Source organism: Rhipicephalus microplus, unplaced genomic scaffold (genome assembly GCF_043290135.1).
Source record: "Rhipicephalus microplus isolate Deutch F79 unplaced genomic scaffold, USDA_Rmic scaffold_23, whole genome shotgun sequence".
Classification (NCBI taxonomy): Eukaryota; Metazoa; Arthropoda; class Arachnida; order Ixodida; family Ixodidae; genus Rhipicephalus; species Rhipicephalus microplus.
Window position 1 is genome coordinate 9,580,149 of NW_027464596.1, and position 72,089 is coordinate 9,652,237.

The 72,089-nt window shown below is 46.3% G+C and overlaps 1 pseudogene; it reads right to left on the reverse strand.

Moving 5' to 3' along the window:
* Positions 1–6,590: 6,590 nt before the first annotated feature.
* On the reverse strand, positions 6,591–56,126 carry LOC119177929 (uncharacterized; annotated as a pseudogene).
* Between the last annotated feature and the right edge of the window lie 15,963 nt (positions 56,127–72,089).

The window sequence follows — 72,089 nt, forward strand, 5'->3', positions numbered from 1 at the left end:
AGCCGACTGAAATTATCCGAAGTTGGCATGACACACAACTCTTTTGTAGTTCTTAGTACCTGGAATGTGTCACCCTCTGTGCTATCCTCTGTACTACCAGGAAGCGGCTGGGGAGCAACGGCATTTTCTTTTTGCTCGGTCAACGAGGCGTAATTGACCCCTTCCAATTCGGGAGGAGGTTCATCGTCGCCTTTAGGAATGGCTGCCTCCGCAACTACGGCTTCTGCAGCCTTTTCTCGCACAAGTCGATTTGTTACCGTGGTGTCCAACTCGCAACCAGGCCCGTTGTCGATTTGAGGCTTGTTTGCCTCAGTGAATGTTGCTCTCGCAGCCAGCGCACGTGCCTTCGATCTAGTCAGTGCCTGCACTATGCCTTCTCCCAACGTTAGACCTTTCTCCTTCAGCATTTGATCTGACTTATTTGAAAATAAGTAAGGATACTGAGGGGGTAGATATGGCGATACCGCGGCTTCCGTTTCCAACGTTCCAAATGCGCCTTTAAGGACAACTTTAGCTACGGGAAGGCACTGACTGTTTGCTTCTACGGCTTGTCTAATCCAGGCACAGTCTCCTGAATACTGTCCGGACTGAACAAAGGACGGATGAACTACGTCCATAGTGGCTGCGGAGTCTCTAAGAACCCGACACTGCTTGCCGTTCACGTTAAGGTCGTACATATAGGGCTCTAACAACTTCATGTTCTCGTCGACTTCATTTATAGATAAAAAGGCCACCTTTTCTTTCGGGCAATGTTTCGCGAAGTGCCCTGTTTCGTGGCAATTGAAACAAGCCGCCGTTTTTTTTGCCTCAAATTTCCTTTTGCTTGCCTCTGCCGACGCCTCATGGTTAGATGCCTTGATTTCCTCACCCTTTTGTGCGAGACTTGTCGGTTGTTTTCTAAACGGCGCCTTATTCGGTCGTCGGAATTTTTCCCTTTTTGGCTCGCTGCTTGCCCCGAGGGCGCGGCGCGTAACGAATTCTTCAGCGAGCTCTGCGGCTTTTGTTACGGTGTTCACGTCTGGTCTATCCTGCACCCACAACCTCACCTTTTCTGGTAACCTTTGATAGAATTGTTCCAGACCGATACACTCGAGCACCTTGTCATGATTCCCATACGCCTTTGCCTCTTTCAGCCACTCCCCCATGTTGGCCATTAACTTGTAAGCAAACTCCGGGTATGAATCATTGCTCTCTTTTACGGCGTTGCGAAATTTTTGTCTGAAACCTTCCGCTGACAACCTGTATTTCTTGAGAAGGCTCGACTTTACCTCACTGTACTCGTCAGCCTCCTCTTTCGTGAGGCGCGCGATTACTTCTGAGGCCTCCCCCGGAAGTAGGGACAACAAGCGTTGAGACCATGTATCCTGACTGAAACCTTGCCTTTCACAAGTTCTCTCAAAGTTGACGAGGGACAGCCCAATGTCCTCCCCTAGCTTGTACGATCTCATTAGGTCCGTCATTTTGAACCTGACCCACTCTGCTGTACCGGATGCCTCGCTGCCCCCTGCTCTACTATTATGGCTAATCTCTAGCTCGAGGCGCTTCATTTCAAGCTCGTGCTTTCGCATCTTATCTGCCTCGGCTTCTGCGGCCTCGGCCGCGGCCGCCTTTCTTTCGGCCTCTGCCGCTTGCCTCTCCTGAATCTCCTCGACACATTCTGACAGCTCGTCATCCTCCGTCCCCAATGCGAGAATCGCCTCTATCAGCTCTGGCTTTCTTTGAGAGTCCGACACCTCCAGATTCAACTCCCTTGCAAGTAGCAACAACATGGACTTTCGCAGGGATTTCAGATTCATGGCTGCCTCCAGTACCGCTGTCTCTGTTCCACAAAGATTCCTGTCCTGCAACTAATTAACTTTGACGGCAACGACAGCTCTAGGTTCCTGCCTTGCCTCAAGTTTTCCGTTAACTTAGTCTACAAATAAAGCTTCAAAAAGCTCTTATACGGAATCCTGCCCTGTCACTGTTAACCTTGACGCCACTGACAGAAAGAGCTTAACCAAGCTATCACACAATTTCTGCCTGACGCAAGTTACCTGTTAACCGAATGACCAAGACAGCCCCTCTCTACCAGCTTTTACTTAACACATAGAGTAAATGCCTGGTAAAATTTAACAGAGAAAGCCGGCACTCACCCAGTTCGCAGTCATGTCGCCGGCGCCGTGCCTCTCAGAAGTGCCGTTCGATTCCCTTTGGAAGTCGATGAGCTCGTGTCATCCTTCTCCTGTCGTCCCGTTGTTGAACTTCGGGCTCACTCCGTCCAGTGGTCGCTTTCGGGGTTATCGGCATCCCACCGCTGCCATCCAGTTGTTGGGACTCCGGGTCCTGCCGGTCTCGTTTTCGGTAGCTGGCCCCGTCGCAGGATCCATCGTCCAACAATTCAGCAAGAAGGAGCGCCCGAACGAACGACAGAGGTTTATTTACATGTAGAGAAGTGATCAACTGATCCAAGGAGAGAAGTGTGAGAGATACAAAACGTCTTCGGCATTTTATAGCGCCGCGTTGTTGACACTGGGCGCCTTGTCCGCATCGTCAGCCAATACGGTGTCCCCGGCACCTCGGCCACGAGGGAGGGGGAAACACCTCTCACAACACATGGAGTGGCACAACCTAACACGATGTCCATATATGGTCACGGCGCCCTAAAATGTTGCCAAACATGGTCACGAACGCACAGCAGATTCCGGAGTTCTCCCGGCGAGAGGAGGAACCGGAATGGGGAGGTGGGGGTGGACGACACCGTCGGTCAAGAACCGGTTCTCCCCCAAACTCTTCTTGCTTGGTTCCCTAGGGCCGGTCATAACAGCGTCTTTGCCAGTGGTTCTTCCACGCTACTTGCACTGTTCTTGTCTCTCGTCTTCACAGGTTCTTCCAATGGTCTTTTAATGGCTGGAACGGCACCGCTGGGCCATGAGACGCGGCTGGCGTTGCACGTGTTTCCATCTATCTTCATGTCGAAACCAACGCTACAGGAGGCACTATCGACAACTTGGCCTTGTTCCGACGCATGGGCAGACGCTCCGGCTACTTCACAGCCTGCGTCTGTCACTGCATTGTCAGCTGTCTCGGTCGATACAGCTGCAGAACCTGGTCGAGTGTCCACAGGTGCCGGTGTAGATTCGTCTACTGATGTTGCAGATGTGCAGTTCAAATTTTCTGCGACTTGATCTCCACAACCTTCAGCCGCGTCCTCTGCTTCTGTCACGTCCATAATGTGTTCTGACGCATCTTCGGCCTCCACTGCCGCGTTCCCATGCCCGAAACGCTGGCAGTGAGACCACCGAGGCACCTCACACTCGCGACGCACATGTCCTGTTCCGCTGCAACGCAGGCATTGCATAGGCCGACCTGGGGCTACGACTAAGGCTAATTCACCGGCGACTCGTATCTGATAAGGCAGGTCCTCGACTTTCATACCGCTTTTCAGCTTAATGAAAACAGTGCGGGTCGTCGAATTCTTCTCATTTACTCCTTCCACACGCCAGCGTTCCCGGGTGACTTCTGTAACTTTGCCGAACGCTGCCAACGCCGTGCGGACATCTTCGTCCGAAACGCTGTGTAACAGCCAGTGAAGCCGCAGCCTCACCTTCTGCTCCTGAGGGTCGATAACGAGGCAGCGGCATCCCTTGACCTGGAGTTCTTTCAGATCAGTCATCCTCTTCGTCGCCTCCTGGCTGTTAAAGGTGACGGCCCACACATGGTTGATCTGGTAGGCGCCCAATGCAATTACGTCGGGAAGCAGTCGTTCCTTGTCCAGGGCATCCCGGAATTCTTCGACCTTGAAAGGCCTCACTCGAATATCACCGTGCAAAAACATTGTGTTCACAACAATACGTCCTGTTGGCAGATTCAGCAAGATGATCTCATAATCCTTGTCACTTTCATCTGTAATCCTGTTTCCGTGGCCACCAAGGACCGCCTTTGCCGCTCCGCGGGAGCCCATGATTCCTGCGTCCGACGCGTGCGAGTGCCGGCGAAAGAATGAGCACAGTCACCAACGCGCTATAAAGACCCGAAGCGTTCCGGTTTATATAGGCAGGAATTACGACTGCCATAAAGATGCCGGTGGGGCGCATGTTTTGTGTCATTTATTCTTGTTTAATGATCATGTTAAGGGTAAGTTGATATCACTTCTGCCGTTATTCTGCAAGAGGCACATACTTTTCAATTGAAAAGTGATTTTTACTAAATGGTGTAATTACGAAGCTGTTACATCATGTTCACGCAACCAATGGGTGAGCGCTTTATTTGAGGATAAACTATCTAGTGGATCGAGTTAATTGCGTATTTTAAAATATGCACAGAACTAACGACATGAGCACACATTAAAGCGTTACACTAAAAGCATCTATATGCGTACGTTCAGTGGTTTTATTTGGCCGCAATGCGTCAGGTCGTTATCGTGAGTGGAAATGACTCGCTCCCACGTACCTCGCACGAATCCAAGCTGCAAATAGTCGCCCGCAACTCGCTACATCGAGTGTTGCAGATCGATTCAGAGCGCTGGCTAGGCATAAAAAGCGATGTAATATCATCCGCCAGCAGTGCCGATCATTTGTCAAACGACTTGCAGCGCGCAGAAGGTGCCTGAAAAGCGGTACTGTGCTACTTTGACTGTGCTTCATCATTGTTAATTGAGAGAGTTGCGAAAGTAATCGCAAAATTGTGTTACCTAGAAATGAAGGGCACAGCTGTGAGAACAAATAGACGCACAGCAATAGGCGTGCGTAAGGTTTTCATTCATGGAGAACGGGGGCGAAGGTTCGTCGCAGCGTCTCTCCCCCTATTATGTCAATGTATGAGGCTGACTTTGTACCCCGCACTGAGTCGCAGCGCCCCCGTCCCTACTACCCTACTACATAAACATATGGTGTTGACTTTTGCATCCCCCCTTTTGCGTGACAAGGGAGTGGGCACCCCCCCCCCTTCTGAACCGTCCCCTCCCACTGGGCGCATGCCCACACGTACAGCTAAAACTATATCTGATCGGGCAATAATACCTTACCAGAGTGTTGCACAGATTTTGCTAAGCTAATGAGATTTCAGTGAGAGAAACCAATGGGCTGTAAGATTACCATACAAGACTGGGAGCACATTGATGATTTTGCACAATTAAGGCAAAGGAAGGCAGCTAGTAATGCGATTCTCCTTGGTCTTAAGGTCTGAAAAAACAATCCTGTACCGAAACCATTTTTTTTATATATTGGGAGAAGTGGTGGGGCAGGTGATTGCACGCTGAAGAGTTACCACTTTGAAAAATTAATACTGGCTTATTTCATGTTTGTATGAATAACAATGCTATACATGAAATAATTAAAAAAATAATATTATTCGATTGATAATGTTAACTTACACCTAGAACTAGACGTGGAAGTGCTGACCGTGCTTGAATTATTGAATTAACTAGGAAAGCAAAAATTTAAGGGCTCATATTTTTTATTAGACACAATTAGACACAATATTAGTTCTCAATATTATTTGTTAAGTCAGGAATTTTGTAAAATCGAGAGAGAAATTTTTTGGTCCTTGTATATTTATAACTGTAACGCAGTGATGCATTGCACTTGCCATCAACTCATACCTGGTGTGAAAAGTCAGTGAGGGTGGGTGGCACAGGCCTTCACATGCAGGGCCTAAAGTCAAGGGCAGCCTTGGTAGGGGGAGGTGTATTCCCCTTCCCACTGTTAAAGGAGAGGCTCAGTCCCCCCTAGATCTCGTCAACTGCAGCAGAACAGCACCCATTCAATAAGCACTGTAGTTTACTTTTTTGGCAGTGATACCTTGTGTAAGGTGGCAAAATTGTAGCTCTCCAATGTTATTAAAAATGATTTAGTCGTGATTGTTGAGCTCAGGTGACGCAACCAAAATAGGAAAATCTGTATCATCATATTTCTGCATTCGTTTCCTTAAGACACTGCACATGATGGGCCACGGCCTTCCTCAACTGAGATTCTTGGCTCACCATACTACTGTTTTGTCTGGCATATGCATGTGAAGCTACATGTTCATAAATTAGTTTGAAGGTTCACCTTAGTCTATTAACATTACCAGTCAATTTTCGTTTGGTTAATTCTGCATTAAGAGTTTGGTGTTATACCCTAGCCACACACATTTGACTAATTTTTAGGTAAGGAGGCATAGAAATAAAACATAACATTGTCGTGCCTGAAGTTCTCGACGCAGCGTGTGAATTAACATTACAGCTTCATTATTTTTTTCAAACTTGAATGTGTCTAATCCCTACCATTCCAAGTTATTTTAGGAAAAGCCATTCCAAAGTGGAAATTTTAAATTGTTTGATTGAATCCACACAATATACAAGTGCCCAAAGAACATTGGGAGAAGTGCAGTAAAACACGTTCATTCAAACTCGAAGAAAACTGCAAGACTGCTCAAGTTCAGTGAGCTCCGAATAAATGGGTGTGACTGTTCAAACGGCAGAAATTGAAGAAGCCTGGATGATTTAATGAGCTGCAGCAGCACAAAAAGATGCAACCAGGAGACACTGTGGCATTCAATCACTGCATAAACTTTAATAATGCACAGCAACACTAAATGCAAGCAAAACACAGATTACAATACACGTTTCATTCAGAAATAAACCCTATTATCATGACCCATTAAATACACTTTTTATACTCAAATGTAAGTTTGCAAAAAAAAAAAGAAAATACTCTACCATCACCAGTTAACAAAAATTTGATTATGAATATTTGTTCTGACAAGTCATTCTAAAGCAGAAAGCACATGAATCGCTGTCGCTGACAGCTTCACACTGTGCTGCCCAAGCACGTTCTCTAGAATAGAGTAAAACTCCTTAAAGGCAGAGTCGTAGCAAATATCTAGTACCCAGTGAAGGCAGAAGCACATAAGGATTGCTTGAATGGGGTTATCTGCCTTCAAAAGCTGGTTTTCTGTAAGCACCATGCATGGCCCCAAGTATTCATCATTATCCAAAATGACACAGGGATGCGCGCTGAACCACGGTGCCTGAAAAAGTTTAATATTGATATGTAGCACAGTACAAACATATCTGAATACAAAAATATCTTTCCAATAAACTAGTTAGTGAAAGGAAAGATGATGAAATGTTGATCATTTGTTCATCAATTCGCATAACAGATCATAAATACTCACACTTTTGTTTTTCATAATCTTATCGCACGGTACATGACTAGTCTTTTTTCAGCCATAAATTCTTTATTACACACACAAACAGCAGCATGAGCTTCTTTATATACCCTAACATTTACACCTTAATTGCCGTTTCATCATTGTCTAGCCTAAAATTGTGTATTAGATCGAGGAAATACTACCTATACAGTAGACCAAGGGGTTCTCAAGCATATTCTCAGGAAGTCCGTCCAACTCAATTAAATCCCCCTTAGAACCTACCCTCTCCTTCACCTTCAAGCAATCATTCTTCTTTCACTTTCATAAGCCCGAAATTCAAAAAAAGCAAGAGCCCACAAAAAATTATTCACTGACATGCAACTGCACTTACTTTCCTTTCCGAATTCCACAAGAAATTGATCTCCCAGATGGAGACTAAATTTCTCGCACATTCATGTTATGTACTGAGGTGTGCTTATTGAGAGTAGGGCGTGATTAATGAAGGTTGCGTAGATGAATCACCACTCAGGTTTGCGAAGTGACTTGGCGAACCTGTAGTGGATGACTTGATGAGTGTAGAACCAGGAAAAATTGATTAGCTGCTCACGAAACACAAAGGAAGTGCTTGTGCAGGAACCGTACCAGGAGTTAGGAGTTTTTTTATAATGTGGGGGGAGGGGGAGACGGCATTCATGACAAGTGGGTTCATTCAGAGGGGCAGGTAGGCATGAAACTTAAGCGGTGTGCTTTGAATATGCTTGCTCTCAGGGTGCAAAGGAGGGAGGGGGCAGGCACCAATTTTTCTCCGGACCTTCAGCTAACTTCCTTCAAGCCTGCAGAATCCCATGGTTCTGTAATGCCCACTTTGAGAAATCATCCAGATCCTTGCTATGATAAGTCTGGTCAGTAAAATTTTATGACAGCAGAAGTGATGCACGAATGATTTGCAACATACCAATTTCCCTTTTACGTTTGCAATTAGTATACTTCTTCCTTCTGAATTAAAACATTTTCTGCAAGCCTCAAGTGCTTAGTTGTGCAGCCTTTTAATGACTGATTCCAGATTATGCAAAACACGTGTACACATGAAATTGAGATAGTAAGGCCTATCCAAGACCTGTACTAGACCAAGCGAAGAATCAGTATGGTGCAATTATTTCAGGAAAAGTGGCTATGACAATATATGTAATGTTACATCGTTTGGCTCAGTATGCATTGTGTCTTTTATGGGTGTTACGATTCATCAATCTATATAAATCACTTATTTGCTGTGTGCCGTATAACATCATAAGTTGACACTAGAACTGTGCCGTAAGTAGGTAAATTCTGCTACTTCATACCTTGCACGCAGACCTATCATGTCAGGCTTCAAAATGTCTCATGTTTTCTTGTTCTAAGGTACCTTAAGTGTTAGTCCAGTAGCAGTACTCCAACAAAACTGGACGGATAGGAAGAGAGAGAAAGATAAAAAGAAGAGGAAAGAAGAGAGGTTAAACAGAAGAATTATCACCCAGACTTCACGCTTCAAAGGTAACCTGCTAGCCTGACCATGCAACAGCGCCATTTAGTGACTAAGGATACAGGAACAGGATAAGACAACTGTCTTTTCACTTGTCCCTTTTCATGTAGGCCATTTCGTTTTTGCCAGCTGGACAACATGGTAGTACACCATCGTGAACTTACTTACAGCGCAACACGAGAAAAAATACAGAACAGAGAAGGAGCAAAAGAGAAAGAAAAGACGGCGCCGTCTTTTCTTTTTCTTTTGCTCCTTCCCTGTCCTGTATTTTTTCTGGTGTTGGGCTGTAAGTAAGTTCACGATGGATCCTAACCAACTGGCCCAACTTACCGTCTTACTTTAGTAGTACACAGTGGGCTATGCATTGAGTGCAATGACCTTGCTTGAACATTATGAGTATGATGAGTATCAACGCACAAACTTTTACAATTCAAGCTCAGTAGCTGCACTTCTCTGATTAGCAGCAAAAATACCTTGACTAGTACCGGTCTATGCAAATGTCAATAAGTGAATTGCACCTCAAGAGAGCAGAAAGAAGGAATGTAGCTATACACAAGGAGCTCAAGCTGGATGCCCACTTTCATGAAATGCACATGGCTGTGAGAACTTGCTGTCATGCTTTTTGAATTATTTTCCATATATGGTAAAGCTTCCTGCTCTAAAGGTGGGCAGCAGGTTTAAATTACAAGCACAATTCAAAAAAAAGTAAGTAATATTTATAGAACTATGCAATGATTAAGGTACATAAAGCAGTATTGTGCAATTATACAGCACTTCAGCTTTATTATGATTGCAGAAAGTGCGAAGGTGCCCTTTCACCGTTAAAAGATTCATGAAAGGGTATAAAAGCTTTGGAACCTGTACAATCCATACTCCCTATGTGGAAACTGGAGCGCTTCTGGGAGACAAAGTCCACCTCAAACAATATTAATGGGACCCCATCATGGCAGGGTATTACAAACTAGAGAACTATGGAAAGTAATATAGAGCTTTGACAATGACTTACCGTTTGTTTGAGGAATGATGACGACTTTTCCTTCACAGTGCGGGGAAGAGCCATGAGGAATGCAAGAGTTGTCAGCACTGCAATATAAATATGTGTTACATACACCTTAAATACCTTTTTAGTGCAGGAAAGGCCCTGTGTTCGTACATTTTTTGTCATCCTCACTGGTTCCTTCGGCCATTCCCAGCAGCTGTGAGGTTATCGGCTCCATCTTTTCCCTCATCATGTTTACTACTGTGTCAACATGCTTCTGTGCTGCATGCACAATAGTTTCTATTGGTGGCTTCCCACCAAGCAATTTGAACTCGTGAAAGATCTGAAAAAAGAGATGCACAAGAGTATTGATACTGCGAGATCCACAAAGCATCTGAAAGTTGCCAGCTCAGGTCTTCCAAGTGCCGGATACTGTTGCAGCAATTCATACATTGATGGTCTTGATTCTTTCACCCAATGCCGCCGAGCATGAAATGTGCGGGTCATTGAGTCTGTGAGTTTTTCCAGAGATATTGTTGCACCCTTCATTTCTTGCTGCATTGATTTTATGTGCATTTCAACACTCTGCTCATCTTCAGTGGACTGAATACTTTTCAGATGTTCCTGTAACAAAGCGAAGCATTCTATAACTGTTGAGTTGCAAACGTGTCTTCAAAACACACTTTTACTAGTATCTTCGCAGCTGCCTCCTGACGTGATCATATAGTGCAGCACTACATGAACGTTTAAAATTTCAAGATCCGTCCAGTGAAAGCAGGCTGCAAGCAAGTAAATGAACTACTTTACTCTTATGTAACAAGTGCATTTGCTCCTCAGCTTGTATATACCATTTTTCCTGCATTAATATTATCATGAAGGCACTCGAAAAACAAGAGGAAGTTTTCTCTTTGGCATGAGCACATGCTCAGATGGCTATGCTAAATTCGTTTTGCCCAATGTTACGCCGAGCGACGACGACAGCGTACGATCACAGCCTATGACAGTATGGCACTCTACTAGTGCTACGTGCTTAAAATCTAGAATGTACTGACTTCACTGCAGAGGCGTTTTGCCGATGTAGATGATGATGTCGATGATGGATGACCATGCTTTCCGTATTTCTGGCGCATTTCTGCCACCTCTCCATCATTCAAAAACTTCTTCCTTTCAAATTTGCACTTCAATTTCAAGCCATGGTATCATGAATCCTGTATATTGAAAAACAGTATATCAAGAGATGGGCAAATTTGTTAATTTCCAAATTCCAGAAAGTAAACCTCAGTGTAACAATCATTTTCTAAAGCTAGGTTTATTTTGCTGACTTTTTGTGAAAAATCCCAAAGTATTCCAATATGTTTTTAGTATAGGTAGTTTACAGGCCTAGGCTACAATTAGAAACAGAAGCTGTGCAATAAATGCAGGCAACAGTTACTTTGATAGACCCACTAACTTACAGAACACAATGCTTCATACATAATATGACTTGCTCATCATGAATTAAAAACGTAAGAGAGAGAGAGAAGTAAACGTTTATTTTGAAACAGTGTTCCGAGCAATGCCCGATGTCACCTTGAGGTGCGAGGGCTCCTTAGTCCAGGAACCCTCTGGCTTCTACTGACCTCTTGGCTCTGGCGACGAGTTGTTGTTGCTCTTCGAGGTCCTTGAGGGTGAGCTTCGCCTCCCACGTTTCGGTTAGGTCTTCGGTCGTCCGTCCTGCTTCGTTATCAGTCGTGTGTTGTTGCAGATTACGTCTGGCAATACACTGGCATGCAAGAAGCAAGTGCGCCAGGGTGTCCGGTACGTTGCAAAGCGGACAAATAGAGCTATATCTTGTTGGGTAGAGATGGTGCATTAGGGCCCCATGTGTGTATGTGCTGCTTTGCAGGCGTCTCAGTATTACGCTTTCCTCTTTTGTAAGTTTTGGGTGTGGTGGAGGGTATACTCGTCGCTCCAGCCTGTAATGCTGGAGTAACGACGAGTAGGTGTTTTGAACAACTTCCGTCTCTTCAATGACGGGTCGAATGTCCTGTGGGCAGGGGGCAGCCTGGCTGACGTGCTCGCGGGCAGCGGCGTGCGCCGCTTCATTTCCCTGCAGACCCTCGTGTCCTGGCACCCATAATACACAAGTGTATGGGAGTGGAGTGCTTCGCCGTTTCAGAATATTGATGGCATTGGCTGAGATACGGCCCTTAGCAAAATTCCTGCAGGCGGCTTGTGAGTCGGGGAAAATCACCGCGGCGTCTGTACATGTTGTTGTTGCTAGAGCGATTGCCGATTCTTCTGCGGCGTCTAAATTGAGTGCGTTGACTGTGGCTGACGCTGATTCTCGGCCTTGAGAATCGACGACGCTGACAGCGTACGCGTTTCTATGCGGATACTTGGCTGCGTAATACATTTTCAAAAAAGGTGTAAGAGTGGCCCCTTCCTTATTTATTTAAGGAATTGTGATTGGATGTGCCTTAAGAAGTGCAGAATAAATATCACAAACATTTGCAGATGAGAGTTCCAAGTCTTTTGTCACTACTTTTACATTGTCACAATGGTAAGTTTTTTGTAGATATCTCATAGGTGAAAATAAATATTGGGGATCTGAAACCTACATATCCAGATCCCAGTGAGTCTTTCAAGACAGCATGGCGAAAAACAAGCTGCCGAGCAGCTTCCTCGTAAAGCTTTCCTGGATACCTGTACAGAGAACCAAAAGGAACAAGTGATGGAAATTACGTATTAGGCATGTTTGACACAGTCCCATAGATATAGGTATTCATGCCACACCTAAGTTTCCATATTGAGATCTTGGTAAGATGCAGTTTAACTCATGGCGATTTTGGTCCAACTTTCCTGTTTCTACATTTCACCACACCCTTGATTGCTTTATATAAAGAGGAAACACTGTTATGTCTACATAATCTTCACTATTTTTGCTGTCACTACTTCTAAGGTGACATTCAGATGCAAGTTCACAAAAAATGTCATCCATGACTTAGACGTGCCTGCTTTTCCCACATTACACATGACTGCTCATTTTACATTCTCAGAGATGCATGCAGACAAACTTCAGTTGTGCTATCTTCAGATGTTACGCTGATACGTTAGGTTTATCTCTTAAACTCCTCTTAATACTTCTTTCTGTCACATTGTAGATGTACGTCTCATATAATAATGGTCTCGTCATAAAGAATGCATTTTTAATGGATGTAAAAGCTCCCATTCCACTGTTCTGTGAAAAACTTGAAGCAGGGCCGTTCAGTTTAAATTTTTACATTCTATCTACTGACTCATTGTACTGTTTTGTTTCCTGACTACATATCTTATTTCACTGAAAAGTCATTTTTACTACAACTCCACAGGGATAATCACAATTCTACAACATTTTCTGTTGTCTTATGACATAAATAAATACTCGCTATATATTGACACATTGTTGAACTCGCATGAAATTGTTAGGAGGGGAGAGAAGGTTAACAAAAAGGCAGAAAGGTTAACTAAGGTTGAGCCCTGTAGGCTCAGCCCAAGTTAACGGGCTGGGAACTTACACACGGAATCGGAAACTAAAGAGGAGGAGACAATGTCACTGTTGCAGCCGATGTAACAGTTACGCATAACCTAAAAGCACTACTACGCAACATCAATAAGTTTGGCAGGGCATACTGTAACAGAGCATGATGATAAGCAACAACGTACTTACATAGTGTAACGAAAAAGGTCAAAGCTGAGCCACTCAATAATGCGACGACGGAGGGTTGATGTGACTTCTGACCTTTTGGTCACCTTTGAAAGGTTATAGAGAATATCCTTGGGAACTGTGGGAAAAACATAGTTCTTGGGATCCAGTGTAGATTCTTTTTGCACTGTTGGAACTGCAGGCCTAGAAGTATCAAAATAACCTATGAAAGAACCTGTCTACTCAAGAGTAAGTGACGAAAAAATCATCTCAACATCAATGTAACTCTGTTACAAATAACTCTTTCTAATGATAATGTTATACCTATGCTAAAGTTGTAACTTCTTGTGCTATGCCAACAGATCTGACACCAGATGATTTTCTTTATATGGGGCAGCAATATCACTGAATCATGCACGGACAAAACAAATGAGGTTGCACAGAAATGCAATTTTATTTTGTGTTCATATTTAAGCTTACTGTTATAAACATAATTAGAATTACTGTCTATTAAAATATTTACCACGGACATGTCATCAGAAGTTGAGTATTATGGTACAGGTGGTATCTACAATAGTAAAGAGCACAAATAGACTGCATAGATCCAGAAGAAGAATGCCTGGGGTAAACCTATGCAGCTTTATTTTCATGATGTCGTTAAACAGCATACTGAGTGGCACTCTGGATGCGTAGCTTCGCAGTTTTATTAACAGACTATCAAAAAGGTTCAGTGATAATGCTGCACCTTCTTGCCCAAGAATCTGCTACATTGAAGTGTGTAGCAAGTGTAAGTGACAAACTAACTATGTGATATAACACACTCAATGTTGACACTACATATAAACAGACATTCCTCTGGACTCAAATTTCACAAAACGTACCTTTAAAAACTGCTATTCTTTTTTTTTCTGTGTTATCAAGAACTGTTTTATTCCTTCAAAGTGTTCAACACAATTCATCATTCTCAGAAGTTACAGCACACCGTTGCACAGCTGGAATGACCACTAGAAACTCGCACTTACGTTTGTAAACTACCCATCACAGGTGGTTTGTGAATACATACTTAACTTTCGTCATTACCTCACTATGGCCTGCTCACCTGTGCCCATACATTCTCCATTTGGCCATTAGCGGAAACAAACAGGAACTTGGACGCTTTCTACATCCCATAGAATTACTCTGCGCAATGCAAAAGCATGTTATTGCAGCTGTACTTCACGATTTGGAGGGCGAAATTGAACTTGTAGTGTGTTTGTATAAATGAGTGTGTGTTGTATGTTGTGCGCTGTGCTATTTTATGTTATATTATGAAGCTATTGAAAAATGCGCTGGTGTGGTACTCTCCTAAGTGATGAAAAGAACAATGGTGCTTAAACTGCTCACTCTAGAGTCTATTCAGGCATCTTGGTTGGCTGCCGCTACATTCTTGTAAATATTCATTAAATCAGCCTCTCTCCTTCATCACAACATTCATATATTATACGTTCACACATTTTGGGTGCATATGATTCGTCATGGAATGTATTTCTTACACTACTTCAGCCGTCACAAGTGGATGTTGTGTTGGCAGTTCTGGGGGATCCAGCTGCACTGCTCTTATCTTTGAGGTTGGCGTTAAAATTGTGCCTTCTTCCCAGTCCCGAAATTCGCCAAGTTCAGTGTCATACACTTGCACATAAATGCCCAAGAAAGCATGCGTACACTGCCAAACAATCATTGCATGAAATATATGAAGATCAGAGCCCCGGTATCAAAGTGACATGGTGAAATTTGGAAGGCAGAAATATTTACTTAAATGAAATTCAGAGGATTTATGTGTCGAAATCTAGATAAATATATTGTGGTGTTGAGGTCGATCGATTTCCAGATTGATTAATTTATACCATCTAGGATCCTCTAACATGCAGGTAAATGTAAACGAGGTAACAATAACAGGGAAAACAGCTCTTGCTGACTTTTGGGGGGGGGGGGGGGGGGGGCTAAATATTGACACCTTGACTCGCATTGTAAATAGCATTAACTAGCTATAAGCACAAAGACTTAAGCAACATTATCGCATGCTGGTCGAAGTAATCAAAAAGGGGGAAAGTTGGTTCTTGTACAGCACTTATGAAAACATGTTAAATTGAAATACACCGCGGGTAACGGCTTTTTTACGAGTGCACAAAAAGCAAAAAAAGGTCTTACGCACTACTGTGTGTTCTGTCTTGAACAGAGTGCAATAAAATGAACTTTCAAATATATATATTGTTAAAAGCTCACCAGCTCTAGCTGCTCTGCGAGAGAAAAATTAAGATTCCATAATATCATTTCAGCTATATGCCAGTACAACACATGTTTAAAAAGAAAGTAAAGAAGAGTTTGCCAGCAACCTGTTTTTGACATGCAATGAAAAATACCTCACCTGGAAAAGAAGATTCTTCGTTGTTTTTGCTTCTGGGAACCTCATAAGAAACGCACTCTTTAGTGTTTCCAGGTTGTGATCTTCTGGAATATGTAGTGGACGGCAGAATTTGCCAAAAAAATGCAACGCATCTGAGCATTTTACAGCATCGAAAAATCAAAAAATAGGACAAACCAGCCAGCGAGGTGAGCGACGCAAATTTTAACGTTAGTTATAGCGTGAGAAAGAAACGACGACACAGCTGAGACAAGAAGGACACGAGTGCTAACTTCCAACTGAGTTTATTGCGCAGAGCGCGAAAATATATAGAGGAGACAGTAACCATGTGACAAAAAAATTATATGGCACGAAGAGCAATACATGAGCAAGAGAAAAACAAAAACAAAAAACAAGAAAACAAAAGCGCAGAAAAAGGCAGAGAAAAGTCCATAAGAAATTGAACCAGAAAAGTAAAGATAATATAACTACTTGCCCGCACCAAAACCTTCGAGGAACCTTAGTTCCTTCTCGGACAGAGACACGGAGGGCTTGCTAATGCAAGACACCTGTTCCCATGCCATCTGCGCGGCCTCGACATCAGGTGCGCTCATCTTTGTGCTTAATTAATTGTACAGCGTCGCTGTGTCCTTGAAAAGGGGCACACTGCAGTTGCACTCTGTGCCGTGCTGAGCAAGAAAACCATCTTTCCCGTTTTTAACATTGTTAGTGCGTGTTCTGTCAGTCGATCATTCAGACACCTTCCAGTCGTTCCGACATAACAAGCACCGCATGAAAGGGGGGTCTGATAGACAACTTCCCGGGAGCATGCCGCATATATCTGTTTCTATGTTGAACTCTGCATTCGATTGATGACTGCGTTGTCAGGGGGTCTGTAGATTTGGTGAGGCCGATTAATTTGAACGGTGCCGAGAACAGGACACGAACTCCAACTCGTTTTCCGATTTTCTTGAGCCTGAGTGATATTTGGTGTTTGTATGGAATCACGGCTATCCTTTCACGCTCTGTATCCGTGTTGCTCGGATTATGTCGCGGCCTCTGCTCTGCCTTATTAGTCCGCAGGATAGTCTCAGCAGCAAAAGCAATAAACGCCTCGGGGAAACCCGAAGCCTTAAGCCGGAAAACTTGAGCTTTGAAGCTCGCAGTGATATTGTGGGCACACGACCTATTTAAGGCATTCTCAAGACAGGTTCGTGCTATGCCTCGCTTAACTAACTTGCTATGAGCTAAAAAACAGTCTTATATCCAAAAAGCGTAATTTTTTCATTCTCGGGCATTTCATGTGTCAACACAAGAGGCTTTAAACAATCTTCAAACACACCTATCGTTTGAGTCGCAATCGAGTAGAGCATAGAAGGGTTATTATTTAGAAGAACCAAGAAATCATTCACGTATCTGAATACTTTGACGACATGCGAGCCTTCTAACTTTTTTTGCAGTTTTTCGCCTATTTTTGCCAATAGAAGATCACTGAGTAGAGGTGCTATACACGAGCCGATTGAAACACCCCCTTTTTATAGCTCACAGCACATCTGTTGGTGTTTGCTTGCTTGCTTGATCCTTTCCTTTCTGACTTTCACCCACTAAGGGGAATTGGCCAAGAGGCCGGTGGTTAATGCAAGTCGATACCTTTAGGTTTTCTAGACTAGGGGAACAGGATTACTTTGTTTTGACTGCGACAAAATTAATTTGGCGCAATGTAAAAAAAGGGGGGGGGGGCGAAGAGAGAAATAATAGAATTTGTTGAATAGTATCTGAGGTGTAATCGTTATATGAAATTCTTCTGAAGGGTAAATCATTGCAGTGTAACAGCTAAATATTAAATGGTAGATTGGCTAGTAAAATTCGAGAGCTGATCAATGGCTCAGCAAACATGAACCACGTGTTCAGAAACCTTTACTTCCTTTTCTTCCACCCAGAGCAAGTTAGTCCTTTCACGGCTATTCTTTCACGCTCTGTATTCGTGTTGCTCGGATTATGTCGCTGCCTCTGCTCTGCCTTATTAGTCCGCAGGATAGTCTCAGCAACGGAAGCGATAAACGCCTCGGGGAAACCCGAAGCCTTAAGCAAGGAAACTTGAGCTTTGAAGCTCCGGGCTTTTCCACAGCTTAAGGCTTAACTACTGTGAGCAGACATCAACAGTATTCAGGCTAAGAAGGTGTTTTTCAGCTATAGTAAAAACAAGAAAGTCATGCCCACGCCCCACTCTCAGGTGTTACTATAGCCGTACCACCCCACCCCCCACCCCGATAGGGGAGAGGTCTGTGAGGGGTTGTGAGGGGTAGGCACCTCGAAAACAGGATCTCGCATCCTACACGCGAATTAGCCAAGTCACACAAGCAGACTGAACTGAAAACTAAACTTTTTTTAAATCTACTACTGTTTGAGCCATTTAGTTTCTTGTTGCGACCGTGCACACTGCATTTCAAGTGCTTATTCATCACAGGCTGAGAGGGTAATAGCTTGTTATCATAAATTGCAAATAATTTGACACTTTATTTCGATACTGCATCTTTTGGGTGAGCTTTCCAAGCACCTGAGGGAGGGGAGCAAGCAAGAATTTTGGGGAAGGCTCCAGTTCAACAGTGCCCTCCCCCCTTGCCACCCCTGCATGACGCACGCTGGCTACGTGCATTCAAGTGCGCCGGAGTGGAGAAATCAGCCTGGAGTTCCTTTGCTGCCATCTTGCGAAGAAAAATGGCAAGTTGAGCAACTATGAGACTCGCGTTGCTTTGGCAAAACAGATCACCGTGGCCACGCATATATATGCATATCAAAGGCAATCGTGGAAATGTTCTTCCTTTGTTTTTCTTTTTTTCGCTGCAGTGCTATATATACGAGCTCATTGCGGCAATGGCAGCAATAGCAGGAATGCGAAACTGCAACAGAAACAGCCATACGCGATCAGCTGAAAAACGTCGATCAGCTGACTGCCATGAGGGATTCGTTTTTTTCGACAACTTAACGGTTACTGCCGCCTTAATAGCTTCCGTCACTGTGCAAATCTCCGGTCAACGATTCAGTCAGTTCAACGGTCATCGATCACGACAAAGTCAAACTGACATCACGATAACAGCAGACAAACATACCAACTTGCTGCGCGTCGAGAGTTTCACGATTACTATTGTGTGCCTGTGTTTCGTTCACAGTTTCGAGCTGGTACATCTGTGGCTGTGTGTGCTGTCCCTGTTTTCAGTGTGAGACGTCGATCGCTTTGCTGCTCGTGCGCTGCAAGTGGAACATATGACACACATACTTCATTGATTGTGGCAATCCGAAACTGCAGCCGGAGCAGTAGTATGCGGTCAGCTGACTGTCATGAGTGACGCGCTTGTTCCAGCAAATCGGCTGTCACAGCCACCTTAGTTGTTGCCGTTTCTGCACCCATCTCCGCTCAACGATTGCGTCAGCTCGCAGGCACGAATACACTCGACGGTCATCGATCACGACGAAATAAAAGTGTATGCACGTCATCACGACAACAGCCGAAAAACATATCGACTTGCTGTACGTCGAGGGCGAGTGCAATTTTGTGGTTACTGTTGCGAGTTTCTGCGCGCCGGTAACAGATTCGTGCTGTTATTTCGGCTGGTTTGTGTGACGTTCGCGTCATCAGCCCACGTGAACTGCTCTGCTACTCAAATTGTATGTATATAGCAAGCTGTACCTGAAGAGCTGTATTGATGCTGAGTGCACTGTAACTATATGCGATTCGCAGCGTGATCTAAGTTGAGCAGAAAAAAAGAAATCACAATGCCAGTCACGCCGTGCCCAAGGTGCACATTTTGGGGAACTTCCATCAAACGGGTCGTTAACCACATGAGAGTCCACAGCATCGAGCCAGATTTTCACGTGTTGTGTGGAATAGACGGCTGTGCAGCATCATTTCGGCGTTACTTCGCCTATAAGAAACACGTGTATCGAGTTCACAGAAATGCTGCTGGCATTATAGTCAACGAACTTGCACCTGACTGCGACTCAAGCAAACAAACTGAAGATATTTCTATTCCCATTGTTACAAACTTGTCAGAGGCACACAGTCATGATGCTGCCTCAAACATTTGTTTCATCACCAAAATCAAGAAACAGCTGGCAATGTTATATGTCAAAATAACTGAAAAGCTAAAACAGGCATCCAGCACCACTGATGAAATTTTTTGCACCGTGAAATCTCTGATACAAGATGTCATTGATGGTTTGATGCAAAGGACAGTGAAGCTCCTTATGGAAGGAAGTGTGGCACCAGGCACAGCGGAAAATGTCGTGCGTCAGCTGAATGCTACTGATATAGTGAGCAACATGTTTTCTGATTTGGAAAGCACCCACATGAGAAAAAAGTATATATCAGAACACTTTAATTACACCGAGGTTAATCAAGTTCCACTGCAGACTGCCAATTACAGAGACATCGAACGCTACGTTCCTACTTCAAAGCTGCTTGTGAACTTCCTGAAATCTGAAGACTTGTTGGAATGCATTTCACAGCCTACTGCGAAGCCTCAAGAACTGTTGTGCGACTTCACCGATGGTGATGCATTCAGCAGGTACGACCACCTTACTCGCGACAGCAGTAACAACACGATATTTCTGCTGTTGTATACTGATGAACTGGAGCTTGTAAATCCACTTGGTGCTGCAGCTGGACGGCACAAAATTTTAGCTGTCTACTTCTCTGTTTTGAATCTGCATCCCCGACACTGCTCAAAACTCTGCTCAATTCACCTGCTTCTGGTTGTGGAATACCGCGTCGTGTTACGACATGGCATGGAAAAGGTGCTGCAGCCACTCTTGCAAGACTTAAATTTGATACAACAAAATGGAGTGCATTCTGGGAATCTGCACTTTAATGTTGCAGTCGTGGCTTTCATTTTAGACAACATTTCAATGCGCTGCTTAGCAGGCCTTCAGTGCAGCTTTAGCAGAGGCAGAGTCTGCCGTTACTGCTTAGCATCGCACAAACAACTGCGAATGCTGCGCAGATCGGATGACTGTGTCGAAAGAACAAGTGAAACATACAAGAGCCATCTAGAAGCATTTGCACTTGACCCAACTGTGAATGGGCCCATGTACGGCATCGCAAGTGCTTCACCACTGCTAACTCTTGAGCACTTTGACATCACAGAACAACTTCCTCCCGATGCCATGCATGACATACTCGAAGGCGGTATGGAGTGTGTCATTCGCCATGTTCTGGGAGGCTTAGTTGGTGACCGAGTGATCCGTAAACAGGACCTTGAAAGGATATCATCCTTCAAGTATGGCTTTCATGACAAAAAGGCCACACCTCTTGCCGTTACGATTGCATTTCTTAATGGCAAAGCCTCCATGAGGGGATCAGCTAGCCAGAAATGGTGCTTGTTTCGTCTGCTTCCCCAGATATATGCTGAAGTTGTTCCTGAAGGCACTTCTCACAGGGAGGTGTACTTGGCATACAGACACATTGCTGACATTATTTTTGCAGAGAAAATCCCAAGGAGCTGTGTGCCATATCTACAGGTGAAGGTGGAGGAGTTTCTCGAGCTGTATACAGTGCAGTACCCAAATGCAGCAGTGACACCAAAACTGCACTTCTTGCTACACTATCCAAAGTATATTCTCAAGTATGGCCTACCGCGCCGCTACTGGGGCACGCGATTTGAGGCTAAACATTCTTATTTTAAGAGCATTGCATCCAAGGCCAAGAACTTCAAGAACATCTGTCTTACACTTGCAACACGTCACCAGCTTCTTCTGGCATATGAGCTGTCAGGCAACATGTTGAACTCGGATCTTGAAACAACTGGAGCAAAGCAGCTTAATCTAGGAGATCTTCCAGAACAACAGCAGTTGGCTCTTTGTAAAGTGTCTGAAGAGGAGTTCATCTCCACAGCTACAACCGCTAGCGACAGTGGTTACTGTTATCGCACAGGTGACACGTTTGTCCACAGTGTGCACGATGGTGAGCCGCAGTTCATGCAAATTGAAAGAGTCCTTGTTGTTATCGGTTCATTAGTGCTCCTATGCAAGCCCCTTGAAACTCTGCGATGCAGTGAACACAGATCCTCTTACATTGTCAAGGCACCTGCTGCCTTAGTTGCAATAATTCCCGATCACAAACAGGGTTTCTACCCGCTTGACCTTTATTCCAGCCATGGATTTTGTGAGATTGTGACGCACTATGCTGTTCTCTAGACTAGCTTTGGCAAACTTATTTTACAAGCTTCACGGATAGGGGCCAAGGTTGCCTGCATATTTTTGGCTTACGAGTTAACTTACTATTTTTCTGCCTATTTTTCCTATTATATATTATATTATGCCTATTTTTTCTTCTTGTTCACTCACACATCTTTGTTACGCTGTAACCAAGTGCCAACCTTCTGACAGAGTAACAACTAAAAAGTGTCATGGAACAGAAGCTCCAATGCACAGTTAGGAGTACAGTATTTCAATGTCTTCACACCTTGCCAGCTAATAACTGCACTGATGCAAACTTCAGTGTAGATTATCATTAGGTGTGAGGCATTCTTTCAACAGGTTCGCTAAAGCTGTGTTTCTGCAATTCTAATATGAAGATTCTATATACAGAAATTCGTCATTATTTACATGTGACACTATGCTTGGTTGTCAGTCTCTACTAACTGCTTTTAGGTTCCCTGTTTTCTTTCATGTTCATTGATAAGCATGGGCACTGTCAGGGGGCTGCAAAAGGCGCACTTGCTCCCTTCAAGCTATGCACTTACCCCTCACCCAAAATACACCACCAATTTTTCCCTCTCTCTGCTGCAATGCAGCAGAAGTTTGCACCCCACAAAATCCTGCCGGCTTTCATGATCTTAAGTGTGCTTTTGTGAGGTGATAGTATATTGGCTATAGATTCTGTTTTTGTACAGTAATTCACCACTTTATTAGCTAGTACAAAATGACAAGCTTTTTTTATGTGGTAACCGAAGCTTGTTCATAATCTATTAAAAGCACTGCATGCATTTTACAGCCACATATAAACCATCGTGTACTGCAAAGCCAATGTAGAGCTCCATGTTGAACTCGGATCTTACGACAACTGGAGTTCAGCAGCTCAGTGTAGGAGATCTTCCAGAGGAGCAGCAGTCAGCTCTTCAGAAAGTGACTGAAGAAATTACCCCAGAGTTGACACTTTTGTACACAGCGTGCTCAATCGCACATCACAGCTGGTTCATGCAAATTGAAAGAGTCCTTGTCATTTATTTATTAGTGCTCGTATGAAAGCCCCTGAAAACCCTGGAATGCAGTGAACAAAGATCCTCTTAAAACGTCAAAGTACTTGATGACTTTGGACTAATTATTCTGGGTGACATACGGGGTTTCTACCCACTTGATGTTTACTCGAGTTGTGAAGTTTGTGAGGTTGTGACACATCAGTATTTTTTAGAATAGTTTTAGCAAGGCTGACTTCGCCAGTCCTGCTGACATTTGCCACATTCATTCTAAAAGGTCCAGTCAAGGACACACGAAAGATGTGTAGACACCGCACAAATGTCTACACTTTCTTCTTGTGTCCATGTTTGCATTCTCTGTCTTTAAGAGTAATTACTTACTAACTAGCTCAGCTTTCCTATTATGTGCCATATTGCGTACATCTTTTTGCAAGTGAATATCATAAATAGAGCCTTTGTATGCTTACTTTTTTTGCTTTGTTCTTTGGGGTATCTTTGTCGTACTCTCAACTGATGCGTAATATGTTTTTCACAAAGAATAAATGAAACATTAAAAACAAACAGAGGGAAAGCGTTTGTTATTCAAAGAAATTTCTTACCTTACAATTGCAGGGATCATTCTAAAAACAAAACAGTAGATTGAATGAACACTTACATCCTTTCAATTTGAATGTTTCCTGTTCAATGGATCATGCCTTTTACCCTAAACAAAAAAAATTTACAGTCGAACCCCTTTATATGATACATGCGTTCGGTAGTAATAGTCTTATATTAGGTGTCTCATATGAGCAGTGTACAAAGCATGCATTTTCCTATTAACACCTATTTTGATTTGGGCACGCTGGTGTTCCTTATCGCAGTTAGTCTTACATCAGCGTCTCTAATGAATTGGTTCAGCAGTGCAGTAAAATCTCATTAATTCAAACTATAACCTTGTTCAAATTAGGCAGAGAGAAAGAGAGAAGAAACTTTATTGAAGTGTCCCTGCTGAGGTCAAAGGTGACGGGCGGCCGGGAGACGGCCGCTCTATAACTCCTTTTCTCAGCAGCAGCCAGACCTTGGATCCTGGCAGCGTCTTTAGCCAGCCGGACAGCCCAGCTCTATAGCTGGTCCTCCGGGCACGTGCTGAACAGCAAAGCCTCCCACTGCTCGTCCGTGGTGATTGAGAATGTAGAGTTCGTGCTGTGTTTAACTGAGTGAGTAGCGGCGGGGCAGGCCCATATAATATGGTCGAGCTCAGCGTTAGGCACACCATACGCTTTGCATTGTGGCGTGTCAACAGCGGGGTAAATATGGCTGTACAGTGACGGGGAAAGTGCGTGTACAGGGGAAAGTGCGTGTCTGTAATAGACGCCAAGTAGTGGACATCTGCTTACTAAGGCACTTGTCTGGTGGTGGGTATTTAAGTCTGGCCTTGTGGTAATACATACATTAGGATTTCTCCAAAGGTAACCATTCTGTCCCTCGCATTGTCGCGAAACGAGGAGACCGTCTCTCGCTCAGCCGCATCAGGTTGCGAGAGGGTGGTGCTCTGTTGGATGATGCGCCCGGTGGACAAGAGCTCTGGACAATACATAAAAAGTGAAGACAGTCCAGAAAAACCCGGGACGATTGGCAACCTTGATTGCACTGCAGTGAAACGTAGCTCACCCTTATTGAGACCCCTGCGCATGATTATGGCTGTTCTTTTGACATGTGCATGTTATGAATATCTGACACAACCTTAATAAAAACCTTTAGAAGATATAGTATATGAAAAGACAACTTATCCTCCCAGCAGCAAATTGTCGTTTCAAGCACTTTTTTTTATTTTCCCATATATATCTAATTTATTAAAACACACCTAAAGCAGTACAATTTATAACTCCTATACCTTTCTTGGTTTTATTATCAGCTGGTTTTCATTAAGATTCTGTCAAATAAAGAGAAACAAGCCCTAAGAATTATATTACTTCATTTATACAAATATATTTAGTGAGTTATTGGAGCAAAGATGCATCACGTCAGAGAGTGGCCATATTGACAGCTTCACTTTGGATCAATTTCGAGAAGACATTTATGGATGGCTGTGATGTATCCTTTTAACGTGTGATGCATAAAAACAACAACAACAATAAACAACACTGCAAGTGCTTTTTAATTTGCTGTATTTCTTTAACATTCATGGTACACATTCCAAAACGTGGGTGTGCTCTTGAAACCAAGACATTTCCTGGATGAAACAAAAGAAAAGCATTACAAAAGGCCATATTCAATTGCAAAAGAATCCAACAAAATGAAAATAGACAAAATGATATCTATTTTCAAATGAAGGATGGTGCAGCATGGTGTCTTTGAAGGTGAGCATATTGGACAGAGATCTGTCAGGATGAGTAAAATTGATACAAACAAAATAAGTTCTCCAACCACATTTAGTGCAAAGTTTCTAATGTTAGAATTAAAAACTAAATACTGAGGGTCAGTTCTCAGTTGTTAATTTTAACATGAGAAACTTTGGACTATAAACAGCTGTAGAACCTTTTTTATACACGTGCATGTTGCAACAAAACGATACTACAAAGTGGCATATTTTTGCATTGCACAGTTTGCATACTTAAAACTGCATTAGAAGGAAAGTTATGCAATGCACACGAAAACTTAATTGTGTGCAAGACATCTTGTAAAAAGACCACTGTAGCCTTCGCAGCCTTCCGCTTTATGAACCAAGTTGCCACTGTGATGATAAGAACAACAATAAAAACTCGCGCACGTGCGTAAAGTACGCTTAGAGCACCCCCCCCCCCCCCCTGTTGCAAAAAAAAAACGCCCCCGAAAAAAAAAAAACGCCCTTGCTACAGTCGTCACAGTAAGACACGTCTGTGTGACTCGGCAAGATTGATTGAACGAAACTATCGGTCACTTTGCTTAATGAGTCCGATCAGGATCCAATTTCTCAGCAGTGATAGGCTCACTTTTGCAGCTAGCATAAGAAAGCCAATTGCTACGGTTAAATTCGATCGTGATCATAGTGCCCGTGCAACACCGGTATTTTGTATAACGTACGCAAAGACAGTGGTGTATTATCAGACGTGAATGCGATCAAATCTGACCGTGCAGCCACGTATAGAAACAACATAACGGGCAAATGTAGCTTGCAGCTTAGATCGTTTAAGTTATTTAATGCTGTCCACCTGCACTCAAAAAAAAAAAAAAAAACAGAATATTGCTGACAGGAGTAGGCATGGGCGTACGGATTATCAACCAGAAAATGAACTTGCCTGTTTTGCGATCACCTGTCTTGATCGGCGTCAACATCGCACACAGATCGTGAAGAGCCGTTGCTCGCTGAATTGCTCATCTTAAAAATGACGGTGCTCAATAGCAATGTTTCAGCAGAGGATTGCCTTTTGTAACCGCAGAAGATAGGGAGTTGCACACAGCTTATAAAATCGATAAATCACGATGCACAGCTTGCACGATGCACGATGCATAACTCAGCTTACGCACGCGAACGAGAAACTGGAGAAACAGTGACGTCTGGGGGAGGAACGTTACTACATCTCTATTTGCCGCAAGAGGGTGCGACGCGTGAAGCTTGCGAGAAGGAGGAACTCGCCAGCCTCGAGGAGGAACGAAGGACGTTTCTCCTTCCTCACTCCCTTTTTTTTTAAAGTGTGGTTGGCAGCGGTCGGATACGAAGCTACAAGTGACATCAATAGTCGGCCCAAGGGAAGCAGCTGTCTCGAGACAGGGATCACGTATGGGTGAGTACTTGGTTTTTCCTTTGAGTGAACCAGGTTCTAAAAGAGGGTTAAAATTTAGAACTGGTAGGTAACTTTGCCGAAAGACTCAGTTTCGCCGTTTCGGAAAGTCATTTTGAAAGTAGCGAGCACTCAGTACGATCATGGACTTACGAGAGCTGCAGAAGCCGGACTTGTTGCTGTTGTGTGAGGAATTGGGGATCGATACAAAGGGTTTGGCACGAAAACTCATAATCATTCAAGTGATTAATGATTTGGGGGCTGATGATGAGGAGCTCTGTGAAGCATGGGACCTCATCAGTTAAAAAAAAGAGACAGCAGAAAGAGGAGGAAGAGAGGCATGAGCACGAAAGAGAGGAGCGTCGCTTAGAATGCGAACGTGAAGCAGAAAGACAGGCGCACGAGATCGAGATCCGCAAACGAGAACTTGAGTTGAGGGAAAGGTGGGGCAGTGGTCCCCAGCAAGTGGTACCTTACCCCAACAAGGAGGCAGAGTTCAACATGTCCCGATACATCCAGCCATATGTGGTATCAGGGGATATTGGTCTGTACCTGGTAAATTTCGAATGAATGTGCGAGAAAACGTCATTCGAGCAAGACACCTGGTCACAAAGGCTACTCACTGTTCTGCCCTGCGAGGCAGCGGAGGTTGTTGGACGACTCAGCAAGGAGGACGCAGACAACTATGAGAAGGTCATGGCTTGCCTTCTAAGAAAGTATAGACTTTGCGCAGAGGCTTTTAGACAAAGATTTCGGGGCGCTAAAAAGTCTAAGAGCGAGAGCTATCCTGACTTTCTGTACAAAATGAGAGCAAATTTGACAGAATGGCTAAAAAGCACCAAGTCATACAGTGACAGGAACGCTGTAGTGGAGAGGATTCTATTAGAACAGTTTTTGAACTGTCTCCCAGAGCAGGATAAAAACTGGTTACTCGACTGGGGTGACATAAGTTCTGCGACGAAAGCAGCAGAACTTGTCGAAGAGTACGCATCACACAGATATTATAGCAGCAACCTGGGAGCCGATAGAACCTATAATTTCAAATCAAACACGAATAAAGGTTATGGGAAACATTTTTCGAGTTTTCGAAATGAGAAAAGAAAAAGAAAGGTCCCGTCTGGCAAATTTCAGAAGAAGGAGGATAGTGAACCAAGTGAGGAGGGGCAAAACCCGGGACAAGCGAAGAATGCTTTTAAAGTTAAGAAGCCGTTCACTTGCTTCAGATGCAATGAGACTGGTCACATAGCAGCGAACAACCGAGGCTGCAGTTTTGGGAAAACTCCCTAAATCTTATCCGTACTTGTTCTCAAACAAGTCGGATATGTTATTGCGAGAGGAGGGCATTCTTTTCGATGACAGGGTAGTACAAGCATTAACCCATTCAAAAACACGAAAATTGGCAACTCACTTGCTATAGAGGAAGTGCGTGATACAAAAGTGGTGAAAACGACGGAAAGCAGTTCAGACAACCGTGATAGCGAGACACTTGAGTTCCATCACTCAGAGAAGGAATCTCGCGAGTATGCGTTACTTTCGCCAGCATCAAGCAGGTTAACTTTACTTAGGGTAGCTTGGCTACTGAGCAGTTAGAGGAGGATACCGCCATTCAGGAAATCAGAGAGCATGTCGAGAGCGAGGCCTTGGCCGGTCTTGAGGTAGAGACCGATTCAAAAGACGGTACTTGCGGGGATGAGGTGGGTGCCAGCAGCCCTATTGGGCTCAGCAAGGAGCTGGAAACCATCCTCATGCCTCGAAAGGACGCTTCAACACCGTCAAATGTAGGCATGGTTAGCGCAGTGGCTGGTGAGAGCAAGAACGCCATGCTTCAGCAGTGCAGTGATACCATCAAGGTGCTTCGCAAACATCGCAGAAAAGGAACGAAGAAGTGTAAGCGTTCATCACTGCGTAAGCCTAGGACAGGTCCCACCCAGTCGCAAGAAAGACACAAAGGGTAGGCCGTTAATCCGTTTCAAGAAACGTCAATGGTGACGTTCATGGAGGCACAAGCGGCGAGCCAGGTGTAGAGGGGGGAAACAAGGTGCGTTACCCCAACGAAACGCGCAGTTGAGTTTGGCGACTTCGGAAAAGCAGCCTTGCCCGAAGGGTCAAAATCGAAAGGGCAGAGTGGCTAAATACCACGTAGGGGTGAACACAAACAGAAAATGTCACAGGCTTCCCCCCTGTTTCTGGCATCCCTTGCACATTCCTGAGTGGAGCCAGCCGAAGGGCCGAATGAGGTATAACAGCAGGACAATCCATAGTGTTTGTGCGTGTTGTAGCCGCTGGCGTGCTTGAAAACCGCCGGGACCGTGACCCCATCGTGTGCGATTAAAAGAACCATGAGAAAAGAGGGTGGTCAGTATGAGTAACTTTTGCACAGGCGGGTTAAATATTGTTACTCAGTGTTGCATTGGAGATGCAGATTTCAGCCAGTTTAATTTTGTAAGTTACGTGATGTGGAGTAAATTTTTCAAAAGGAAAACCGCTGAATTAAAGGCTGAAAATTGAAGTTAGTTTAATCATGAGAGCGAAAATTTGCATTACGTAAAAACCGAGAAATATGTTATTTTTGTAGTTTTTTTCAAAGGTTTAGTGTAATATCGTATGCCTTCACTGCCTTGGGGATGTGGCGTGGATGAGCATTTGAGGAAGATGTTAGCAGAAACCGAATGATTTCGTAAATTGATTAAGCTTGGCGTGACACGATGTTGTTACGCGCTATGAGATTTGAGAGTCATTGGGGCACGGTTTTTGCATAAAACCTATTCAATTGCTTTTTAGGTGTTTTTACCTAGGACTATTTTTCTGTTGTACACAGAGTTTTACAACGTAACGTAAGAAAAATTACACAAACTGTGAGGGATTATGCGTTTTGTTAATAGTGCCGTGCATTTTACAGCGCTGTAGGAATTATAATTGAAAACGCTCAGGAGAGCTCAGTGGTTTATTTTCAAATCAAACGTGTTGGCATAGGCAGGTAACTTTAACCCATTGAACCTGCTAGAAGGCACTGTTTGTTTCTTATGTTTTGTTGCTTTGCTTTGAAGAATGGTTGACGAGTGATTATATGAGTGGATCATTAAACTTTCCCTAAACGTTGAGATAGACCGTTAGGTCACAGCGTAGGTTAAGGTTTTGGTGGACTGGTGAGCTTAATGTCTCAGTAGTAGACAATTATTGACGGCCGTATACAAAGACGGACGTTAGGACAATTGTAGCGCTCACTCGATACGAGTTTGTTCAGCATCCGCGTGCTTGACCGATGCTCTCCGCGGGACAGAACTGATGAAAGTGGTCAGCAATGAAAAGGAAATTGAGGCCTTGGTGTCGTATCATGTCAAGACGACAGTGGTAATGAGGAAAGATGCGCTCTACTTGAGCCAGAATTTGGGCTCTCGTGAGATAACGTACTGCGCTTCAGGAAAGGAGTGCGCTTGCACTGTGTAGGCCATTCGTCAGTTGCAGTGTTATCTCAGAGCTACTAAATTTAAAGTAGAGACAGACCGTTTTCCCCTTACTTGGCTGCAAACCGTGACATCAAAGAACAGTCGCCTTGTGAGGCGGAGCTTGATTCTTCAAAAATATCATTTTGACATTAGGTAAAAGAAGGGCAAATTGAATGGGAACGCTGACGCGCTCAGCCGCTCTTTCTAAGCCATTCTGGGGTGCTCTTGATGTATCAAAATTGATATTTTAGTTTTGTGCATCTTATTATGTGAATTGTGTAAGGTAGCACGTCTGGTTTCTCAGCGCAAATGAGTCCTGAGAGTTCTGAGTGTGAGCTTTTCGTAAAGCTAGTAAAGAAAATTGGTTTGCCATTCCTCTCTTGGCTTGGTTTGTTCGAAGGGGGCCGAGTGCTTGCTTGTGCATGTGGTCGAGTTTCAGAGATGCTGTTGAAGATTCGGCAATTACCCAGACCATGCCGTAAGCGAAGGCCAGTTCCTGGCATTCAACTACGGACCCTTTCGTCATCCCTGCGAGCAGCAGCGGTGATTGCTGCCCTCCGTGACTCATCTGGCGAGGGGGAAGCTCTTATGGCCGTCGTCAAGAGGCGGCATGCTGTCGCTGAGAAGCGTAGCCGGGCAGCGCTCCCACGCCTGGAACCCCAGTTTTCTCGGAACAAGCATCCAGAGCTGACGGGGGAGCGGCGCTCTTTTTAATCCTCAAACAAGTAGCCGACTGGCCGGCTGCCTATGCCCGCCAGGTATTGTCCCTGCTAGCCGGAGGATGAGACGTCGTGTCGCCATGACGCCGTAAGCCGTTCCAGAGAGGACAACCAAGACAGCATTTTCCTTGGAAGAAACCGTGGCCGCCGCCACAAATTGCCCTGCTAATTGAGTGGACAGATCGGCGGACTGTTTGATGTATGCTGTCAGGAGCTTGGGACCCCTCGACCAGCGGCACACACCCAGATCCCCTCTGGCACCACGTTGCAGTGCAGTGATCACGACTCAATATTAGATGTTCACGTGGGCCGTGCATGCTCGTACCCCTCGCCTGTTGTGTGTGTGTGATTGGTGTTCCACTCAAGAAGGAGGAGCCCGACAGGGCTTATAACGATGCCGCAGAGTGCGGGACGTCGCTCTGGACCATGTAACGGTTCAACCACCACGCTCGTGGTTTGTGAACTCCTAACCTCATGCTGTAAATAATTGTAAATAATGCCATAATGCTGTTTGTTTTTCGTATCCCCATTTTGTCAGCGTTCGTTTCTTCAACCCGAAGCTACACCACGCTACCACAAGAGACCGGGCAGCCCCCGATCCGCCACAACTGGTGATCAGCGCTAGGATCCGAAGCGACTACTGGTGAACAGCGCTGAGATCCGCAACAATGTCTTGATTGCAAATATACTTTATTGCCTGATGCCCGTATACACTTTATTCCTCGTTGCTCATCCGAGGCTTGGCTGTGATCAATAAGCAGGCCGCAGCACTTTGTTCTGCAAAAACAAGGAATATTCAGGAATTACTGCAGATAATAAATAAACAAAATAGCTTTAGTAGTAGCATAAACATTGCAGATGCTTTTGATAAGACAAGGAAAACCATTCATCACCACTGCACAATTAATGCACGTAGATACATAGATATGTGGGGTTTAACGTCCCAAAACCACCATATTGTCACGAGGTTGTGATACACGCAGCACTTGAGAGGAAGCACGCAGGAGTCAGGGCGGTGTCAGGCGAACTGTTTATTGGGCGAACTTGTGCCCAGCGAAACGGGGCCAAACACAACTCATAGCAACAGCGGCGTGAACAGTCGTCGGCCGACGGAAAAAAAGAAAAAGACCCCCAGTGGCGCACTGCGCTGGCTTTTTATACACGCGTCGTAACGCGTTCCAGAGTGGCATACAAGATAAACGCGGCCTACGTTGCGCTTAACAGAAAGTGATAGCGTCTTCCTTCGTAAACCAAAAGAACCGCACGTGTCAGTCTTTTTATACACGCGTCGTAACGCGTTCCAGAGTGGCATACAAGATAAACGCGGCCTGCGTTGCGCTTAACAGAAAGTGATAGCGTCTTCCTTCGTAAACCAAAAGAACCGCACATGTCACTACCCCCCTCTGAAAAAGCATCGTCCCGATGCTAAAGACAGAACATAAGAGAGAGTACATGCAATAAATTACATTAACAATGCGTCACAGCTAATCAGCGCGCGTAATAAGGTTTAAGTCGCACCACGTGTACGACTTCGGGTCGTGCACGGCGTCGTTGGGATGACGTTAAGCCATCGGGCACGACCTCATAGTCCAGTTCACCACGACGTCGGACTACCTTGTAGGGTCCAAAGTAGCGTCGCAGGAGCTTCTCAGACAATCCCCGTCGTCGTATTGGCGTCCAGACCCAGACAAGGTCGCCGGGTTGGTATTCGGTGTGGTGTCGTCGAAGGTTGTAGTGGCGCCTGTCGACCGTCTGTTGGCTCTTGATACGCAGGCGGGCTAGCTGTCGAGCTTCTTCAGCGCGATCCAGGTAGCTGGCGACATCGAGGTCTTCTTTGTCGGTGCCGACCGGTAGCATGGCGTCAAGCGTCGTTGTTGGGCTCCGTCCGTAGACGAGCTTGTATGGAGCAAACTGCGTCGTTTCCTGCACGGCCGTGTTATACGCGAAGGTTACATACGGGAGTATGGCGTCCCACGTCTTGTGCTCGACGTCCACGTACATGGCCAGCATGTCGGCGATGGTCTTATTTAGACGCTCGGTGAGGCCATTCGTCTGTGGGTGATACGCGGTGGTTCGGCGGTGGCTTGTCGGACTGTACCTCAAGATCGCTTGCGTTAGGTCAGCCGTAAAGGCCGTACCTCTGTCGGTGATGAGGACCTTGGGGGCTCCATGGCGGAGGACGATGTTCTCAATGAAGAACTTGGCGACCTCGGCGGCAGTGCCCTTGGGCAAGGCCCTTGTTTCGACATAGCGGGTGAGGTAGTCAGTCGCTACGACAATCCATTTGTTGCCAGAAGTTGACGTCGGGAACGGCCCCAGTAAGTCCATGCCGATTTGTTGGAATGGCCGTTGAGGTGGTTCGACGGGTTGCAGAAGTCCGGCTGGCCTAGTTGTCGGCGTCTTGCGTCGCTGACAGTCTCTGCATGTTTTTACGTAGTGGGCGACGTCGGCAGTGAGGCGAGGCCAATAGTACTTCTCTTGTATTCGTGACAGTGTGCGGGAAACACCAAGATGTCCGGCTGTCGGGTCGTCGTGTAATGCTTCCAAAACCTCTGGACGTAACGCTGAAGGTACCACGAGGAGGTGGTCGGCGCGGAGCGGCGAGAAGTTCTTCTTCAGGAGGACGTTGTTTCGCAGGAAAAACGAAGCCAGTCCTCGGCGGAATACTTTCGGCACGTCGGCGGTCTTGCCTTGCAGGTAGTCCATGAGGATCTTGAGCTCTGGGTCAGCTCGTCCGAGGCTTGGCTGTGATCAATAAGCAGGCCGCAGCACTTTGTTCTGCAAAAACAAGGAATATTCAGGAATTACTGCAGATAATAAATAAACAAAATAGCTTTAGTAGTAGCATAAACATTGCAGATGCTTTTGATAAGACAAGGAAAACCATTCATCACCACTGCACAATTAATGCACGTAGATACATAGATATGTGGGGTTTAACGTCCCAAAACCACCATATTGTCACGAGGTTGTGATACACGCAGCACTTGAGAGGAAGCACGCAGGAGTCAGGGCGGTGTCAGGCGAACTGTTTATTGGGCGAACTTGTGCCCAGCGAAACGGGGCCAAACACAACTCATAGCAACAGCGGCGTGAACAGTCGTCGGCCGACGGAAAAAAAGAAAAAGACCCCCAGTGGCGCACTGCGCTGGCTTTTTATACACGCGTCGTAACGCGTTCCAGAGTGGCATACAAGATAAACGCGGCCTGCGTTGCGCTTAACAGAAAGTGATAGCGTCTTCCTTCGTAAACCAAAAGAACCGCACGTGTCAGTCTTTTTATACACGCGTCGTAACGCGTTCCAGAGTGGCATACAAGATAAACGCGGCCTGCGTTGCGCTTAACAGAAAGTGATAGCGTCTTCCTTCGTAAACCAAAAGAACCGCACGTGTCAATATGATTATAAGAGACACCGTAGTGGAGGGCTGCGGAAATTTCGACCACCTGGTGTTCTTCAACGTGCACCCAAATCTGAGCACACGGGCCTACAACATTTCCGCCTCCATCAGAAATGCAGCCGCCACAGCCGGGATGTGAACCCGCGACCTGCGGGTCAGTAGCCGAGTACCTTAGCCAGTAGACCACGGCGAGGCAAAATTAATGCCTGTAGCCTTGTAAGTGCTCTGTAAAGTACTTGTTTGCAGCGGCTGTTTTTAAAAACTCAAATTTCGTCCAACCACCAATAATGATAACTGTCAACACTGCCTCGCAACCTTCCTGGTGCACATCACATTTGATTGTGCCATTGTAGTCCCTCGATGGTATATGTTGTCACTTGCTGCCTGCTTGCACATGACCGCATTTCAAAATTTAAAGCTTTTGACTCTTATATAACTGAATTGAAGCAGATACCTTGCAGTGCTGCCTGAACTACGCTGAGTACACTGACAGTAGACTTGTGCAGTATATATAATATAGTTCCGGGCATAACTGTTTTATTAGGCATATTGTCACGATGAGTCACAAGTACTGGGAGATATATTGAACAACCGGGTAGCTAGCTCTAGGACGATGCGTCAGTCGTGGCTGGCTCTCGAGCCGAGAAGAGACACGCAATTCTTCTTCCTTTCCTCCAGATGGTAGAGCCGCTCTTGCAGTCGACCCACTACGTGTGGGTGGCATTATCCCCCCTTTCGAAAAGAAAAAAAAAGTCCCAAAAGGGGGAAAGAAAAGTACATAGCACCACCACGATGTTACGACATAGGCACGTGGAAAAAAAGAAATTGGAAATTCGGATAAAGTAAAAATAGAAATGAACGAGCGTGCCAATATAGGAAAAATCAGTGAACGAAGAAGCAAGTTCACAAAAATAAATAAATAACACAAAGAACGCTGTACGGCAAGAAAAAAGTTATGAACAACGCGCAATAAATGGTTTCATGCGCAACACATGAACGACATCCGACCTCGGTCGTGTCCTACTCCGTGCCTGCGATGTTGAGTCCGGAACCACTTCATAGTTCACGTCACTGACGCGACGTAACACTTTATAAGGGCCAAAGTACCGGCTCAGTAACTTTTCACTAAGGCCACGGCGGCGGACGGGCGTCCACACCCAAACTTGGTCTCCGGGGTTGTAAAATACTTCACTGTGGCGGATGTTATAGCGCCGTGCGTCTGCCTGCTGTTGCTGGCCGATGTGTAGTCGCGCGAGCTGCCGGGCTTCCTCAGCACGCTCTGCGAATTCATCGGCGTCAGTTGTCAACTCGTCTTCGTCTTGACACGGTAGCATAGAGTCCAGCATGGTCTGCACTTCGCGGCCGTAGAGAAGCCGAAATGGCGTGAATCGCGTGGTCTCTTGCACGGCGGTATTATACGCGAAGGTCACGTAAGGTAAGATCCGGTCCCATGTTTTGTGCTGTACGTCGATGTACATTGAGATCATGTCTGCAATGGTCTTATTCAGTCGCTCGGTAAGTCCGTTGGTTTGCGGGTGGTACGCAGTTGTCTTTCGGTGTCTGGTGTTGCTCAGTTTGAAAACCTTGTCCATAAGCTGCGCCGTGAATGCCGTCCCTCTGTCCGTTATTATAGTGGAAGGAGCACCGTGTCGTAACACGATGTGGCGCATGAAAAATTGTGCTACCTCAGAAGCCGTGGCTCGTGGGATCGCCTGCGCCTCAGCGTAGCGTGTCAGATAGTCGGTCGCGACGATCACCCATTTGTTGCTGTCCACAGATAGGGGGAATGGCCCGAGAATGTCCATGCCGACTTGGTCGAACGGCGTGCAGGGTGCTTCAATCGGCTGAAGCAAACCAGCTGGCTTAACAGATGGTTGCTTTCGACGCTGACATTCCCGACAGCTCTTGACGTACTTCTTGACGCTTGCCGAAAGTCCTGGCCAATAATACCTCTCACTCACTCTGGCAAGTGTCCGTGAGTAGCCCAGATGACCGGATGTGGGTTCGTCATGGCAAGCGAAAAGGACGTCGTCTCGCATGTCTTGAGGAACCACCAGGAGGTAGGTACGGTTGTTCGAACGAGCGTTCTTCTTGTACAGCACACCCTCTCGAAGGCAGAATGACGGCAACGAGCGGGATAAATGACGTGGTATGATTGTGTCCTGGCCCTCTAAATGATCGATGATCGGACGAATCTCTGCGTCATCCCGCTGCAGTTTACTCAAGTCTGATGAGCTAATGGCGCCCAGGAAGCCTTTGTCTTCCTCTGCTTCCTGACTGACGACATGAAGGGGTGCGCATGACAGTGTGTCAGCGTCTTCATGCTTACGGCCGGACTTATGGACGATGGTGACGTCAAATTCCTGCAGCCGCAAGCTCCACCGTGCTAGCCGTCCTAAAGGGTCGCGCAGGCTTGCCAACCAGCAGAGGGCATGGTGGTCCGTCACTACCTTGAAGGGACGACCATAAAGGTACGGGCGAAACTTGGTGATTGCCCACACGACTGCGAGGCACTCTTTCTCCGTAGTGGAATAATTCGCCTCGGCACGGGATAGAGAGCGGCTGGCGTAGGCTATCACCCTTTCGATGTCGTCTTGACGCTGAACGAGCACTGCACCAAGCCCAACGTTACTAGCGTCAATATGGACCTCCGTGTCAGCATCATCGTCGAAATGAGCGAGAACGGGTGCTGATTGCATGCGCTGTCGCAGTTCATCAAAAGCTGCTTGTTGCTCGTTTTCCCAGACAAACGGCGTGTCGTCCCTTGTGAGACGAGTCAGAGGTTCTGCTATCTGTGAAAAGCCATGAATGAACCGGCGATAGTAGGCGCACAAACCAAGGAAGCGCTGGACGGCTTTCTTATCGACAGGAGCTGGTAATTCGGCAACAGCGGCAAGCTTGTCTGGATCGGGCCGGACTCCTTCAGCGCTAACTACATGTCCAAGAAATTTCAGTTCTTCATAGCCGAAGTGGCACTTCTGTGGCTTTAGAGTGAGGTCCGCCGATCGGATAGCCTCCAGCACGCTGCGCAGGCGCTGTAGGTGCTGCTCGAACGTGGCAGAGAAGACCATCACATCATCAAGGTAGACAAGACAAGTCTGCCACTTGAGCCCTGTGAGGACAGTGTCCATCATTCGCTGGAAAGTTGCCGGCGCTGAACACAAGCCGAAAGGGAGTACTCGAAATTGGTATAGGCCGTCTGGGGTCACGAAGGCTGTCTTTTCGCGGTCTCGCTGATCTACCTCGATTTGCCAGTACCCGCTTTTGAGGTCGAGAGAAGTGAAATAATGGGCACGACGAAGTCTATCCAGCGAATCGTCGATACGCGGTAGCGGGTACACATCCTTTTTGGTCACGTTGTTGAGCTTTCGGTAATCGACGCAGAAGCGTAGCGATCCGTCTTTCTTTTTAACAAGCACGACTGGAGATGACCACGGGCTGTTGGATGGTTCGATAACGCCATCGTCAAGCATCTCGCGAACTTGCGTACGTATCGCTTCACGTTCTTTAGCCGACACGCGGTAGGGGTGCTGGTGTATTGGGCGTGCGTCCTCGTACGTGATGATCCTGTGCTGAGTGATGGACGTCTGGCGGATCTTTGAGCAACTTGCGAAGCAAGACCTGTACTCGAACAAGAGCGCTCGCAGCGCAGTCTGGTTATCGGTGGACAGATCAGGATTGATGTCAATGTTGCTCATTGATGTGTCTGCGTTATCCACTATTTCTGACGTGGGACAGTTGGTTACGTTTGCTACTTCGTGGGCAAACGCTATCGAAGTGCCACGGAAAAGGTGTCGATGCTCGTTGCTAAAGTTGGTAACGAGCAATTCAGATCGGCCGTCGCGAACGTGAATTACACTTCTCGCTACACATATGCCTTGCTGCAGGAGGTGTTCTAAATTTGTCTCGGCCACCACATCGCCATCGCTCAAACCACAGCATCTTACGTCGACTAGAACACTGGCTCGGGGAGGAAGCGTCACGCTCTGTTCAGAAATACGGAGTACGTCGACACGCATTCCGTCATCCTGCACGTTGATTGCTCGCTGGGCTGAGAACGTAACGCGGCGCTCTTGCAGATCAATGATAGCTCCATTTTCCTGTAGAAAATCAACTCCCAGAATGACGTCACGGGAGCATTCACGTAGAACAAGGCAGCTTGCTACGAATGTGTACCCTTGAATCTGTACTCTAATTGTGCAGGCACCCAGTGGAGTTACGACATGGCCACCAGCTGTCCGAATCTGCGAGTTATGCCACGGCGTGATTACTTTCTTCAGCTGCGTTGTCAGTTTCCCGCTCAGTATGGAATAGTCTGCGCCGGTGTCCACTAACGCATTAACTACACAACCATCAATTGTTACTGCTATGTCGAGTGAAAGCCGGCTATCCTTTGCAGCAGCAGGTGATGTCGGACCAGTTTCTGTACGGTTCTGCGTCAATAGGAGGTCTTCAGCGCTTCGACGTTCAGCGACCCCGCCCCCAGAGGTCGCTTCGGCTAGTTTTCCCGGCGGGGGCTGGGAGATCGTGCGGTAGAATACCGCTGGGGCATTGATGAAAATCGCCTCGGTGATGGCGAGCGCGACTGGCGCCCGGCAGACGGTGGTTCATGCTGCTGGGAGAGGTAGTTTTGGATGTCGCGTGGTCTCTGACCGTAACGGGGGGGCGGCGAGTACGCAGAGAAGCCGCGAAGCCCAAGACGGCGATAAGCACACTGGCAGTACAAGTGATCAGCTTCTCCGCAATGAAAGCATAGAGGCCGGTGATCGGGTGTGCGCCAGACATCAGACTTCCGAGGATACGAGTGCCGATCGTCGATGTACTGGACCGGTTGTACCGAACGATGGGCAACAGAAGCACCACGGCCAAAGGGCAGGGGCGGTGGCGTGTACGTGCCTTCGTAGTATGGCATGTGCTGCGCTGACTCGAGTGAAACTGCAGGGACAGGATGAACGAACAAGGGCGGCGATGCAGCAGGGCGTTTCAGGGCTTCCGCGTAGGTTGTCTTACGGTGGTATTCAGCAGGAGCTGGCGCAGCTGTGTCAGGAGGCAAGGTGTCCCGGAGGGCCTGGTGCAGCTCATCTTTGATGACGGTTGCAATAGAGCTAACCGTAGGATTAGGTGTTACACCAGCCTTTTGCAACTCCTCACGTACGATATTACGGATGAGTTCACGTAAGGAGTCATTGCTGGTCCCAGCGGCGGCGAAAATGTCAGCAGAGGACATGCCTCTGACTTGCCTGTCGTATTGGTTTGATCGCTGCTGTAGCATTTTTTCCATTGTCACGGCTTCAGACAAGAACTCCGCGACCGTCTTCGGAGGGCTTCGCACGAGGCCGGCGAAAAGCTGGTCCTTGACACCACGCATCAAGTGACGCAACTTCTTGTCCTCCGTCATTCTTGAATCTGCCCGTCGGAAGAGACGCGTCATGTCTTCGACGTACGCCGTCACAGTTTCGTTTGGCGACTGGACGCGGGCAAGAATAGCTCGTTCAGCTCTTTCTTGGCGGTCAGCACTGGCATATGTCTGCAGAAGTCTACGAGAGAATTCTGGCCACGTCGTCAGCTGCTCCTCTCGATTTTGATACCACGTGCGAGCCCCGTCTTCGAGATAGAAGTAGACACGACCCAGTTTCGCCGCGTTGTCCCACTGATTCAAGTTGGCTACGCGCTCGAAGTCCGCCAACCAGTCCTCAACGTCTTCGCTCTCCGTACCATGGAACGTCGTCGGTGCCCGTGGGCTTTCCAACGTATATCGGTTCGACGACGTGCTTCCCGTGCCGGTTGGCAAGGTTTGTACCGAAGTGCTGGTCATGTTTGTTGACGTGGTGGTAGCAGTATCGTTGACTTCCGGAGGCAATCCCCTGATTCGGCGGCTCGTCCGATGCACGGGAGTATTGACTGGCACTGGACTCGTATTACGGCTTCCTGGGGGGGTCTGCAGCATCCGTGAGACTACCCAGCACCTTCCACCAGTTTGTCACGATGAGTCACAAGTACTGGGAGATATATTGAACAACCGGGTAGCTAGCTCTAGGACGATGCGTCAGTCGTGGCTGGCTCTCGAGCCGAGAAGAGACACGCAATTCTTCTTCCTTTCCTCCAGATGGTAGAGCCGCTCTTGCAGTCGACCCACTACGTGTGGGTGGCAATATACAAGGGTTTTAGCTGTGCTTCTTGCATGACACGCTATAGCTATAAGAAGTACGTTTGGCATGTACTTCGCAAACTCTGAATTACCTTAGCAATTACCAGCTGGTAATCGCAATAGCCTCCCTAACCAAGATGACCTACAGCAGCATGGCAGCCCCCATACAACCCAGACCATCTGCTTTCATCCAAATTTGTGCTTTTCACTGGTGCTCTACCCAGACAGCAAGAAATAAGCAGTATAACCTGTCATCACTTAGTCTCATCTAAACCTGAGGACAAGTCATCAGGGCCCCGCCGCGGTGGTCTAGTGGCTAAGGTACTCGGCTGCTGACCCGCAGGTCGCGGGTTCAAATCCCGGCTGCGGCGGCTGCATTTCCGATGGAGGCGGAAATGTCGAGGCCCGTGTGCTCAGATTTGGGTGCACGTTAAAGAACCCCAGGTGGTCAAAATTTCCGGAGCCCTCCACTACGGTGTCTCTCATAATCATATGGTGGTTTTGGGACGTTAAACCCCACAAATCAATCAATCAACAAGTCATCAGGTATCTTTGGCGTGGGAAAAATACAGTCATCTAATAACCCAGGGATCCAGCTGTACACAATAAACAAAGCTGGTGTAGCCAACGTGCCTAGTAAGACCCCTTTGTGCTCATAACTACTGCACCGACCAAAACACATCTATCCACCTTGTACGTTTACCTTAAAGCAAACAAATGCAGCACAACCACTCGTAGACTGCTTTGCATAAAACTGATTACCGCAAGCTGTTCTTATGTGCAGCATTTTTTTCTTGTTTTGATTCAAAAATAAAACATAACTGAGCTCGTAATATATATACATAATTATATTCTAAGTAAGATTAACTATAAAAAAAGCATAAGTATAAACGTTACCACTTTCTATTTCTTACAAAAGAACACAGGAAGGCTTGTAAAGAAGTTATGCCATAAACATAAAGGTGGCAAGGACAAAAAGAGTGATAGCTCGGCTGTATGATGAAAAACGATAAACATTAAGTTTTTGCTTGCCTTGGACACAGTAAATTTTGCATTGGCAAAGTGTAACCACTCGCCAATCGCTTGACTGATCTCAGCATCTGTTGCCTTGCGTGTTGTACGTACAGCAGCTGGAAATAATATGCATAGCAACCAGGACTTTTTTTTTTTTTTCATGAACAGTAATAAGTACACTAGGAAATAAAAAAAGTTGCGTCCCCTTACCAAATACAAGACGAACTATGTTGAGCTTTGCTGCCCGTCTTTTGCCTTTTCTTCCAGTATAGCTGTACAGTACCGCTACACTGTCATGAAGAAGCCTCTTCATTACTCTTTTTGTGGTCTTGCTTATGTCACAACCTCCAATTTGGCCCAGTTCTTTTATCTTGAATGAAAAGATGTTGAAAGAGATTCACACAATACTCTTGTGGTCCTGGAGAAATGTCAGTAATTTTGAAGCAGCACATTATGTTATTGTTGAACCAGCTTGCAGCACCTGCAATGAACAGCAACACTTACCAGTGCAGCAAAAATGACGCTGTTTTCGAGGCTAGCTTCAAGTGTTCTCAATCCTTCCTCAGTTGTAGCAGGGTAGAGGGGCATTTCATTTACATCCATGGCATGTTCAACTGTGGTGTCTTGATTTAGGCGATGCTCAATTTTTGTCAGAACTGCACTTTGTGCAGCTAGCTACATTTTTAAATGCTCAACCTGCGTGAGCACTTTTGCAAGAACTGATGGAAAGAAAAAATGTACAATACTATTGCACTCTCATGTCAATTTTTGAACAAAGGAAAGGCACAGCATATTACCACAGAAAAAGAAAGAAAATAAAGTTTGACAGATCGGCTGCTGATGCTTGCACTTGAATAAACGGTGAATGAGACAATTGGCTCTTGATTAGACTAGATTAATGTAAACTATTACACAAAACAAACGAATGAGTGAAATTAACTGCTATACTAAGCAACAACTTTTCTTGGTACTGCACGGAAATCTACAGAGGAGGAGTTTCTGCACATGTAGCACTACGCGAAGTAGTCCGTTTAGGTGTGCGTCTCTTAACGCCATACCTGCCAACCTCGCAGCATCAACATTCGGGAGACCGCAGGGGGGGGGGGGGGGGTTGCATAGCGGAAGTTATTGTGACTGGAGACTGACATCAGGGAGGGGTAGGGATGTTTATTTTGAGCTGCTGCTTGAACCAAACTTCTTTACTTGTGAAGGCACCAGGCAGTTGCGGACTTCGCAAGCCTCAAAAAGTTGTCAGAATACACCTGCTCAAAACAACGTTCAGTTTGGTGACTCTTCACGATGAGGAGGTCACCTAGAGTCTTGTTTGAAAGCGAAGACCGAAATTCAGTTCTCGTCTTCTTAACCATGCTAAATATCCTCTCACATTCAGCATTGCTGTGTGGAATGGCAAGCAGCTGCAGCATCACCTTTGACAGTCTACTAAATTTCACTTCTCCATCAACGCTAGTGATTTTTCCTACTTCTGACTACTGAACATCAATCCTCTCTTCACTTAGAATGTCCTCAGAAATACGGTGTGCCTGCAATTCCGTAAATTCGACTTCAAGAGCATCGAAAGCTTCTACTCTTGACTCATTCTTCCCCTGGGGCAGAATTTGTGAGAAGGACTCAACGAAGAAGCGAAGGCTTGTGAAAGATGCGTCGTTCAATAACTTCAAATTAGCGACTTCCGCTTTATTCAAGGTTTCATTCTTCAGTGGAAATTTGTGCCGTATATAGTCACATGTGACAGTAAAGTACTTCTGAACAGTAGAAAAAAGCTCCTGCTTCTCACTGGCACGCAGTCCTTCCACAACAGACAATGTGCAGCTCCCGAGGACAAGATCTTCGTTGGCTTTTTGGTTCTTTAGATCTTGATAGGGAACCTCTAGTGGCGAAGAGCAGGCCTTAATGGCAGAGGGATTGACAAACCTAGCCAAAAGGTCCCTTAGGAACTGCATCAAGAGGGACTGTAGCAGATAAATTTGAGGTGCCTGTGACTGAAGTTGGGCGTTGACTTTGTCAAACACAGGGATGACACTCTTCAAGAAAAGTCCATAAGCGAAGTTTACATCAGAGGTCAGAAAGTACAAAAGCCGTTCCTCACGGGTCAAACTGGCATGTCCAGTACTTTCAGATGAAACTTCACTTTATTTGCCGGGGTTGCATAGATCTTGCCTCTTGGCTCCTTCCGTTTTTGGTGATCTCGCTGGACTTCGTCGCGCACATCTGCCGAAGCTGCAGCTGTCTTGGGGATCTGGTACGACCCCAGAAAGCTTGGGCGCTGCTGGCTTTTCGACTTTGTCTGTCTCATTTAAAAAGAAGCTGACCAAGGGCTGCCACTGCTCCAGCAATCTGGTGAGACACCTTCCAAGTGATAGCCACCGCGTTGGCACGTGTTTCAAAATTTTCCGCACCTCCGTGTTGTGCATCCCTTGAAATTCAACAAGCCTGTCTTTCCGCTTGGCGCTCTTCTCAAGGTAGTAGAAGATGTCCACGAGCACCTCGTCGAATTTCGCAGGTAAGCATGCGGCTCCTTTCTCGGCCGCAAGATTTATAAGGTGGCACGGGCAGCCAACGACTATCAAATTATCTTGGGCTTCTTTTAGCACAGCTGCCACGCCGTTTTTTTTTGCCCGATCATCACATTGGCATTGTCGGCAGAAAATGCGATGCAGTTCTCAATCCGTATACCACGCGATTTGAGCGCGTCCAGAACGAGGTTTCCAATCCTTCGTCCGGTGGCCTCTCCATGTAGTTCCTGCAAACAAAGCAGTCGGCTTTCCACGTTTCGCGATTCCTCGACGTAGTACGTTGCCACGATTGGGTACATTTGCGACCCGCTGTCGTTGCTTCCGTCAACTGCGATTGCGAAAGCATGACGTTTCAGAGCTTCCGCCATTGTGTTTCCGGTATAAGCAGCCATTTCTCCGACGATGGCAGTGGTTTTCGTAAGTCCGCACCCGTACCACTTCGCGTCCTCGCACTTCGGGAGCATTTTCCGAAACAACGGCCCTGCATGATCACTAACGCTTAGCGGCAAGTTGTGTTCCACAAGGAATCCCGGGAATAGACATTCTGCGCGGTTCGCACTGTCTTCGCAGCTCTTTTGGAAAAAGCTACCGATGTTGCCTTGCCCTTTCGCAGCACGAACGTAGTTCTGATGCTTCTGTGAAGCGATATGCACCTTTATATTGGCCTTCTCGCCAAGCGACACGCTCACATCACAGGCGCACGTGGTACAGAATCCGTACTTGTCACCTTTCCGCGAAGTCACAAAGCACGGAAACTTAGCTGTGTATGAGTCCAGAAACACTTGCAAGTACTTCTTCTTTGATTTTGACGCCGCCATCGACCTTCGAACGGAACTTTCGAGACACACAACCCCCACAATCAGAGCAGACGGCGTAGGCGTAGCGTACAAAATGCGGGGGCCAAGACAGAGAAGAAGTTCTGGCTAGGCACAATGGAAGCAAGTGAACTGAACGGTGGCCGGAGCGACAAGAATGCGACACGCGGCGCTGTCGACACTGTTTCTCCGAAGCACGCCGATATGGAGAGTGCAAAGCACATTGGGGTCCGCCGGTCTACTGGCCACCCTTTCTTTGGAAAATGGAATGTGCTCGACAGTCTCGCCGTCTCGTTATCGGAGCGCTCGTGAACATACAGCGCCGCAATCTTTTTCCTTTGAGACTACCTTTTCCCTCGTCTTCTTTCGGTACGGCGGCGAGCGCTTCTCGCAGTCAGCCTTCGTCAAGATGCGCAGTGCCAGGAATGTACTCAGCGGTACTCTACAATATGGTTACAATGAAATAGAAGTGTGGTGGCGAGTGCTCTTCCGCAGCACCGCCACTGCCGCAGCAGAAAAGACTGACGTACGCGCATGATCTTAAAAAGAGAGCAAAAAAAAAAACAGCCTCTGCTGTGGTGGCCACTTTTCGGGAGATTCGAGATGACATTCGTACAATCGGGAGATTAGGTCCAAATTCGGGAGAGTTGGCAGGTATGCTTAACGCTATGGAAAGTGACGGGGGCGCACCATCAGCGGTTCATGTATAGACGCAGACGTCGCTTAGCGTTTGAAGTGCACGTAAAAAGGTGGGATTTCTTTGCGCGCTCAGAAATGCGAAGTCAGAACGAATTAGTTAAAGTAAATACAATGTTCCTAATGGTGGGAACTACGACCTGTCTCAAATTGCTCCACGTAGAAAATAAAGGGGGAACTTCTCTCTATATTTCCCGGTGAAAATACGGGCGCTATTGTGGAACTACACTCACCGGCGGTAGGATGCCCGTAATTTTGGCTCTGTAGCTTTCGCTCCAATGCCAAGACACGTTGTCACTGAGTACAGCACATATATACATTTTTTTAACCTCACTATTTTTAAAAAGACCGAGTAAGCTTTCGCTCCAATGCCAAGACACGTTGTCACTGAGTACAGCACATATATACATTTTTTTAACCTCACTATTTTTAAAAAGACCGAGTATGATAGAAATAAGCTTATGCATGTGGCAGACAGCAGATGTGAAAATTGCACAAACACCAGCTATGAAAATGGTTCTAACAAGGGCTGTTGCATTTGGTTGTGTAGTTATTCCTTTGTGACCCGCACTATGATAGGCTGTCTGTAATTGCAAGAAAATTATATGATTTGATGCCAATGTTCCAGAGAAAAAATATAAGTAAGCAGAAGTGTTAGAATAAACTGACATATTTCACAAAAACATATTTCTCACAAAGCAGCATGACAGATGATATACAGCCGTGGAGGGTAAAGGAGAAGTTCAGGGGAAAATAGAAGCTTGAAGACTTGAAAAATTTGCGAACAGGGGGTGTCGTTGGAGCGAACGTTTCGAGAAGCGGATTTGTTTCAGCCTGGCAAACCCTTTCAAAATGTTGACTCCAACAACACCCCGTGTGCAATCATTTCTTCTCTTCACAACTTAAAGGTTATGCAAATCTCACAAGAGTACTTCTGGTCACAATCAAGCCCCATCATTTCTCGATCGCAAAACCGGTGACACAAGAGCGCTTTTGATCGCAAACAATTGGCCAATGCATTGCGTTACAACCTGATTCGAATCGAGTTTGGCGCAGACATCGTACAAATAGCGATCGGACCTGATCGCGTATAAAACTGACTGTACCAGCGTCGTACAAGCAGTTACGATCGCAAAAAGAGCCGATCTGAATAAAGCTTAAGCCAGATCAGGTGCTGCTACTTTGACACCTCCAATTGCGATCAGCCCCTATCGCAACGCGATCCAACTTTCAGATTGCCCGGCGCCAAACTCGATCCGCGGATCGATTTTTGTATCTTCGTGATTTCGACGTACAGAATTGATCAAAATTTCTTAGGCCACTATCCCATGTATTCCTATGGCAGCGGGGCCTGGGAACTATTGACCCCTCCTGTACTTTAGTGTCAGCCACGGCGCGGTACCGCGTGACATTGGTATTACATGCATGCAGTAGTTTCACTTCATCGAGAGTAGCAGCTTTAAAGTGCAATGAACTCATTTATGCTTACCTTCATATATTATCTTCACAAGTGTGAATGAAAAGCGCGCCGGTCTCGTCGACACGATCGTCTACGCTCGTCATAAAAACAGGAGGAAACACGAGCAACACGAGCCAAAAAGACTGCTCCTGCTGCAGACACGACTGCTCCTGCTGCAGCAAAAAAAAAGGCATTTGCAAAACAAAACAGTTCGTCGTTCAATATAGGAAGTTTTCGTTATCTAAATAAAATATGTTTATTTTTTTACAACATCAGTAAACTCACAAGCGCTACCTTCTCAGTGTAGCAAAAACAGAGGTAAAAACGGGGCTGCACCCGTGAAGTGGCTTAAATTGTAAAAAACACGCCTTGTTACAGTAGGTAGAGCCGAAGCTGCGCTAGAGCTGCAATGACCCATTGGCGAAATTAGCATCGTAAAAGATCGTAATGGTAACGAATTTTGATGTGGGGTATCGTCTCGGAACGTATGGAGTGTGTGTGCATCATCTGCAAAACTGTAGGGTTCGTGTTGCGACTTGTATATACACCGGACGCTGACATTCGACGCTCAGTTTGGCCTTCACAGATCCTGAGCCTCTCAGCGCTCGCCTACTGTGCTTTTGATTTTATCGCGGAAGGTGGTTGGTGCGTTGATCGATGCCAACCTGTTTCACCTTACGGCGTGTTGCCTGGAATGTGCTAGCTGTGTTGAGCATGTTACCAATTAGGTTCAGTTCGTGGTGCGGCCCAGCAAGGGTAGCTAGCCCAGCTGCACACTGCCTTTGCGCGCTGTCTTCACGCCTTGCATTCATGATTCACCGAAGCAGTGAAGACGAGAATGTGCCCATTGACCATATTTTTATTTATTTATTTGTTTGTAAAACCCTCAGGGTACACTTGTACATTATAGAGGGGAGGGGCGGAAATACATAGAGGGGAGGGGCGGAAATACAAATGAACAACAAAATAACTACAGGATTATGTAAACACATTTAACATGAAGATATATATAATGATGAAGTTTTGCATGCAAGGAGTACACTTTCTTAAAAGACAACTGAACTAGAACCACAAAGAATACACTAAACAGTCACTAACACTTACGCCAATTAGTACAGTTCACGATTCTGAGTTTATTAGTGCATTCTTAAATCGAGTTGGGTCGGTGATGCTTACTAATGATCCAGGTAGGTTATTCCAATCTATTGACGTCTTAGGGAGGAATGATTGTGAACATGCTAAGGTTTTGTGACGAGGTACGCTGACCTTGTACACGTGATCATGGCGAGCAGAATGGTACGATGCCGGGTGAATCCAAAGTGAGAGAAAGAAAGGATTGTGGTGATAGAGGTATTTAGTGCATAGCCAGAGCAGATTGTGTTAGAACGAGAAATGCGCATCGATTTACATTTTTGTTAATGTTCAGTTCCATGCACCATGTGAGGCACCACCTATATATGTTATTCAAGTCGGATTGAAGGGTTGCTACCTCAGAGGCATCTGTAATTTTGTGATATAAAAGGCAGTCTTCCGCGAATGTTGGTTGCAATGTCATGTCTGTGCACGGATTGACTTCGTCAGGACATTTCCTGACTAGTGTTCAGCTATTTTGACCGAGTGGCCAACTGCATGCAGCTGTACAGCCTACGAGGTGCGTTACTCACACACTTGCGTTACGTCTCGTATATGTAGCTTCCCTGTTGCTGTTCTGGCTAAGGAGTTACGTTAGCGCAGTGCTTTTCATGGGACGTCTCATTTTTGGCCAAATTCATTCGGGCTGTGCTCCAGATGAAATGTAGAAACTAATCTCATCCTAATAACGCAGTGCCTACAATACTGATTGAGTTGCTATATCTCCATAAATTTAACACAATTTCAAGGTGCGCATGACAGAAACGGTGTGAAATCTGGTATTAGCTCTTGTTCAAATATTGTTGCACAAGAGCAGACTGCGCACAGAGAACGTAAAACATGACTGCTCATGTTGAATGTTCTTACTGCTCTGTTATCATTTATGCACTGAAATTTAAACAGCCAGAACTCTTTCACTGTCATGTCCTTATGTTTGGCTTTATATAGTTATAATAACAATATTATCGGGTCATTTACATGCCAAAACCACATATATGAATTTGAGCGCACTGTAGCAGAGATCTTTAGGAATTTCAACTATCTGGTGTTCTTAAACGACATTGCATCGTACAATATTCGGAAAGCTTAACTCGAACGCTCCGCAGCATGTCTTGGGCTGGTTTGACCGAGGCCAGCCGCGAAACACTGGGCACTGTTGCCAAGATAATAGTTTGGTAAGCTTGGATTGTATGTCCGCATGCATGCTAACACCTCAGCAATAAAACTCAAAGCTGTGTGGTGCTGGTTTCAACCAAACTGCTTCAGGACATGTTGTGGAGCATTAGAGCTAAGCTTACTAACGACTGTAAATGGGCCTCTGGCATTTTGCCTGTGTCGAAATGAGCTGTAGCCTTGGCTGCTGATGTTGAGACCATGAATGAACACAAGCCAGAATGAGGAGCATTCTTTACATGCTCGCCCTACCATACTCGTTAGGAACAGTAATTCTTACTGAGATAAGAAATGCTTTGACATGTTAATTAGAAAAGCCGCATAAATTATCTCAGATTCTGGTGGCTGCGGAAACTATACACAATATTTATATATCTTCTAATGCAGTGACATACAAGAATTGGCAAAGCTTGTACTAAGCCGCTCAAGGCTTAAAACAGCAAAACTGGACGATTGTGAAGACTTATCTGGTTGCTTCAAGGCTTTAGCTAGGTGATGCTAGGTTGTTTTTACGTTGATTCTTAGATCAGAGAAGCTCATAGACAGTCGCAGGCACGACACAGTTATTCAAATTCCTGAGACAGAAACTGGCCCTGAAACTGAGCGTCCACACCTCTTACAGATCGACAGGCACGTCTTTAGCGCAGGCTTTTTGTTGCTTCGGGGTATTCTCGCCGCTGCCGCGGCCTTTCTCATTCTCTAGTTTTTTTCTTACACGGGCTGAGGGGTCTTCGACTTGCTGTTGCTTTGAAGCTATTTGTTGGGCTAACTGTTGCATTCATCATTATTAGTGGACCTGTGGGGAGTAGTGAGATTTTCCCAATTTCTATCACACATACCCATCTATGATGATGATAGTTTTCTGGTTGGCTGCACAGAGGCACATACCTATTACAATAATAGTTTTCTGCCACCCACTCGCGATTTCCTAAACAGCTTCGCTGATAGAAGTCTAAAGAATTGCAAAAGTCTGGTGAGGTCATGCTACGATGTAGTGTCTCAACTATGCTAAGTGTCTTGTTTTTTAAGAATTCCCAGAATCTGAACGTCTTCTAAAGTAAGATAGTTAATAATACTTACGAAGCTTCTGGCTATTTTCATTATACCTTGCATTTTGCCCCTCCATGAGTCAAATTTTTGAGCTTGCAAAACATGAATTGGCCCAAAATTAAAGTAATTATCTGCAGCTTGAATGCGGCCCAAATGAAGTATATGGAGCTTCACCTAAACCGTGAGGTTATATTAATCTGTTCCAATTACTCTACTGTTGCTTAAATAAGGACTAACCCAGGCGTATATAATGTATACCTGCATTGTATTTGTGTATTTCTAATATATATTTAACGTTTCACATACAACAAAGAACGTTATACGTTTCATGTAAAAGCGTTCAGACAATGTTGTTTAAAAACATAAAACGTTTCTTCAACATTCGCAATGAAAATACAATGTTACTTTAATGTATTGTGCTATCTTGGTCTTTCTAGTTAATTCTACCCGTTTAAAGTCTATTTTGCCCTCACTGTCCCTAAACCCCAGTGCTTTAAAAAACCCTGTGCCATCATCCTGAACTATAGGTTGAAGCCCTTTACAGAACATTATCAAGTGTTCGGCAGTTTCTTCTTTCTCTCCACACGCACTGCATACCGTGTCTACCCCTTCGTATTTGGCCCGATATGTCTTTGTTCGCAATACTCCCGTCCTGGCCTCAAACAGTAGAGAACTACCCCAAGTATTATCATAGATCTTTTCCATGGCGATTTCCTGCTTAAAAGTTCGATAAATCTCTAGTGCAGACTTCTCAATCATGCCAATTCTCCACATATCGGTCTCAGCTTTCTTCCCCTTCTTCTTAACCGATAATTCTTTTTGGTTTGGCCCCCTGCTGTTTTCCAAGTGTTTACCAGTCAATTTTCTGGTTCGCTTCCGCCATTTTGTATCGACATTCTTCATGTACAAGTAGCTGAATACCTTCCTAGCCCAACGCTCTTCCCCTATTTGTTTCAATCGCTTCTCAAATTTGATCTTGCTGCTAGCTTCCCTGCCCTCAAATGATGTCCATCCCATATCACCTTGTACTCCCTGATTTGGTGTATTCCCGTGAGCTCCCAAGGCAAGCCTACCTATTCCACGTTGCTTAATTTCTAATCTTGCTTGAACTTCTGATCTCATACACAAGACCGCATTGCTGAATGTCAGACCAGGAACCATGACCCCTTTCCATATTCCTCTCACAACATCATACCTATTGTAATTCCACAGTGCCCTTCCACAGTGCCCCGCCGTGGTAGACTTTTTCGCCCTCTACGGCCATCGCGAAAACGTGAGAGTTTTCGAGGCCTGCTACAGTGTACTAGAAGGGGGCAGTGGAGTGAACGATGTGGCCACGCCGCATCTCGGCAGGTGACAGTAGCGGCGGCGCTGTTGTTTCATGGTACTGAAGATCTCAGGAGGGTCTGCATTGGGAGCGCTCGCGCCGTAGCCTGTGAAAGCGTGTAATTGCTCGTTTTTAGCGCGTTTAATGTATTTCTGAGCCTTTATAAGTGGACTCACCTGCTACGCACCATGGTGCACGAGTGAATATGCAGGCACGCTGAAATTGCATCAATACATTGACTGTTTCAAGGTCCTGTGGACCCACAAAAAAACAAGAAAAGAAACATGTACAATCGTAATTTGCATCGATCCGGCTAGCTTCTCACTCAACTAGCTCTTTGAGCTGGGCTATATCGTAAGTCACTACTAGCGAACTTCAAAGAGAGGAGTAGTATTGAAACTGCGCTTAAATCTTGCGGCCATTTTCTCGGCAGTCCCTACGATATCCAGAGCATTGTTCCTCATATGGGTTCACATGCGCTCAATTGTTTCATGAGAAACCCGAGTATAAGTGACGACTCCGTTTTATCATGCCAATTTTGCGGAATATAATAATTATTGCTTTCTGAAAGGCTTATTGCATAATGAGCATATTAAAAACAATACACAAGCACATTAAAAAGTGCCAATTGTGTAAAGAGCCCGGCTGTTATACTGCGTAAACTTATTGTAACCATTTCTGGTTTTGTATCAACAGCTTAAATTGTGCTGCTTTCCAAATAATCAATTGATGTAATGCCACTGCAAGCCAGCAAATTTATGACAGTGTTTTGTAAGATAAGTGTATTTATATTGTTAAGTGTCAATTGTGTAGGCAGGCAGTGGTGCACCTTGTTTTGAGAAAGTTAACTTCTATATGTACACAGTAAACACACACACACACACACACACACATATGTGTGTGTGTGTGTGTGTGTGGTATATACAGTCTGAACACTTTGGACTGTAGGCCTTCACCTCGGCAGAGCCGATTGTGCATAGCACCGTTTGCTGCGATCAGAGTCCTCTTGAGGAGCCAGAAGCCAAGTATTAACTCCTTGGTTGCCCCCACCCCCCCTCTTCTTTTGACGGCAACACAAAATCATTATGTCCACTTTTTGACAGACTGTAGGTCCGTATGTCGGGCGTCTCCCCTCTCGGCACCTCTCTCCCTCTCCCTGCAGCGTTTTAGCCACTTGTCAGAAAGAGAGAGAGAGAGACGAAAAAGGAACGGCCAACACCAACATTCCGAAAGCCCATTAAAAAAAACCATTAAACATCTGATGGTGGCATCACTCAGCTCCCGGGATCAAGTTACCAAGTGCGGCCGCGCAGTTAGAGGGCCCATGCCTCGAGTGGTATACAACCCGGCCTCACAGGTGCTTCGCGGACACTTCATTTGAGATGTATTAGTGTCAGCACGCAGGACGCTTTGACACCCTTTGCTGGTACTCCGCTGGTCGAACGCAGCTGCGTCGGTCATTAAAGCGGGATTCACACGATGGAGAAATACACCGAGGGTAAAGGCGGGAGCCAAGTGATGTCAACAGGCGAGGTTAAGTCCCCCCAAATGTCTCTCACTCACACGGACGAGGCGAATGGTGCAGGAGATCAGTGTGGCTAGAGCCTTCACCATATGATGGAGCGGGAGTACTGAAAAATTCTTTGACCCTAAGCCATCGGTATCAGCAAGCTGTTGTCTTGGAGTGGAGGGGGGGGGGGGCTTCAAAGCTGCATTGTGTCTTAAATGGAGAAGGAGGAAAGCGCTGGCGTTTCATGGGTGAGGAAATTGCTGGTGTTGTTTGAGGGAAGTGCCGGTTTTGCACACCTCCTCCCCTGCCACTTTGCAGCTTTTAGAAATTTTTTTGTTTATATGTTTTTTTGTGTGTGGAATGCCGACACGGCGTTGCTCTTGGTTTGACTCGCCACCAGAATAGTCTTTTTTTTGCAAAAGTGAACTTGCCGAAGCGACATTCTAGGCAGCATCATTGACAGTCGCTTTGCTTTTTTTTTTTTCACTACGAAATCGCTCACAGCCTGACTCGTCAAATACTACTATTCAGTCAGTAGATAGCAATTTTAGTATCTTTTGATGTCTGTTGGCTTTCTGTGAACTAAGGAATTATGCTATCATAGCATTTCTCTCATGAGAACAACAGAACGGAAGGGATCTAGTCTATTATTATTTGGCCATTATCTGTACAAGCATTTCATTATAACTCGAAACACAAGGTGATAGAGGACCGCTTCTTTCTTCAATACGTGAAGTCATCCTAAAATTCTGCTGCATGAGTGCAGCTGATAGAGTGAAATGTGAAGTATGTCATGTTTCTAAAAATAAAAAAAAAGCAGCTATCCGATTCTACGCCTGCCTATATTTTAAGCGTTTAATCTTGAATAAAGAGGGCCATTGGAAAAAAATTTCTTATAAAGTAACACATCTCCATCAGGCTGAACAAGCAGAGCAGTAGCAGCAGCAGTAACATCAAAAGCGGGCGATGCCGCAATGTTTATCAGAATAACCACTTTCAAACAATACGAAATATCACTCCATAGAGATTGTAGCGCTTCATCTACTGCTTCACTATCGTCTCCCACACACCATTCTTTAGGTTAGCTTCACTATAGTCATCAGAAGAGATGTCCTATAAGCGAGGATATTCTTCTACGAGACAAAAGAAAAAAACGTTGCTTCATTGTTCATTTTCGCCATCATGGTGTACGCAAGTCTGGAGCCTATAATTTGGACCAGCTACCGCGTTCTGCAGACACTGCAGGAGAGAGGGCTACAATGTGGCCGGAGACCCACCCGAGATTCCGCTAGATCCCCCACTGCACGGGGATCATTTGACCGATCGAAGAAACGATCCCCGCCTCCCCAGAGGAGCCGCGAGGAGATCGCGTCGACACACTAATCCGTGACGTAGTTGTCACGTGATGCGCCATTCTCGCCTCTCCTCTGGGGATTCCTCCCTTGTGTGATGGTGAATGGACCACGGATTTCTATTTCGAATGGTTTCGGGGAACGAGTGGGTGTTGTCTGTCAGTGCGTTTTTTGTCCTCCTACGAGCATCCCTGCGTGCTAACCCTCAGCTCTCGCTTGCTTGTTTCTTGGAAGCCACGCTTTTGGATAGAAAAGACACTTGCCCTTCCTGCCTACGACGCCAGACCCTAGACGTCCTTCCCAAGATTCTTCTAGGCGCCTAAAAGTCGCTTCATGAATAACCACAAAGTAAGGGTATGGCGCCGAACCTCCCCCCGCTCAGGGCCACGCTTCGCAATTTCTTGAACGCCAGAGTAGTTTTTACACTACGCATAGTGTTTCCTCGTCTAAACCCTTCGGATCCTACTGTACGAACGCCACCACCCAGCCAACAACAAGAAAAAAAAACATGAGGTCACTGAGTAGCTGGGTACAATAAATAAAACGGGCAAATAAACTAACAAAACAACCAAATTGAAGAAGAAAACAAGCAAACCAAAGAACAAAACAAGCAAAACTCATACATGCTTGCAGTGACAAAAGAGCACATTTGACTCACACACATTTCACACACAGTGCTGTTCAAGTGTCTCAGAGCTGTCACACGTCACTGACACTTGGCTGGAGCATTGAGGGGGCGCTCTCCCTCTCTTGCTATCAGCCCGTCACTGTTACTCGGGTCCCAACACACATTTGGCACACGCGACAGCACATCCGCATTTGTGTGGGCGCAGCCCTGTAGCACTGGAACACGAGCGCCCATAGGGTTACCTTTGCTCCAGCGGTGTCGCCTACGATGGTTGCCGCAGTTTACTCGGTCGCTTTGGCTTGGGAAACATTTTCCCATAGCACTGATTTCTAGCACTGCCTTCACCATCCGAAAATTTTTCGCCTTTGCCCGCCTATTAATTTGCGTACTGCGCACGTTTGGTTGCCTCAAGCTGACCGTCTTTTTCATCAGCTTCCACGCTTGCTCTAACAACAAACAGTCAGTACGTGTCTTTAGTTTGTCTGTCAACGCGCACAATACCGGCATTGTGCGTAACACCGACAAAGTGCCCTGTGTCACAGGTGAGCATCAGCAGTGTTGAAGGTTAGAGGCTCCGTTGATTGCCCTGGTTTCCTCGCCTCCAGGCAGGTGGTCGAAGACCTCGACTTTCGTAAGATCTGCTGTTGGAGAGAACTGGACTCAAGTTCCGAATAGGAATATAAGAGATTTAATTACATGGGTACAGTTTGAAAGTTGGGTTCATATTTCCTCTCTCAGGCATCAGCTTGCGTTTTTATCCCCCTCGAAATCCCTAGAGTTCAAGTCTAGGGAAACCGGGGACAATGTCTTTTTCCTATCAGCCGGCGAGTTCCACTTGTGCTACCCACACTTGTAATATTCTCACGAAATTGTGTCTTCGTGGAAAACATGCCTCCAGCATGACGGATGCGGGAAGTGCGTCTTCTAGGAGCTCGATGACCACTCGTGGTGCCAACTGGGGGCTGCAGGCCCGATTTGCCCCTTGTCCCAGAGCATAGGTCTGGGCAGCTGGCGCGGATCCGTGCGCAGGCATCCTGTCAGCCGGGGACACATAGCCGCAGCCGAGGCCCCTCTTCCACGTATTTGGGCGCTCGGCGTCGTGGCCGTAATTGGGAAATGGAGCCTCGAAGAGTCTCATTTCAGCTCCGCACCAGTGACAATGGTGCACTTCTGAGCCGTGTTGAACCCCTCGCGAGAAACTGCAGAGCGCGCCTTCGCGCTTTTCTTCTTGCTGCAAAGTGCACGGTACTACCCGCTTTGTGATTCCAGCGCCCCGCAGCGATGGGAGGTCCGGCAATCTTTACAGCTCCTCCGGGGCCAGGAGGCTGTCGAGTGGCTATCAACTCACTTGCTGGCCGTGAAGCATCGCCCTCACCGTTGTCTTGGAGACAACGGTGAGGGCGATGGTTCGATGGACAGCGGTGTTGTGTACCCGATGGTTCGTTGAACAGCGGTGTTGTGTGCAAATGTTACGAACGGCAAGATTTTGTCCCAGTTATCGTGGTTCGGTCCGATGTACATGGATATCATGTCGATTAGAGTCCGGTGGAATCACTCTGTCAGGCCATTTGTCTGCGGGTGGTAAGCGGATGTGGTCTTATGAACTGTGCCACAAGTTTTTAGGATTTCATCGAGAATTATGGGCAGGAAGGCCTTGCCTCGGTCACGCAACAACGCGCGAGGTGCACCATGACGCAACACAATGGCTTCTAAAAACAAGGCGGCAACGTCTAATGCAGAGCTAGTGCGTAGAGGAGAAGTCTCCACGTATCGTGTGAGGTGGTCGACAGCTGTGACGATCCAGCGGTGGCCCGCTGGCGTTACGGGAAGTGGCCCGACGAGGTCTATTCCGTCAACGACAAAAGGTGTATCGGGACATAGAATGGGTTGTAATAGGCCAGCAGGAGCTGAAGTTGGTCGTTTCCGGCGTTGACAAAGTGTGCAAGAAGCGACATAATTAGCCACAAAGGTAGAAAGACCAGGCCAGAAAAAACGGCTCCTAACGCAGTTGTAGGTCTTTTGGAATCCTAAGTGTCCAGCTGATGAGTCATCGTGCAATGCTTCGAGAACTTGTTTTCGCAGTGAATGGGGTAGTACTGGCACCCACCGATGCCCATCCACATTGTAAGTATAGCGCTGCAGGACGTTGTTCTCTAGCTTGAACTGCCATAGCTGACGACGTAGTCTGGCATTAGGTGGAGAAGACGAGCCATTCAAGTACCCGATGATGCGGTTACAGTAGGGGTCGTCACGTTGGCACGCGGCAAACTGGGCGCTGCTGTTTAAAGATAGTGACCCAGCAACTGCCAGGGGTGATAACGTGGGTGAAGAGGAAGCCGCTTGATCACCTGAGGGGCATTGAGGATTCGTGGTTGGAGATGAAAGTGGCAGAGGGCAGCGAGAGAGAGCGTCAGCATCCTGATGCTGTTTGCCAGACCTGTACACAACGTCAAAAGTGTGCTCTTGCAAACGCAGTATCCAGCGACCGAGGCGCCCAGACAAATTCTTCAGCGAGGACAACCAGCATAGGGCATGGTGGTTGGTGATCACAGTGAAGTGGCGTCCATACAGATAAGGTCGAAATTTCTGGATGGCCCAAACGACAGCGAGACATTCCTGCTCTGTTATCGAGTAGTTCTGCTCCGCAGGTGTTAAGGTGCGGCTGGCATACGCAACTACTCGCTCACGTGATGTTTCATCGCGCTGGAGGAGGACAGCACCGATTCCATGGCCACTGGCATCTGTGTGCAGGAAAGTGGGTGCACTTTAATCGAAGTGACGGAGGACGGGGTCTGATGTCAGAGCACGCTCAAGGGCTTTGAAAGCACACTCGCACTCGTCAGTCCCTGTGAAAGCCGTTCCTGACGTCAGAAGCTTGTGTAACGGCCCCGCAATGGCAGCAAAGTGACGGATGAAGCGGCGGAAGTAAGACGCCAGGCCCACGAAACTTCGCAATTGTTTTTGATTGCCCGGACGTGGAAAACTAATTACGGCAGCAACCTTGTCGGGGTCGGGTCGAACGCCATCTTTGCTGACATGGTGACCCGATACTTTGATGCTTGTGCTGACTAAGTGGCACTTCTTTGTATTGAGCTGTAGACCAGCGTTCGAAATGCACGTTAGAACTTTGTCCAAACGCTTAAGGTGCTGAGGAAAAGTAGAAGAATAAATTGCGGTGTCGTCTAAGTAACATAAACAGGTTTTTCATTTGAGACCACGTAAGACGGTATCTATCATGCGCTCAAATGTTGCTGGAGCGTTGCATAAGCCAAAAGGCATGACATTAAATTCGTAAAGCCCGTCAGGCGTCGCAAACGCTGTTTTCTCCTTGTCTGCTTCGCGCATAGGTATTTTCCAATACCCGGATCGGAGGTCGAGGCTGGAGAAATATTCTGCGCCTTGTAGGGAGTCTAGGGCATCATCTATGCGTGGCAACGGATATACGTCTTTTTTCGTGATCTTATTGAGCGCTCTGTAATCAACACAAAAGTGGGTAGAGCCATCCTTTTTCTGGACCAACACCACAGGAGATGACCAAGAGCTGGATGAAGGTCGAATAATATCCCGTTTGAGCATGCCGGTGACGTTTTCCTCAATGATTTGCCGTTCCGCCGAAGACAGACGGTATGGGCGACGGCGTACAATGGAGCTGCCTTCGGTTTCGATGCTGTGCTCTGCAACGGAGGTGCGGCCCAGAACTTTGGAATGTACGTCAAATAAAAGGCTGTGCTTTTGGAGAAGGCCTAAGAGGTCTCCCTTTTGCTCGGCAGTGAGGTGAGGACTTATGGTGTCATTTAAAGCAACAGTGGTAGCCTTCATATCAGTTGTAGAAGACAAGGCATTGATTCTGCGTGAAGGGGAACCAGCGAGAAAGGCTCGCTGTCAGCGAAGCTGCTCACAGCAGTGCCTTGGGGCAGCATCACTGGCGATGAAGTTGGGTTCAAGGCGGTGACCAATGCTTTACTGTCGTCAAACTGCACAAGGCCGGGTGCTGTGGTAAGCCCCGCAGGTTTGGAGCGAACTGATGGGGCTATGAACACGTCACCGTTAAGTATAGTATCCGAAGTGATAATGAGAATTTGTTCATCTCCCGGCGAAATGAAACATTCAGCGGCGGCAACGAAACGGAAGCTGTATGGATCGACATCGGATGAACTCTCAGTAGCTGACATTTCAATTACTCGCTGACGACACGATATGAAAGCTGATGCTGAAGAAAGAAAGTCCCATCCTAAAATTACTGTGTGAGTGCACCAAAGAAGTACAAAAAACTGAATGTGGTGAAGAATGCCATCTATGAAAACGCGGACTGTGCAAACACTTGAAGGCTGAATAGGGACTCCATCTGCGCAACGAATTGGAGGGCCATCGTATGGCGTCCTAACTTTTTTCAAGCGGGCACAAAAGTCTGCACGAATTACGGAAAGTGATGCGCCTGTGTCTACCAGTGCCTCTGCCTGTATACCTTCAACGTACACTAATAAAACATTCGATGAGCGGTCCGGAGGAGTTTGACGCAGTTCGAAAGATGCAGCTTTCCCTCCCGAAGCTACACTGTTTAGTTTTCCAGTTGGCGATCAGGAATTGAAGTAGAAAGTCGGAGAGGAGAAGAACGCCGCATCGGTGAAGGTGAGCGACGACGTGAGAAATGGGAACTGCCAAGTGAGCCAAAGTTTTGCGGAGACGGCGACCGACGTGTGCTGTTCGGATACAGCCGGGGGTAGAAGTCGTCATGTTCAAAGTTATCGTAGCTTCGTCTTTCATCTCACTGACGGTGTCAGCAAAACCTTGAAATGTGACCACGGATGCCGCAATAGAAGCAAGTCGGCCGCGAAGTGCGCCAGTGGTTGTAAGGCTGGGAAGATGGTCGCGGTGCGAGTGAGTTGAGCGAACCATGCAATTCGGCCGCTGGTAGCTGTATTGAGCTTTGCTGGGGTGCAGGTGCCCTAGCAGCAACTTGAGCATAAGTTGGCATGGCCACAGGATATCAGCTCGGAACTGGGGAGATTGTCATCGAGGCCAGGCTTTGCTGGGGCGCAGGTGTCGTTGCAGCAACGTGAGCATAACTTGGAATGGGCACGGGATGTGAACTCGGAACTGGTGTACCTGTGATCAATGCCAGTTCCTCCCTCACGACGTCGCGTAAACTAGTAGCAGCTGGCGTCGTTCGGATATCAAGGGGGCGAGGTGAAGCCTGTGCATGAAGTTCCTCGCGGATGATAGAGCGGATCAATGCACGCAGCTCTGTTGTGTCATGACTCGAGCTGAGATCAGGCATATCAGGTTGCACCCGAGTGGTTTGAAGCTCCTCGAGGCGCTGACAGGTAGCTATAACATCGGCTATGGTCTGGAGATTCTGCACCACAAGCGCATTGCAAGCGACATTCGCAATGCCTTTTAGCAGGTGGCGCAAACGGTCGTTTTCCGCCATATGGTTGTCGATGCGGCGCAAAGGGCGAGAACATCATCAACGTAAGAAGTGTAAGACTAGCCGGGGTGTTGAACACGTGCACCAAGCCTTTTCTTGGCGATATCCGAGCGCACCGACGGGTTGGCGAAAATCTGGCGGAGCTGGCGCGTAAAGGCGGGCCATGTCAAAAAATCTGTAGCGTGGTTTAAAAACCACGTTTTTGCGATGCCACTCAAGTAGAATGCAACGTGGGTGAGTTTCGCAGGCTCATCCCAGTTTTTGATGGCACTCACGCGGTCATACTCCTTGAGCCAGTCTTCCACGTCCTCACCCGGAAGCCCTGCGAACAGCGGAGGATCCTTTTGAGGGCTGGTGATCAGGTGAGAAGGGTTTCTTGGTGTTGGGAGCGGTTGCGCAGCTGCTGCGCTGGGCTGGTCGGCTTGCGACATTACCAAACCCAGGTCGTTTAAGCGGCGGCCTGAACGGAGCTCTAGGGATGTGTTCTAGAAGACGCTGGTGTTTTCCGAGAGAACGAGAGGACGCAGGAATCGGGCAGCACCTCCAACACTTGTAAGATGGCGTTTAGTACCCTCAAGACTCTTCTTTATTGTCTCGAGTATGTGTCCCACAACCTAAGCTTGACTGGTGATGATGAGTATGTGCAGATCAAAAGATGGGACGCATAAACAATGCTCACAATATGTATACATATATATATATATATATATATATATATATATATATATATACATAAATACTCATACACACGTATACACATACTGATACACATACATCAACATATACATGCTATTGGGTGTACATACAACTTTTATTATTTGATATCTTTCTCATTTATTTTGTTTCTTTTTTCTCTTTCCATTTTCTTTATCTCTTCTTTTTATTCAGCTTCCTTTTTCTGTGTGGCTATTTTTGCCTTTTGTTTTCTTTTTTCTCATTTTTTCTTTCTCTTTTTTACTCGTTTTTTTTTGTATATATAACCTGTAACTAATTGTGGTTTTATGTCATTCTTAGTTTCATTAGGCCAAGGCTTTCTGGATGAGACGGTTCTTTTTTTTTTCTTTTTCTGGGTGAGATGGTCTTGTTTTTTCCTTTTTACGGAATTCCCCGTTGCGAACATGCCACTGATGAAGGTCTTTAGAATAGATAGGACATAAGCTGCCCCTGTCAGACCAGGGGCCAATCTACTTCTGAGATCCAGGAGTATAGATGGGCTGATTTATAGCCATGCTGTTCAGGCCCTCATTTGCCGCTATACCTAGCCATGCTGTCGAAGCTCTCAGCTATATACCTCTTCTTCGCTCTTCTTCGGTTATCGGCTGCTGAAGGAAAAAATATGCAGGCTATGTCTCATCCAGAGGAAATTCTTATATTGAGAAAGGAGGACCGAGCCCACCCGATGGGCGAGGCTTTCTGATTTAGCTGGTTAACCTCCTAATCTCTGCTACCTCCTGTGTTTTACAACCAAATTATGGTTGATGTTGATTGAGCCTCAGTATATATTTTTTTTCCCCTCCTGGAAAGGAAGGAATGATGGACTTTACATTTCTCTCTGTAGCTTGATGAACTCCTGTTTCATATAAATGTACTTTTTTTTTGTAAAATCGCTCCCGGGAATTCGTTTTTTCTTCTTTTTTTCTGGATTTGTCTAACTATAAGAATCATTTTTACAGTTTATATCAATAATATCTACTATCTCTTCCAAAACCGTCATGGCCTGTACACTGTCAATAAGTTTGTGCTTTTTATAGGAGTTTTACAAACTTTATTCAATTTTGTTCTGTGTTTTTAAGCTAATTTACAAAAATAAAATAATGATCTAAGAATGATGTAAGTCGATTTCTTTTATATTGCAAGGACAGATTTTATTCGTCTTCTCCCGTACCTAAACCGATAATAAAGAAACCGTCCATGACCCGTTAAAATTTGTGAACTCTGATAATTTGCAATGAACTGATTTGGGATGTGGGTAATATGTTGTATCCAATTATGTATTTAACTTTGCCGAGATATTTTATCTTGTGCCCACAGTTGTTTCCATTTTTGATACAATTTTTTGTAGTTCTTTTTGATGAAATTTTTCGGAATTTGGATACCTACTTCCTCTCTGAATCCTATTGCCGATATTGCTAATTTTTCTGCTATATCGTTGCCAATGTTTCCGCTGGGACCTTTTACATAGGTTGCGATAGTTTTGTTTACTGTTGCTTTATGCGGTAATTGCTTAATTTTATATATGTAGGGGTTAACGTTTTTTAATTTATTTATTCCCTGAAGCATCGAAATCGCTGCTGTAATTTGGTAACAAGAACTGTTTAGTATTTATTATAATTTGCTCTTTCATAACTACAAAAGCTGACTCAGCTCCAATTTCGTTGCATAATCCGTCTGTAAAAATTTTGTACTGTTTCTTGGTTCAGCTCTTTATCAAAATAAATCCTAATCTTTTGGAGGATGAGTTTTCTACTTGTCAAACGTTTTAGTGATAGAATCTGCGTCAACTACTATATCATTCAAAACAAAGTGTTTTTAATTATTAATAATATTTTAAATTTTCATTTCTTTCTCTATTCTTAGCTGTACCGTTGGTACATTAGCTAAGACATTTAATCCATTATTCATTGCATCTACGCTAAGGTTTGTTTCGTCACTAAGAGCCGAGTGCCTGTTCTTAAGCGAGACTGTGAATTCCTGTACTTTCGCTCTCAATGCTAGCTCATTGATTGGCTTCTTGCGTATCAGTTTCTGTCGTTCCTTCTTCAAGTCTAGGCGAATTCGAGACCGTACCATTCTATGGTCACTGCATCGTACCTTGCGAACCATTTCCACATCCTGCATGATGCCTGGGTGTGCACTCGTTATAAAGTCAATTTCGTTCTTATTTTCGCCATTAGGGCTCCTTCATGTCCACTTGCAGTTTCCTTGTTTTCGGTAGAAGGTATTCAAAATCCATTAATTATTGTGTTCTGCGAATTCTACTAGTAGCTCTCCTCTGGTGTTTCTAGTACCGATGCCATAATCTCCTACTGCCTCGTCTACAGCCTGTTTCTTCCCTACCTTTGCATTAAAGTCTCCCATCAGTATAGTATATTTTGTTTTTTTTCCTTACTTATTGCCGATTCCACGTCTTCATAGAAGCTTTCAACTGAAGCGTCATCATGGCTGGATGTAGGTGCGTAAGCCTCTACCACCTTCATATTGTATCTCTTATTCAGTTTAATTACGATACCTACCACCCTTTCATTAATGCTATAATATTCCTATATGTTGCCAGCTATGTTTCTGTGAATTATGAACACCACTCCTTGTTCTCTTCTGTCAGCCAAGCCTCGATAGCAAAGGACGTGCCCATTCTATAGCACTGTACAGGCCTCATCTGTCTTCCTAACCTCACTGAGTCCTATTATATCCCATTTAACACCCTCTAGCTCCTCGAATAGTGCAGCTAGACTTCTCTCACTAGATAAGGTTCTAGCGTTAAACGTTGTCAAATTCAGGTTGCAATGGCAGCCTGTCCAGACCCAGAGAATCTTAGCACTCTCTGCTGCGTTGCAGATCTGACCGCCGCCGTGGTCAGTTGCTTCGCAGCTGCTGGGGACTGAGGGCCGTGAGTTAATTGACATATGCATGTGGGAGGTAGTGGCCAGATACTGCACCAGGGTGGGCAATCCTTCTCTGGTGAGGGAGTGCGTTACCAGCGGTGGTTACCAGTGGGGCCGCACCCCAGGCCTCCTAATGCAGTTCCATCACCACATGGATTTTTTTTAAAATCCGGTTGGGAACTGCGCGGCACTGGTATTTGAACCACGAACCTTTTGCATGCGAGCTGGATGCTCTAACCACTACACCATCGCTGCACGTGGTAGAATAGACGAGCACAATGAGTGCGCGAACGCGTAGGAGCATTACACGGCTGTCGTCCGCTCGATGCGCTGACTGCAGGGACACGAACGCATGTGAAACGCCGACACATTAGCCTCGCATTTCGTTGCAATTCACGAGGAAAAAATAAAAAAGAACGCTTACGCTCCCTTATTGCATCTTATTATTTATCTAGAGATTTATTTATCTCTTCTAGAAATAAATACATAAACTATGCATGTAGTAATGAATAATTTTCACCTTGTCACTTGCCACTGTTGGCAACGTCAGAGCACAATCGTCTACGTAGAGGTGCAACGTCACTGCTTTGCCGTGTACAGCACGTAGGGCCAATCATACGCGCACTTCATGCCCTCAGTCTTGAAAGTGTGGCAGCTTGGGCTAGTTGGTATGACATGACGATAGTTATAGCGCGAGAACAGAACGACGGCAAAGTCCTTCTTGTCTTTTGTCGTCGTTGTGTTCTCGCGCTATAACTATCCTCAGTTTTGGGCGCGCGCCCGCAAAAGGAAGGAGGGGGGGCAGCGTTCATCTTGAAATTGGACCCATTTCAGCGGCATGTAGAGTCGCGAATATCGGCAGACGTGATGGTGAACGCCTAATTTACGCTCCCAGTATGAGGCTCCTAGTATGAGGGCCCAACGCTGAATGCAAGAGGCAGTCATCACTGGAATGGCTTTGTCTTCACGAAATATGCCAACCAATGGCTTATGATCAGTGATAAGGACAAAGCTTCGACAGAGCAAGTAGTCTTTGAAGCGTGTGACACCAAAGATGATGGCCAGGGCTTCCTTTTCCAGATGCGAGTAGTTTCGCTCAGCTGCTGTGAGTGTGCGAGATGCAGATGCCAGCGGGTTCTCCACCTCATTATCGCAGTGTGAAAGCACTGCCCCAACTCTATAAGGCGAAGCGTCACATGCGAGCACCAATCCCTTAGATGGGTCGTAGTGCGCCGGCACCTTTGCCTCCATGATGACTTCCCTGCTTTTGATGAAGGCTGTTCGTTCTTCATCTGTCGATTTCCAGGGACTGCTCTTGTTAAGCAGAGCATACAAGGGTGCTAGTAGTGTAGGCAAGTTCGGGAGGAATTTCCCATAGTATGATACAATGAAGGATCCCAGCTCACCAATGTCTTTGGGCTCGGGTGCTTCCACGATGGCTTCAACATTTTTGTTTGATGGCTGAAGACCAGCTGCACTGATTTCATAGCCCAAGTGAACAAGGGATAATCGAAAGAATTCGCACTTCTCCTGTTTCAATCTCAACCCGAGCTCTTTGATCCTCTGTAAAACCTTGCGCTCATTCTGGAGGTGCTCATCATTTATTCTGCCAGTTACCAAGACATCGTCGAGGTATACAGACGTGCCAGGAAGGTCACGAAGTATTTCTTCCATTCTTCTTTGAAAGAGGGCAGGGGCCGAGGATATGTCGTGTACCAGGCGATTGTAGGCGAAGAGGCCTCTGTGCGTGTTGATGACCAGTAGCTTGCTGATCTCTTCATCAACTGAGATTTGGTTGTAAGCCTCACGAAAATCCAGTTTAAAAAACTTGGCCCCACCTTGCAATGATGCAAAAATGTCTTCCACTTTAGGTAATGGTTACTGTGTTGTCACCACTGCGGGATTGACTACAATCTTATAGTTGCCACAGATTTTGACACTTTGCCCATATTCTTTTAGAACTGGCACTATTGGTGAAGCCCAATCAGAATGGTCGACTGGTGTGATGATGTTTTCATGCTCCAGTCACAGAAGTTCTTCTTCAACCTTGACTCAAAGTGTGTATGGCACTGAACGAGGCCTGTAGTACTGTGGTTGCGCGTCAGGTTGAACCTGGACATGTACTTGTGGTCCTTTTAGCATCCCGCAGCCCGGTTTGAAAATGTCTTGAAATTCCAAGCAAGAGCATAGCCCGTACGATCTCTTTTGTGGTAGTATCCATCTGCGTTGCGTTTACTTGGCGTGGCAGAAGATTGAAGGTTGCAAGCCGATCTCTACCGCATATGCTGGGACTTTTACAAGCTACCGAAAGCAGTGACTACTGACTTGCAGTTTCGCCTAGACGTACATCAACAGACAGCGTTCCCTGCACCGCTATGGTTCCCAGTATGCAGTAAAGCTTGATGTCTGTCTGCGAAAGCTCGGGCAAAGCTCCTTGGTGCTGCAGGTAGGTTGTCCTTCGAAATAATGGAAACTGGGAAACCTGAGTCTAACTCCATTTCCAATGGCACACCACTGACACTGAATGTCATCGTAGTGGGCTTCAAGGATGACTGCGTCCGCAGAGAATGCAGGTAGTATTCAGGTGGTTTGTCTGCAGATCGCACGGTGTTCACCTGAGAACCACGCTGTGACTTTGTCTTGTCAGAACTAGACAGGCAGAAGCTTGCCAAGTGACCCACTTTGTCGCACAGGTAGCACCGCGTGTGTATATGTTTGCACTCCGGAAGCCTGTGATTGCCGGATCCACAGCGTATACATGGCTTGAACTTCTCGTGGTGTCCAGCCTTGGGTTTGCCTCTCGGATTCAATTCTTGTGCCTTATGACCCTTGGGTGGGTGCACGTGCCTTTTCTTGAACTTGAGGTGGTTCGCCGAGCTTTCTTGAGCAGGATAAGCGAGCCTGTCCCACTAGCCCTTGCACAGTTCGCTTGCCTTGAGTTCTGCCGCCTCCGCGGTTCGGCAACTTCTACGGCTTTGTCCAGAGTGAGGTTTTTCTCAACTAACAACCGCTGTTGCGTGCCTCTGTCGCGAATTCCACACACAAGTCTGTCCTTCAACATTCGGTTCAGCACTCTGGCGAAATTGCAATGTTCTGCAATTTGTCGGAGCTCGGCGACAAACTCTGCGACGCTTTCGTTCTCGAGTTCAACCCTGGAGTGAAAACGGAAGCTTTCAGCTATCTCCGAAGATGCTTGGCTGAAGTTGCTGTTGAGCGTTGACACAAGTTCTTTGAAAGTTTTCTCCTTAGGCTTATCGGGAGCCAACAGACTGCGAAGTGTTGTGTACGTACTGGTGCCGACTGTCAACAGGAATATCCACTTTTTTTTTCATTGTAATCGATGCCTTTGGCGTTAAAGAACGCATCGATCCGCTCCGTGCATGATGGCCACGGCTCTTTGCTGTCATACTCCTCGACTCGACCGAACGTCGGCATGTTTGCGCCGGAAGGACGTGCTTCACTCCGTCGGCCGTAAATTCACTTGCCTGCCCGCATCACTATATGACGTCTTCGCTTTGGCTTGCCTCTGGGTCCGATGCTATCCCATCCTCGTCGCCAGTTTTTGTGTATCAACATAACAGGGTTTATTACACATAGTTACATCGAGAGGGCAGTGATAGAGACACCGAGCATAGCTGCACTCCAGCTATGCTCGTCCCTAGTCCAAGCCCGACTGAGTCCCCGTCTGCCGGAACACGCGCGACATACTCTCAAGGCGGCAGTGCCATCTAGCTGAGCACATTACAACTGCCTACACAGCAGCCATCAACACACAACAAAAATACAATAAAGACGAAGTGGCAAGTTAGTTCTGCTTGGCAAAGTGAAAAAGGCGCTAGGAAGGGAAGCACATGAGAGAGCGCTAATGCTTTTTGTTTATTTGAGTAAACAGGTAGTGATGCTGAGCAGATTATTCAAGGGTTCGATGCATTGTTTCTCTTTATTATTCTTTTCTGGATACGATAGTTCTTTTTTCTTTGTTTTCTCTAAACTGAACAATCAAGTCCCTCGTTCTTTTACCCAGTCCGTAAACAGCTATTGTCCAGTCTTTGAAACTGTACAGTCTTTGGGTCGCACCAGCCCTACCAGTTAAAGCTGTACTCCTAATCTGTGGTTCGCAATGAGTCGTGATCACGGCAGATTTCAGGCCAATGGTAACAAAGACGAGTTCTTTGCCCGACACTGTTTATTAGCGTCAAGCACCACCAACGCACAACAAAACTACAGTAAAAGGTGAGGCCGGGGGTAAGTTCCGCACGTCATCGTGAAAAGGCACCAAAAGGGAAGCACACAAGAGAGAGAGTAATAATGCTCGGACCTGCCTCTTGTGGCTTTGAACTCCGGCCCTAGGGCACTAGGTTACACAGAAAGAGCCGGATGGTGACGGAGGCTGGATAGCTCCTGCCTCGGTTGAGCTGTGTGTGTTGCTCACAGCTCCCCAAGTCGAAAAATGAGCCATCCAAAGAAGCAGGAAGTGTTCCTGGGGTCTGAAGAGGAGGCTTCTCAGAAAAAAGCTAGGTAGGAAATGAGGCACCTTGGCTTCAGCCAGGCAGCTGGGCACAAATGGCTATGAGCAGTACAGTGCCCTTTCTCCAACAACTCTTCGCTCTTGCTCTTGCAAACGTAGCGTAAAGCCGAAGCGCCACTGGGGTGAAGACAATTGGTCGCACATGTAACCCCACAAGACTTATTGAAAACTAAAACTCTTTGAATAAACCAATGAATTTTTCGTTATCCGTCCTAAAGGTTTATTTTCACACTAGAGTGAACCTTCATGCAGACACATGCCTACATTTTTTTAAAGGCAAATGCACAAGCAGTGTCATTGTCAGTGGAGAAGATATTCAGATGCATAATCTCATGCGGGTGCCATCTCAGGAGGTGTACTAATCCCAGATTATCTTCTCCCTGGCTTGAGACTGCATCATCAGTCAGATTTCTTGAACACGGCAGTCATCGGTAAAAGCATTTATTGCCTTTCAAGAGCTAAGTGCTGGCAGCCTACATATTGCTTCTTAGGAGCACGCACACCAAAGTTTTAAATACCCGTTGCACTGTGCTGTGCAATGTTCAGCTACTAGATCTCGGTTTGCGGCCCCGTGGCACTCCTCTTCCAAAGCGGTGACGTTTATATGATGCCGACCGCGTAGCTTATGCACTATTCTCACTGCTGCCGCCCTAGTTAAAAACCGATCAGCCTTGGAGAAGTGTCGACATAGCTATGGACATGTGCTGAGGTAATGTATTCCGTTTATTTGCTCCCTCATTCAGGGTAAGCTACGATCTGGAATAAACAACACAAACAACATGGCATGGGTATTGAATACATGAGTGTAGGCATCAACTTCTGTCATCAGACTTCTGCACCAACAGTATGAAGTTGTTGCGTGCCGAATGCAGGTGCAATGCGGCACGCGCGAGCCGTGAAATGAACCTGTTTGTTTTTCTGTTCTAATGTAGCAGCATCTTCCTTCTTTTGCATCCCCGCTGCAGTGTTAACTCTGGAATATGGAATAACATTCCAGAAGCTTACACTGGACACTCCCTCCAGTTCAAGCAACCTCTGATCGACCTATGACCATGGCGCGACTACCAGATGAAACAACAGTGCCATGCATCCTGTTATCGCTGGAATTGCCAGAGTTTCGGCCAGGAAGCCCAGTCATCTGGCTCCTCAAAACGGAGGCTCGTTTCTACCTGCGTAACATCATCTCGCAGCATAAAGCTCCTCCTGGGCCACAGGCATACGATAGGGTTCAAGGTTTCATGCTAGCCCTACCGCAACCAGCACTGCCACATCACTTACTCCCTGTCGCACTGAACGTGAGATCTAAACATTGTATCTGTGTGCATAGCTTCTTTGTACTTGCTCACATCGTTCATCGCCCACCCTCGCGGCCTCACTTGTCATTTGCCTAAGTTTTTTAAGATAAGCCGCATGTGGTTTGTTCAGTCGCGAGGGGGGTGTCCACTCGCCCGTCCATGATTTGCGCAGGATACCGAGTGGGCCATGAGGTGCCCGACCATACATGAGCTCGAATGGCAACACACCTGTGACACCGTTTTCAACTTCACGGTAAGCCCACAGCAAACAGGGAACAAAGCGGTCTCAGACTTTTCCATGTTCCTCCATAATGTGACGTAACATGCCTTTAAATTTGCCATTCCACCATTCAACAATACCGTTGCTCTGTACGTAATCAGGAATCTCAAACCTCACTGCAACTCCTAGCCTTTCCATCAACTCGGCGGTCAGTTTCGCTGTAAAGTTCGTGCCCTGATCGGTGCATATCAACTCCGGTGTCCCATAACGGGCGAATACCTCAATCGGAGCTTGGCATGTCGCCTTAGCCGTTATGGCACGTAAGGGAATAACCTCGGCTCACTGAGTGCAAAGGTCTACTACAGTCAAGGCATATTTATGGCCCTGTGATGAACCGGGCTCCATTGGTCTTCTACAGTTGAAGTAAACGACTTCAAACGGCTTTTGGGGATGTGAGGGGGGTTATGGGCACACGGTTTGTTTTCAGTTTACGTGAGTGCACTGGCAACCATGGCATGTGCGACAATGACGCTTCACATCCGGCACTAGTGAAGGCCAAAGGAAGGTGCTCTTAGCGTCTCTTTGTCGTTTTCTCAGAAAAGTGACCTTCGCACGGGCTATCATGAGCTAATTCTAAAACTTCAGTGTGACGAGGCTTCGGCACCACCAGTAAGCCGTTGTTTACCATCCAATGACTCCTTATAAAACAACAGCTGCCCCAGAATGGCCATATCATGGGTCCCGGCCTTCGCCTGCTGCCAGGAATTTCCTAACGATGCATCGTCCTTTTGCTCTTTCGCAAATGAGCCTTCAGTAGGTGGTGTAGGCTGCTCCGCCTCTTTCGTGTGATCCCCCTGCAGGAAGTTTGCTGCAGCGCCCACGTTAGTTACGCTAACCATTTCTTTTCAATCCTCAGGTGGCGATTCAACCTCGTTGCACTCCTCGCTGTCTCTACTGTTATCATTTTCTATCTGCTCATCTTGCCCTACCCTACTTCACCTCTCGCACTACCTTTAACACCCTAATTCGATTCCTCACTATCCTCCAGAGGCGGAGCGTTGTCAGCGCTAGTATGGGCTGCGGACTCTACCCCATTCCTTCTCGCGAAAGTTCCCTCTTGCATCTGCGGTACCTCCACCAATGTACACTTGCCGCCTTCGAGATCATCTTCTGACTCATATGGAGCCAGGGGGAGACACCCATAATCGTCAGGAGTCAGCAGCAGGTCCGCACTTGTGGCGAATTCAGGTGTTACTGCACAGAGCAACCGTACGTGCTGTGTAGCACTTCCCGAAGGACACGGCAGGCCGAGAGGAACATACATAACATCTGCAGTAACAGCTTGGCCATATGCGCCCGTGAGCTATATATTCCTACTACTCTGCCCAGAATTGCAGTTGGCACTTTACTTGTCTTTATTACGGTAATGTCCGCCCCAGAGTCGATACGAGCCGTGCAGACACTTTCCCCAACGAATACTCGTACTCATTATCACCTGTGTCTACCTTTTTGGCGGCTATGCGAAAAACTGTTTCTAGGGTCCAAGCCACGGCGGGAACTACAATCCCTTTGAAAATGTCCCGGCTCTCCCCGCAAGCATAGCACAAGACAGGGTCAAAGGGTAAGCCACCCGTGCAGTGCATATGACGCACCTGTTTTGCTATAGCATTGGGAAAGCTTGTCACTCCCTGCAACGTGCTCTCCTCAAAGTTCGCCGCCAGCTCGGCCACCTCTTTCGCTTGCAGCCAGCCTTTGATTTCACCCTGAGTAACCAACGACCTAATTTCAGGCGGCATGAGTTGTTTTAGTCTATCCGTGATAAGCAGAGCCTGCAACTGATTGAATGAATTTACTCCTTGGCTGCTTAGATAATAACTGAACATCATTTCCAATCTTGCAGCTAACTGACCTCACGACTCTCCTGCCTCCTTCTTTATATTTAAGGACCACCTGCGGTACTCAGCTGCGGTCATCCTAAGCTCTTTAAGCATCTTGTCCTTAAGTTCTCCATAAGGGAGTTGTCACACA